The 67,437-nt window shown below is 63.6% G+C and overlaps 3 protein-coding genes across 5 annotated transcripts; all 3 read right to left on the bottom strand.

Moving 5' to 3' along the window:
• Positions 1-12,057: 12,057 nt before the first annotated feature.
• TBX1 (T-box transcription factor 1) lies at positions 12,058-20,284 on the bottom strand. 2 transcript variants are annotated; one of them, XM_072723482.1, is made up of 9 exons: positions 20,083-20,284; positions 19,403-19,522; positions 17,779-18,142; positions 15,816-15,917; positions 14,820-14,991; positions 14,060-14,215; positions 13,391-13,458; positions 13,202-13,302; positions 12,058-12,899 (listed from the first exon to the last, which is right to left on the bottom strand). In XM_072723482.1, exons 2-9 carry the CDS (start codon positions 19,434-19,436, stop codon positions 12,412-12,414), a joined length of 1,485 nt encoding a protein of 494 aa, XP_072579583.1. In that variant the 5' UTR covers positions 19,437-19,522; positions 20,083-20,284; the 3' UTR covers positions 12,058-12,411. The 2 variants fall into 2 exon arrangements, with proteins under 2 accessions (XP_072579583.1, XP_072579582.1); XM_072723481.1 differs by having other exon boundaries at positions 19,403-20,284.
• Positions 20,285-50,386: 30,102 nt separating this feature from the next.
• Positions 50,387-51,676, bottom strand: GP1BB (glycoprotein Ib platelet subunit beta). The gene is made up of 2 exons (XM_072723485.1): positions 51,484-51,676; positions 50,387-51,218 (listed from the first exon to the last, which is right to left on the bottom strand). Exons 1-2 carry the CDS (start codon positions 51,494-51,496, stop codon positions 50,611-50,613), a joined length of 621 nt encoding a protein of 206 aa, XP_072579586.1. The 5' UTR covers positions 51,497-51,676; the 3' UTR covers positions 50,387-50,610.
• Positions 51,677-51,751: 75 nt separating this feature from the next.
• Positions 51,752-60,476, bottom strand: SEPTIN5 (septin 5). 2 transcript variants are annotated; one of them, XM_072723484.1, is made up of 12 exons: positions 60,350-60,476; positions 60,209-60,219; positions 55,767-55,863; positions 55,573-55,659; positions 55,176-55,299; positions 54,955-55,089; positions 54,649-54,766; positions 54,406-54,507; positions 53,496-53,592; positions 53,276-53,411; positions 52,926-53,028; positions 51,752-52,804 (listed from the first exon to the last, which is right to left on the bottom strand). In XM_072723484.1, exons 1-12 carry the CDS (start codon positions 60,390-60,392, stop codon positions 52,748-52,750), a joined length of 1,110 nt encoding a protein of 369 aa, XP_072579585.1. In that variant the 5' UTR covers positions 60,393-60,476; the 3' UTR covers positions 51,752-52,747. The 2 variants fall into 2 exon arrangements, with proteins under 2 accessions (XP_072579585.1, XP_025838453.1); XM_025982668.2 differs by lacking the exons at positions 60,209-60,219; positions 60,350-60,476 and adding an exon at positions 56,483-56,902.
• Between the last annotated feature and the right edge of the window lie 6,961 nt (positions 60,477-67,437).

Here is a 67,437-nt window from a genome sequence, read left to right as displayed (position 1 = left end):
CGGGGTTGGGAATCCATCACCTTTCCCTGCGCTCCCCACTTCGGAGCTGGGGTAACATCTATGGTCCTACAGCCACGTGCTCTCGGGAAATACGCAGAGGGCCGGGGCGGGGGACGGCGGGGGGGCCCTGGGAGCTGGACAGCCGCTCAGACGCTGGGGACTGGTGGGGGGAGGGCTGCTGTGGCGCCGCATTCGGGGACACCTCGCTGTGCCCGCTCGGCAGGCTGGCTTTGTGCTGACGTGCCGTGCATGTCTTGACGCTCCTGAGTGAGTGATGTTCAATCAGGTGTTACCCACCTGCGCCTGTGCCAAGAAGCCACAGAACACCCTCTGCACAAAAGGACTGTTTGCACAAAGAAAAAACATTCCTTCAGGGGGTTCTTTAGAAAGGCTTGATACTCAACTAGCTAGAACTTCATGGGCAGGCCTGGTGTCAAAGACGGGCTGGCACAGACGGGAAACTTCAAGCCGAGCTTGCCTGTGCACCTGTGCTCGGGTGCAGGTGGCCCCCCCAGCCCCCTGCCAGTCCGCAGCCCACAGCCCCCCAGCCCACAGCCCCCTGACAGTCCGCAGCCCCCCACTTCTGCACAGCCGCCTGGCCAGCCCACTCTGCCGCTCCTGCAGGGCCGCTCCGGTTTCCACCTGCATCCTACCTGGACTCAGCTTCCCCGGCGAGGCTCTCCCCCCCCCCCCCCCCCCCCCCCGCCGTCTGGGAGCTCCCTTGGGAGCCGGGCGAGAAGGAAGCACCTGGGCCCAACAGAGCGGAGCCAGATGCCGAGAGCCAGCAGCGGCTGGCGAGTTGGGCACACGTACACCACCCCACAGGTGTAGGGCTGTCAGGTCCACGAAGGGAGCTCTAAAACCAGGCTTAGGGGGTCCCTGTGGAAAAACATCAGAGCCGGAGGTAGTCACAGCCCAGCGGAAGTAGGACATGCCTGTACTGTGTGCCACCCTGGAAAAAGGTGCCCCCATCCCTGCCAGGAGGGGCCCTGGAGCTGCCCCACCTGTACATCAGCACCCGATGTGGGCTCCCTGATCTCAGGGTCAGGAAAGTACATCCTGTGTGTCACTGACAGGCACCCTTGGGCAACAGCGTCTGGGACCTCGGGCCCACGGAGCCAAAAGGATGCACGTGTGTGGGCCCCTGCCTCCGTGGCACAGAGCAGACTCGGGGAATCTTGCTTCTGCCGCAAAGCCAGGAGACGCTCAGAGGTGCCGAGAGCAGCACCCAAGGCCAACGGGCCTCCCACACGGGCCCAGGATATGTCGGGCAGCAAGACGACAGTGACTGTCGTCTGTTCAAACAGGCAAGATTCTGATGGCCCAAGAAGTTTCATTAACACTCAAACAAGAAAAGTTAGCATGAAGTAGACCAGCGAAGTATTGCAGGGAATAAGCAGGCCAAGTGTGCCTCAAGCTTGCTGTGGTCTGTCTGTCCCCGCACGGATCCACAGGGTGAACCCCCCAGGTGGTGGTAGTGGGTGGGGCCTTCAGGAGGTGCGTGGGTCCTGGGGTGAATGGGATTCGGGCACTGTGGGTGTGAGCCCCTCTGCGGGGTGGCCTCTCAGCATGGGGGTCCCAGGGAAGTCAGGCTTCTTACAGGGGGCCTCCAGGGGCTCATCCAGCAAACCTGCTGCAGTCTTCTCTGCCCGGCCCTGCTATCAGCAAAGGGACACGGGCTCTGCCTCATGAGGGAGGAGAGTCAAAATGTTTTCATCCTTTACAAAATAAAGGATGTTTCTCCTTGTTTCTCTTCGTGTAGCAAGAAAGAGTGAGCATAGTCCCCCCAACCTCCAGGCCTCGGGGAAGGAGCCTGGGCAGGACCTGAGCCTCCTGCCATGGCCAGGTGTGAGCATCCAGCCACACGCTCCCTCCCCCTGTGCTCTGGTCACCCCTCACTCCACCCTGCGGGGTGTAACAAAACGCTGGTGAAGAAGCTTACTCATCCCCACACCCCAGGCCAAATCTCCAAATGGATGGACAGAGACCCGGACCTCCATGCATGTGAAACCCAAAGAATCGTTCATCTCAGGGAACATGAAAGATGGGGCATCATCGAGAGTTTCCTCAACCTGTGCAAACGTTTTGTTCTGGAGCAGGCCAGGACAGGCCAGCCTCACTCAGGGTGGCACTGGGCCCCCCTGTGGCGCCCAGCCCAGAGCCGAGCTGCCCGCTGCCCGCGTCAGTAGTCCGAGCCCTCGGGATGCTGAGAACACGCCTCGGGAAGAAGCGGCAGCCCAAGGAGAAGCTAGAGTTCAGCACCTTCAATGCCCGTCCTGGTGGATCTCGTACTGTGTGTGTACGCGTGTGTCTTTCCGAAGATGCTAAGATATTTTCAGATCTGTATGTTAGGCTTGCCATTTTCGTTAAATATTTATTTATTTTTTATTTATTTATTTATTTATTTATTTATTTATTTATAAAAAGATTTTATTTATTAGAGACACACAGAGAGAGAGAGAGAGAGGCAGAGACACAGGCAGAAGGAGAAGCAGGCTCCACGCAGGGAGCCCGACGTGGGACTCGATCCCGGGTCTCCAGGATCACGCCCTGGGCTGAAGGCTGCACGAAACCGCTGAGCCACCAGGGCTGCCCTTGTTAAGTATTTAAAAGTGTTTTTAACGCACTTGCAACCAATGTTTAAATGTCAGGGAAATTTTAGGTGGCTCAGGCACTTAAGTGTCTGCCTTCAGCTCAGGTCATGATCCTGGGGTCTTGGGATCGAGCCGTGTCGGGCTCCCTGCTCAATGAGGAGCCTGCTTCTCCGTCTCCCTCTGTTGCTCCCCCTGCTTATACTCTCTCTCTTTCTTTCTCTCTCTGTCAAATAAATAAATAAAATCTTTTTCAAAAATGTCGGGGAAATTTTGTTAAATCCATACATTTTGATACACCAAGTAAGGGGGTGACTATAGTGAGAATTCTTTATTACACAACATACAATTTATAAATCCCAAGAATTTATCAAACCACTGGCATTTTTTTTTCTATTTTGAAAATTTCAAACAGAGGCCACAATGAAGGGAAGCACAGCCTGGCTTCAACATCAAACCAAGGCGTCGCCAGTGGCCACTGGGCCCGTGGTGCTGAAGGGTGGGCACTTGGCGCCTTCCTCTCGAAAGCAGGGGCTCCCAGGATCTGAGGTGAGCCCCTGGACATCTGGAGCTCGTCACTACTCATCTCGAACGGGGGGGGGGACCACCCCATCAGATGGGCGTGAACAAAGTTCCTCATGGAGTGCATCTCCTTCTTGTAGACGAGATAGGTGTCAGGTGTCTGATGTGCAGTTGGACGTGGGCCGGGGCGGGGCGGGGGGGGACTGGACTCTGCTCAAGTCCGCAGCCATGGGGGCAAAGCCCACAGGAGCACATGCCTTTCCCATTCATAATCCACAAACCCGACGTCCCCCTTCCCTGGTTGGTGACGTAAAGAACGAGAACGTGCTGTTTGCTAATCAGGAATAATCAATCCTACAACCATTGCCTGCACACCGCTCAGCTCAGTTACAAGAGCAAAGAGGGAGGAGTGTGGGGAGCCGGGGGGTGGGGGGGACAGAAACCAGAGTGCGCTCAGAACAGAGGAGATGGGCAGGGAAGGGCTGGCGGGTTCGTTATATGTTGCAGGAGAACTTACATTCAGTGACATTCACCCTCCTTACCAGATGGCTGTGGGAACAGCAATAAAAGTCCCACCCCCAGTAACACCCTCCTGCCCCTTTGCTCTGGGGTCCAGCGGCTGCCCCACCGAGAAGCAGCTCCTTTCTCCCCAAGTGGCCCTCGGGCTCCCAAGCAGGGTGGGCAGCTGGACCCTCCGCTGATCTGCCTTCGTGGGGCCGGACTCGAGCCCTGAGCCCCACCCCACAGAGCCTGCAGGCCACCTCCATCCCCCCGCAGGCCCCAGCCAGCTTGGTGACCACTGTCATCTCCAGGAACATGCATCCTTTTACAGCAGAAGCTGTATCTCAACACACGCTGTGTGGCAGCCACTTTGGCCTGTGGAAGTGTGAAAGTGTCACTCCGTGCTCCCCACCTCCTGCCGCATCTTTGCCTGCTCTAAAAGACAGAGGGCTGCTGGCGGCTCCCCCAGAGCTAAGTGACCCTCCTGAAGAACCGGGGTCCCTAACTAAAGCTATGGAGCCTCATGAACAAGGAGAGGGACACTGTCCCTGTGAGAGGGACACACGAGCTAGCTGAGCTGGACTGGCCGGGGCAGAGGCACTTGGAGACACATCTCCCAGGGGTCTCAAGCGCCACACCCAGGGCTGTCACTGGCCCCCCACCCACCCCACTCAGGGTGCAGGACCTACCACTCAGGCTGGGGGCTGGACGGCCTGCCTGGTGGGTGAGTCTGGGTCCCTGGGCACCAAAGAGGCTTGTGGAGAGAGCCTGGGGGGACATGGCCTGGGGGAAGTAGCACCAAGAGAGCAGCTCCCACCAGGAGGGACGCTCGCCTGTCTGGCTGCTGCGACACGGGTCTCAAAATACTTGGGACTGCGGCTGGCAGCTGGTCCAGACCCTGTGACATCTGGCCCAACCATTCTGTGTGCACCGGGGGGTGCTGAATCACGCATCTGGCCTCCACTCACCCGGTACGGCCGTCAGAAGTGTCTCCAGACATTGCCCAATGGCTCAGCAGGATGAGATTTCTGTGTTAAAAACCACCAGTTTAGAGACTTGGTCAATCCACAATGAATAGTGGCCTTTGTAGATGATGGATAATTCAGGGTTTCTTTAATTGTAAAATACGTGCAAGTATACATAAAAAGTAGAAATTTGCCATTTTAACCATTTCAAGCATCCAGTTCAGCGGCATTAAGCACATTTACAGTGTTGAGCAACCATCCCCACCATCCCTCTCCAGAACTTTGTCAACTGCCCAAAATGCAGCTCTGTCCCCATTAAACACTAATGCCCCATCCGCCCTCCCCGGCCCCTGGCATCCCCTCCAATACTGTGTATCTCCTCTGGGACCTCGTATACGGGGAATCCTACAGTATTTGTCCTTTTGTGGTCTGGCTTGTTTCGCTGAGCATAAAGTCCTCAGGACCCATCCCTTGTCATAGCACATGTCAGAATTTCCTTCCTTTTTATGCCTCAACAGTGTCCCACTGTATGGCCATCCAACATTTTTCTCCATTTATCAGTCAATTATTTTTAGCCATTGGCTAGTTGATGACACCTGGTCCACTTGCATCTCCTGGCTATTGTGACTGACACTGCTATGGACATGGGTGTACAAATATCTGTGTAAGTCCCTGCTTTCACTTCTCCGGGGCATACCCCCAGAGAGGAACTGCTGGGTCCTACGTAGTTCTAGGTTTACTCTTTTGAGGGACCTCCATCCTGCTTTCCGCAATGGCTGCACCCTTTTACATCCCCACCAGCAGTGCACGAGGGTCCCAATTCCTCCACACCCTCACCCACGTGTTCTGTGTGTGTGTGTGTGTGTGTGTGTGTGTGTGTGTTCATAACAGCCATCCTAATGGCTACAAAGTCTCTCATTGTGGTTTAAACCAACTTTTTCATTCATCATAAATTATTTTCAGGTCAACGTGTGATAGGATCTCCGTCTTCTGGAAGCTTCCATTCTCCCTGGGATGAGACAGACGTCTGCATGGCAAATTGCTGGAGATGTGAACAGCAGTGCGCAGCTCTGAGGAGCTTTGAGGGGCGCAGGCTTTGAGGAGCTAAACGGCCTGGCCAGCACGCAGAAGGCCCCTCGGCCCAGCTGAGACCAGTCCTCTTCCTGGTGGTGACATCAAGGTGCCTGAAAACTGGGCGCTCCCGCCCACAGCCCCCACCTGTTAGAGGGGCAGGATTAGTGCCAGTGTCCTCAGACCCCGGAGAGCAGGTGGTGGCAGGGGAATGACAGTGGCATATGAAGAGGCTGGAGGCAGCTGTAGCTCTTGGGACAGCCCTGCAATGGCTTCTGGGAGTGCAGGTCTCTGGAAGGGGTGCCAGGTTGTGGCCTTGGACCCCTCCTCTAAATGGACCATCCTGGCTGGCCACCCAAAAGGAAAGAGGGCTTGATCGTCAGAGCCGAGGAGGGGAGACGTGCCCAGAACCATGCAGGCCTGCAAGAAGGGCCCGCTGTACAAGGCCCCATGGAGCACTGGGGAAAATGAGGCCCACTGCCCCTCACCGTCCAGTAGCACCGCCTGTGGAGATGGCAGCAGGCACGCTTGGGGCAGGGGAAGCCACCCCTGTGGGGAAGGGGACTTTGCCCCCAGGGCCCAGAGTGCCTGCTTACTCACGGCCCCGGGGAAGTGGGTGTGAGCGCCCAGCTCCTGGCTCAGCTCGCAGCCCCCTGCGCCCACTCCCCACTGGCGAGGTCGCAGCCCCTGCTCTCTGCTCTGCGGCCTGCGGGCACTCCCAGGAGAAGCGCCAAGCCGGGGCGTTCTCACGCTGGCCAGTGGCATCTTAATGAAGTCGCTTGCTTTTCTTAGTCCTTTTTTTAAGACTTTACGTACTGTTATCAGAAGCGTGATCCTTGGCGTGGCGGTCGCTGCTTCCAGATTTTGCGGCAGCCGGTCAGTGCACACACAGGCTCCTGTTCCCACCACGACGATGATGTTGGAAAACCGGACCCACAGAAGAACTAAGGGCAGAGAACACACTCCAGGGGGGGCTTCCTGCCACCCACAGACCTGGCAGGAGCTGGCCTTCGAGGACACAGGGAGGGGCCTGTGTCCCAGCTGGTGACCACAGGGGAGGGCTCAGGGAGGGTGGCCCTCCAATGAAGAGCCTGCCTTGTCCTCCAGGGCACGTCCTACCTGATGGGAAAAGATGCGAGCTGCAAGCCATGGGCAGCAGGCAGCCTCGGAGAGCCCGAGAGCTGCGGCCTCTTCCTTAACCTGGCCTCCATCGGCCCTGGCCCCCGCTCCCACCTTCACTGTGCAATGAGGTCACAGAAGAAGCCGTCCTGGGGAAGAATCTAGGAAACGTGTTCTGGGATGAAGGGGTAAGTTCAGAGATGGGGACATGGAGTGAGAGGAAGGCTGGGAAGACAGGTACCTGCGACAGGGAGTGCCAGTCGGAGGTGGGGGGGTGGGCATCCATCCTGGAAGGGCAGAGCCACTATGGGGAGGGCTTGGGGACTGGAGCCCCAGGAGCCCAGTCTCCCAGGGCGGAGGCTCTGCTGTCTTCCCAGGGACCTGAGATGCAGCACCCAGTGCTGCTCCAGTCCCTGGCCCCAGAAGGCAGAGACATGTAGCTGGGAAAGTGTCCCTCGAGTCCAGGGCCCCAGCAATGGTAAGGCCCCCCACTCCTGTTCTCGGCAAATAGTTCTTCCAGCATCTCTGAGGTCAGGACGTGTTTCCATCGAAGGGGGTCACGATCTGATCGGAAGGCCTTTTCCCGGGTGGTGCAAGCAGGAGTGGGGTGTCCGGAAGCCCGAGTGTTCCCAGGGCAGGTGGTCGCAGCCAGAGCAGGGCCGGGCTGCCCTGTGAGCCCAGTGGAAGGCACGGTGGCACCTGCTGGAAGCAGAGGGTTCGGCACGAACTTGACGCAACCGAGAGCTGATAGGTAAAGGATGTCGGCAATGCCATTCCTATTTATAATTAAGAAGATAACTTAATTACTGCTATTAAAACCTAAGCTTCTCCCCCATGGGGGCTGCTTTTCACAAAACACCTTTGGTTTTGCTGTTCCCCCACACAGACCTGGCAGCGGTTTACGTAGAGGCGCCGAGGCTCCAAAGTCTCATCTTGTGAACTCATCTGGTTTGAAGTAGTATAACAAGCAGGGAAGGGAAGCAAATCAAAGGCAAGATTTGTGTGTTTTTTTTTAATACAGAAAGCATGTGGGGTAGACCAGGAAGCAGCCCCAGCCTCCCCTCGCAGGGCCGGCTGGCCTGTGGGGCCCTGTCACACCCCTCACTGCTCCCCCGCTGGGGCCAGGTCACAATACGGAGGCGGCCTCGGGGTGAGGGGGGCATGTGGGGATCAGGTTTGTGCGGAGGCGTCAGACGTGCCCAGTGCAGATGCCTGGTCCTGCCCCCTGGCACCTGTGAAACCTCGTCGGAACCCACGCAGAGGAGGAGACGACGGTCCCCGCTGTTCACACAGGCCTCCGGGACTCACACCGCTCCGACGGGGCAGGGGTCAGCACCCAGCACTAAGGGGAAACTGAGGCACGGGGCCCGTGGGACCTGGGAGGTGTGCTCTCCTTCATACCCAGCTCCAGGTGAGGCCATACCCCTGCTGCCCCTGGAATCGTTCCTTTTGTCCCAGAAGCAGCTCCTCAGGCCCCCCACTCCCACCGGCTGCCTGCACAGGGCGCCTCTGCCTCCCTCCCCCGGCAGCTGTGGCCCTATGGAATTCTCCAGTGCACAGACGCTTTGATCTGCAGCACACCTGGAGCTCAGTGCCTCGCCTTCACCCACCCGCCGCCATGCGGGTCCCACACACTCTGTGGACTTCCCCAGCCAGAGGGAAGGGGTGGCGGAAGCCACACAGTCACCAGGCTTCCTCTTCCTCTGCAGTTCCAGGCTCGAGGTGCCACCGGACTCCCCTCATCCCATGGCAGAACCTCTGTGAACAGCCCTCTGTACCCCAAATGCTTCCCTGAGGGGGAGACTTGTAACCAGCCCCTCCAGCATATTGTCGTCAGAGACGTGCCCACAGCTGCCTGTGCCCTGTAGCTCACCCAACAGGCCTGTTTGGGGCACTTTCTCTTTGGCTCAATAAAGGCATGTGGTTGGGGCGCCTGGGTGGCTCAGCAGTTGAGTGTCTGCCTTCGGTTCAGATCATGATCCCGGTGGTCCGGGATTGAGTCCCGCATCGGGCTTCCCGCGTGGAGCCTGCTTCTGCCTCTGCCTGTGTCTCTGCCCCTCTCTCTGTGTCTCTCATGAATAAATTAAAATCTTTTAAAAAATAAATAAAAATAAAATAAAGGCACGTGGTGTTGCCAGCTTAGTGGCAGTACAGTGGAGGGGTGGGCGGGGGGGGGTCCCCATTCCAGAGCATCCCTGCACCATCCACGAGCCTGCAGACAAGACCCCGTGGGCTGTGGGTTTGTTAGCATCCTGATGTTCTGGGCTTTTGGAATACCTCGATGAGAGGAGGCAGCAATCACAGGGCTCGCCGGGGTGCCCGGCGCTCATAAGTCCTCTAAAAATGCCAGTTGTTGGTGCTGGAGTATCCTGCACACGGGGCAGTGTTTCCTAAGCTCCCTAGGAGCTGGAGTGTTTATGTCAAAGGCAGAGGCTCCAGCGCCGAGGAAGGCCGCACAGGACGCCCTGCCTGTGGCTCTGGTCTGGTCTTCCTCCTCTCAAAACAGCCAGCTTGGCTTCTGGGGTGGGGGTGGGGTCATGCCCCCACACCCCAGGGTCCTTGGGTTCCCTAGACCCCTTATGTGGGACCCAAAGGGGTAAAGTGGAGAGTAGATAGGCCCTACCCCTCCTCTGCTTAGTCAAGAGTTTACCTATTTCATTTGTGAGGCATCCACTGTTTCTTGAAGGGCTCCGAGGGTTGAGGAGTCTGGGGTCCCCAGCCCAGATCTCTGAGGTCCCTTCTAATCCAAGCTCTTGTCCTCCTGAGTTCTAGCAACCGGACACCTGGAGACAGGTAAAGGGGACAGAATGGGACCTCTGGGCCCACTGAGGAACCAAAAAAAAGGCATTGAGGAGTGAGCCCATGAAGAAGTGGGTCGGATGGGACCCGAGCCCCCACACAGCACAGCACAGCGGCTGGTGGAAGGGGCAGACCAGGTGTGGTCGCAAAGCAGCCCAAAGCGAGGGACAGGGAAGCTGCCAGGACAGTGGCTTCACGGGGAAGCTGGGGACTGTCTGGGGTAGCTGCCCACGGGAACGGCAGCCCCACCTGGAAGGCAGTGGCAACATTGCTGGTGGAGCTCACCAGGTACTGACTGCAGGGGTAAGTGGCTAAGAGTGGCCCTGGTGCCTTTCTGAAACGAGGAGCTCCCAGCAGAAGCCGGCTGACTTTGTCACCTCCCCAGGATGGGAGGTAGGTGACAGAGCCTACTGACGTGTTGCACGGCCGCCCGGAGGAACTAGTCCCACCTGCAGCGCCCATCGTAAAACAACTGAGTGCCCTTCACAGGAGACTGGACACCAGTCAGCAACCAGAACTGACGGGCGGGTGGCAGTGTGGCCAGCCCAGGCGCCCTGCTGTACGATCCCATTTATGAGAAGTTCTTAAGCCGGGCAAACTCATCTACAGGGGAGCAGAGGGTAGAAAACTATGCCTTTGGGGGGCTGCTCCCCAGGGCAGGGCGGCTGTCATCTGCAGCGTCCAGCGTCCGGCGAGCTGACCTGCCGCCCATGTGCCGTCCAGCACTCAGAATGCAGCCAGTGAGGAACCGAAGGTTTAATTTTATTCTATTTTTGCTCATTAACATGCAAGTGGCCCGCTATGGCCAGCAGCCACCGTGCTGGACAGCAGCACAGCTTTCCATCTTGAGTGGGTGATGATTACAGGAGCGGGGACACATGCAGGAGGTGGCAGGCTGCACACCGAAGGGCCGCGTGCTCGGCTGCCTCCTCCCGTCTGCAAATACCTGGCACCATGGCCGGTTCAGAGGGGAGCTTCTTCTCACTTCAGCTTTAAACAAAACCCAAACAGACATCTCTCCGACTGTGGTTCTCAACCCCTGACTGTCACCACAGCCTGAGTGTAAAGTGTGCAGAGAAGAGGGAGGCCTCAGAGTCACAGTGGGTCCCAGAGGGGGGCCCAGCACTTGCAGGAGAGACCAGCTCTGCACGCCACAGCCCATCATTCCCGTAGGCCTCCCAGGGCGGGATGCAGGGTGCATTCGTGGTACAAACGTGAAACAGGCCACGTGAATGGGGAGCCCAATGGTGCATGCAGCTCACCTAGAGGGGAATCTGCAGGGCGGTTAGTAGGACGTCCCTCAGGGGTGGGTGTCCAGAGTTGCCCTGAAGCTGCGCCCACAGAGCCCACTGGCCGCTCAAGCAGGTGCTGCAAGTCTTCACGCCCTGGCATCAGATGAACTTTGAAGCTTTGTCAGACCTTGGCTCAGAGCTCACTCCCCAGCAGCCTGGTCGCCCCCTCCCTTTGTAGACCTGCCTCATGGAAACCCTCCCTGCCGTCCAGCCGCTAAGCCTCCAGTCACCTCACACCACCAGGGTGAGCACATCCAGGAAGAAAGCATCCAGTCTGGGACAGTCGTTGGGAAACGGCTGGCTGCACTGGGGAGAGGTGGCACCAGGTGGCCACCGCCATGTGGCAGCGATAGCCACAAACGTACTGGGACAGACACAGAGGGGGATAGAAGCTCAGCCCCTTGCATTTCCCGTCCATCTTGTGTCCAAGTCAGCAGCCTTGACGTTGACCGGTTGTCAGCTTTTCCTGCCTGGACTCAGGAAGGGAGGGATCAAAGGGTTCCTCTGGCCCCATCCCTGGTGTTGAGTTAATGGGGAGAGGTCCCTCACCACCTGGCCTGGGAAAAATGCTTCAGAGACAGGTTTCAAGATGACTCATGACCACTGTCATTGTGCCCCCTGCCCAGGTCACTCCGTGGGGACATTCACAGGGAACAAAGTCAATAAACAGGGGAAAACGCAGGCCTGGGCTAGGGCCAGCCAGGGGAAATGCTAGAACAGCAGAACTGCCTGTTTTTGTCTTTCTGCGGATCAGTCAGAGCTTCTCCCCCTCCCCGCCCCCAGCTGACAGTGTGTCCTGTCCTGATGGTTGTTTCCAGCTTCCGTGAAAAGCACCCAGGACGGCGGCACTGGTCCTGAACACAGGCCCGGGGCCCTTCGGGGGGAGAGGGACAACCGCGGGAAGGCCCGTGCACACCTGGTCTGGGGCGGAGCCCCGGTCGCTTCGGCCTGGGGGAGGACGGGATGAAGCCACCCGGTGGAGGCGGGGGCGGGCGGCGGGGAGACCGGGGAGACCGGGGCGCGCACCCTGACGGCCGGGCCGGGGCCGGGGGCGGGGAGAGGGCGGGGCGGGCGGGCGGGGCGGGGAGGCGCTCGGGCGCACCGCGGGAGGCCCCGAGGCCGAGCCCACCGGACACCCGAGCCCCGGCGTCCCCCGTGCGCTCTCAGCGGACGCGAATAAATGGACACGTAGGCAGCTTCCAAAAGAGGCGAAACCTTTATCAAGTCGGCGCCGGCGCGGTATCTACAGTATCTACAAATATCTACACGTATCTACACCGCCTGCAGACGGGCTCCCGGGTCGTCTACACTGCAACTGCCGGCCGGGCCGGGGTGGGGGCGGGGGCGACGCGGTCTCGCGGAGAACAATAAATATCACTTCCTTCCGCCGCCGACCGGGCGCTTTGGCACTGGCGGCGCGGACCGGCCCCGCGGCGGCTCCGGGCGGGGGACCGGCGAGGCGGCCGACGGCTTCGCGGCCGGCCCCGGGGCGGCGGGAGCGCGTCCTGGGGCCCCTGGGGCTGCGTGGGCGGGCGGCGGGCGGCGGCCGCACTATCTGGGGCAGTAGTCGTAGGAGCCGGGCGGCGCGGCCCCGGCCGACGAGTACATGTTGGCGGCGGCGGCGGCGGCGGCGGCGGCTGCGGCGGCGGCGGCGGCGGGGCTCACGGCGGGGTGGTGGTGCGGGTGCGCGTGCGCGTGCGCGTGCGGGTGGTAGCCGTGGCCGCGCAGGCCGGGCAGCGGGTAGGGCGCCGGCCGGCTCTTGGCCCCGAGGTAATGGTCGTAGGCGGCGGCGGGGTACTTGTAGGGGTGGTGGTGCAGCGGCTCCGACGCGCCGGGCGCCTCCAGGCGCAGCTCGGGGTGCGGGGGGCTGGGCCGGCCCCCGGGCGCACCGGGCAGCGGGACGAGGCCGCCGGCGCCGCCGGCCCCGGGCAGCGCGGGGCTCAGCACCCGAGCCAGCAGCTGCGGCGGGTGCGCCGGGTCCCCGAGCACGGCCGGTCCGCCCGCGTCGCGCTCGAATTCGCGCCGAGCCTCGGCCGCGTCTGCGGGGAGGGCCGGGGGTGAGCGCGCCGGGCGGGCGCCTGGGGGCCCCGCGCGCTCCCGGGGCCCTCCCCGGGGCCCTCCCCAGGGGCCCGCGCCCCTCCGCGGGCGGCGGGCGGGGCGGGCGCGGCGCAGCCGTCGGGCCGGGCGGGCGAGTGCGCGCTTGCCCGCCGCCACGACCGTTGTGCAACCGGCGCGAAGGCCGCGAGCGCCCCTGGGGCGCGGGCGAGGCCCGGCTCGGCCGCCGGCCTGGGGCGGAGCGCGCTCGGGGCCGCGGCCCGGATCCCACGACCCCCGGCCCTACCTTTCTCGGCGCCGTTGGGCTGCGTGGGGGAGGCCACGGGGTTCCGCGAGCGCGCGAAGGCGCTCATAAGCGGCAGCGCGCCGGGCCGGTGGTTCCGGGGCCTGCGGGAGGGAGGAGGGCGGCGGGTCAGGGGGCGCCCCCGCCAGGCTCCGGAGCAGCGCAGTCGCCGTCTCCCCGGAGGACACTCACCAGTCCTCCGGGTCGCAGTCTCGGAAGCCTTTGGCGAAGGGGTTGCTGGCGATCTTGAGCTGCGTGATCTGCGGGTGGGGTGGGGGGCGAAGCGGGCACTGAGCGAGTGGGTAGGGCCCCTGCGCTGGGGGCTGGGGGCGCGAGCTCCAGTCCGGTAGTGTTTGCAGGAGCTCCCCAGGTAGGGGCCCTTTTACTCCTCGGGGACACAAACCTCCCCAGTTAACTCTCTCCTGCCAAACGGGGAAGCTCCTTTCTCGCTAAAGAACCCCTCTGTGGTCCCAAGTGACTAGGATGGAGACCCCGTGTCCCTGGCTGGGATGGGAATGTGGTCCCTTCCACCACCGACCCACAGTGTGTGTGTGTTGGGGGGGGGGATGCCCTAGGAATTTGGGTAAGCCGTGGATCAGGCCCCTGATGGGGAGTTTCCGGAATGGTTTGAAAACAAACTTTCAGGCCGCACTGACAGTTGCTGCTGGAGAGGTCAACCTGATAGGAGGCTGGGCCAGCCTGCAGCAGAGGGGAGGAGGCTGCTTGAGGCCCTTGGGGGGGGCGACCCCACCGTGTTGGATCCCACCAGAACCCAAAGCTTTGGTTACAAACCTTTGTCCCCAGGCAGCACTGGGAAATTGCAACCCAGTAGTATTGAATTTGCCCATCCCAGGGCCTCACCCGGTGGTTCTGGTAGGCAGTGACCGCGGTGAAGCGCGTCTCCTCAAATACGAAGGTTTTAAAGTTCTCCTCAGCGTATTTCTCACTATCTTTGCGTGGGTCCACATAGACAACATGGAAGCGGGGCTGGTATCTGTGCATGGAGTTGAGAATAATCTGGAAGACAAGGTGGCAAGTTTGGAACTAGGAAATGGGCAAAGCTCTAGATAGGCAGTGAACTTCCCGGAGAACTTGGACAAAAGCCTGAACTCTCAAAATGAGGTCCGGTTTTGGGGCTCAACTGGAGACTGCAATCAACTGGGGACCGCGAGGAAAGTCTCTAAATGGCAAAAGATCAGGGTTATGATCCTCTCTCTGTAGGTCCTTGAGAACTACTTGAGGCCCCCAGTGGGTGGGTGGGAGGTGGCTGGAGGCCAGAGCTCAGCCTGGCAGGAAAGCGGCATCACCCGCATGGATTGTGCAAAGCCTCCTGCAGCCAACCCCCCCCACACACACACACACTATCACCACACGCACACAAACCGCCCCATCCTTTCTAGTTAAAAAGTCTCCAGCAAAAGATCAGGAATGAGGTATGGGGAGCACAGTGACACCGTCTCCAGGCCCGAGGGCCACTGGGCCCACTCTGCTCAGCCTGTCCCTCATTCACACCCCGAGCTGCCCAAGCTCTGTGTCTGGTTCTGGTCAACAGGAACTCTGGAGGGCCCACACCAGGGATAGCAACAGCAAGGTCGCCTGGGGAGGTGCGGGGGTGGCTCACATGGCCGTTGTCATCCAGCAGGTTGTTGGTCAGCTTGAGCTTGTCAAAGGACACGATTTGCTTCATCCACTGTGCACCCTTGGCAGGCGAGTCAGGGTGGTAGTGTACACGGCCTGGCGTGGCGGGGTCCGCCTTCCCGGCCACCAGCCAGGAGGAGCTGTGGAAGGCGTACCTGGGGCAGCACGGGAACAGGGGGTCATGCCAAGCGGGGTGAACCGAGAGGGCCTTGCGGAGTGCACCGCAGAAGTGCCTCTGATGATTTCCCCATCACGGGTGAAATGGAGCTTTCAGCTGCCACACAGACTGGGAGCGTTTCCGAGGGGCACCGGGAAGAAAACAGAAAACTCCCTCCCGTCCCAACACACGAGACGACGGGAAGCCGGGCACCGGGGGAGGAGGCGGGACGCCACATTTCGCCGCACGCGGGTCTGCGGCTCGGGACTCCCCACCACCGGCTCGAGTCGGATTTGGCAGCGCCGGCGGCGGCCTCGGGCGCAGGGCGGACCACGGTCTCTTTATTAATTGCTGTTAATTGTCCGGGCGGCTGAGACCCGCCCTGCATAATCTCTCCCGGCCACCCCACCTTTCCTGCTCGGCTCCAGGGCCCAGCATTCCCCGGGAGTGGGGGCAGGGGACAAGGTGCCCACGCTCACCTCGTGGGAGAAGGAGACGCGAAGAAAGGCAGGGGCTGTGTGCGAGGGGCCTCGGGCCAAGCTGGCCCAGGGGCGTGGGAGCTGCCTCAGGCCTACGCCGGTGGAGGGGCCCAGCCTGTGTGACCTCCTGAGGGGAGTTCCCAAGAACCACTGGGGGTGGGGTGTGTGGGTCTGGGGTCTGACAGGGCTGGGGAGGGAGGAGGTCACGGGGGCCCGTGGGGCAGCCGGGGCAGGTGCTGGGACTCCTGGTCACTAATGTCCTCGTGGGCTGCCCTCAGAGGTGTCACCAGGCGGGGACCGGCCGCTCCCCAGGGCACCCTCCCTGGTCCCGCTGGGCGCTCACCGGTAGCGCTTGTCGTCCACGGGAACGAAGTCCATGAGGAGCATGTAGTCGGCCATGGGGTCCATGCCGAAGAGCTTCACTTGAAATGTGGGGAACATGCGCCTGGGGGCGGCGAGGCCTCCGGTCACCTCGGGTGGGGGAAGGCAGGGCTGCCCCACCTTGACCACCCCAGGACGGTTCAGCGCCGGGCCCCTCCATCCCCTCTCCTCTGCCTCAGCTACTCCGGCCCAATCAGGCCCTGGCCCAGCCAAGGGTAAATGGAGTGTCAGGGCAGCCCCCTGCCCCCTTTTTTGAAACCCCAGAACGGTTCCCTAAGCCCTGGAGCGGAGCCTCCCTGCCCCAACATCATCTGTGGCTTCTTCTGCCACATTTGCGTGCACAGAGCCAGCCTAGCATTTGCCGATTCTCGGCTGTCCGGCCCAGAGCGAGCCTCAGCCGGCAGCACCCTATCAGCAGACTCCCAAGACGCGGTCCCAGAGATCCTCGGCCCTCCAGAGCCTCCCCAGCTCCATCTAAGAGACGGATGTAAACTCCCGGCTCGAACAAAGTGAAACCAGGGCACTCTGTGTGGCTCCCAGGAGTCCCGGTTGCCCTTTCGGCTGGGTCTGCGGCTGCTCCCCAATCCCTCCAACGAGGCTGAGGGCTCGGAGCCCATAGGCTCAACTCTTAGGCCCAATGAAGGAGTCTCCCCACCTTCCTCGGGACACACACAAGTTCCCACCGGCCACAGTAACCCCCTGGACTCAGCTCCTCCGGGAAAACCTGGCTCGTGCTCTCATGGTCACCTAACTCTCCCCTCCCCTGGACTCTGACTCTGTGACCCATCCAGGCTCTTGAAAGGACATTCTGTGGCTCCTGGATGGGCCGCCGACCGTGCGCCGGCCCTGTCCCTGACAGCACAGCAGTGCCAGCCACCCGGCCCAGGAGGGCTGTGTGAGGCTTGGCTCCCATCTGCCCTTCCTACGGCTTCCCCTCATAGGCAACTCCCTGCAGGCGGTGGGCAGAAAGCAGATGCCATGGAGCCAGCCCTCCGGGTCAGACCTGCCACCGCCGCCTCTGCAGGCTGGTGGGTGCTACAGAACGGTGGCTTTTGGGGTAAAGCCTGGCCACAACCAAGGCCCTTGCTGGGCTGGACCGGGCCAGAGGCTGGGGCGCCGTCCTCAGGGAACAGTAAGGAGAGCCCGGAGAAGACCCGCAGAGCTGAAGCTGAGCGTAGGCCCCAGGATCCCCAGGGAGGACAGCCGCGGCAGCGAAACAGAAACCGCGAGAAGGCTCTGCAAACAGGCCCTGAGCTCCCCTTGGCTGTGTGGACGCAGAGCTGGTGTCTCCGTGTGTACATTAGACACAGCCCGGCACCCGCCTTTGTCTGCTGGTCAAATCGGTTGCATCGCAAAACTTGTTCCCCTTCTCTCTGGGCCCTTAAAACAAACACAGGCCAATTGGAAGGCTGCAGCCCCGGCCCCAGAGCCAGGCCCCACAATCACGCGGAATTTAGGCCTGAGGAAGGTGGGTCGCAACCTCCAGCAAAGGGGGGGATACTGTTTTTTAAGGGTCTCCGCTCTCTGCTGCCGTGTGGCAGACAACTGCCCAGCTGCCCCTCTCCAGCTAACCCGTGTCCACTGAATTGGGGAACTAAAGACGTGACTTTCCTTTGAGGTGGGAGCCACTGGGAGCCGGTAGGCGAGGCCGCGCGCCGTAGCCCCGTGAGCTCCGGGCCGGCCTGGGCTTCCGGCGGCGGCGGGCGCCTCGGGGCTGCGGGGGGCGGGGGGGGGGGGGCGAGCCGGCCGCCGCGCTCCTCCACCCGCCGGCCTTCCTGGCTGCCCGCGCCCTCGTCGCCGGAGCCGGGACCGCGGAGAACCAGAGCCAGCTCGCGCCTGCAGGGGCCGCAGGTGGCGGGCCGCGCCCCCACCCGCCGGCGGGGCCCACGCGCGGGGAGGGTCGGGCGGCGAGGGGGCACCCTGACCTGCCGGCCTTGGTGACGATCATCTCGGTGCCCAGCTGGTTGAACTCGTCCCACAGCGCCTTCATCTCCAGCTGCACGCTCACGCTGGCCACCTTGGCGTTCTTCTTCACCGGCGCCTTAGCGGCGGCCGCGCAGCTGGCCCCGGGGCCCTCGGGCTCGGCGGCGGCGCTGCTGGCGGCCCCGGCGGCCGGCACGAACGGGTAGGCGTGCGGCGGCGGGCCCGGGGCGCCGGGGGCGGCGGCGGCGCACGGGTCGTAGCGCGGCGGCGGGGGCTCGCGCGGGCCGTAGGGGTCGGCGCCCGGCGACGCGGCGCCCGGGAAGCCCCCCGCGGCCCCCAGGCTGCTCAGGCTGCTGGCCGTGAAGGCTGCAACGTCGCAGAAGTGCGAGAGCTGCGTGAGCCACGGGCTGGACACGGCGGAGATCATGACCCGCGGGCCGCCGCCGCCGCCGCCGCCGCCCCGCCGAGGTGAGCGCTGCCCCGCGCCCCGGGCCGAGTGGCGGGCGTGCGCTGCGCCCCGGGCCGCGCCGCCCTCACCGCGGGCCGGCCCCGAGGAGGCGCCCCGCCCCGCCCCGCCCCGCGCCCCCCCGCCCCCGGCGCCGAGACAATGGGCTCGCTCCCCTCCCCCGCGCTCGCCCCTCCCCCGCCCTGCCCCCCTCCCCAGCCCCCAGCCCGCCCGCCGCGGCTCGCTCGGCCCGGGCCCCCCGACCGCCCGGACCGGCTCCCCAGAGCGCCGGGCCGCCCGCCGCCCCTCGCTCTGCCGCCCTCCCGCGTTGCATTTCTCCTTTCTCTCTCCGGGCTCTTTTCCCAATTTGTTATTTCTTTACCTTTGTCTTCCTCGATGAAAATTTCCCTCCTAATCCTCTTTCCTTCTTCCACTATCTCTTTCGTTTCTCTTTATTCCTGTTTTATTTTTTGCCTCCTCCTTTCCCCAGTTCTGTTCCTCTCCTTTCTTTCCACTTCGTTTTTCATCACTTCGTCTTTCTTTTCCAGTCTGCCTTTTGCCTCTTATTTCTGTAGGTCTTTTCCTGTTATTCAGGGATTTTTCCTTTTTTTTTTTTTAACAAAATAAAAACTGGAGATTTTCTCTAGCTTTTCGCTTTCTTTTATGACTTTATTTTCTGTCTTCCATTTCCCTTCACTTCCTTCTTTTTCGTTCTCACTCTCTTTATTTCTTTAACATCTCTCTTTTTTCCTACCTTTCTTTTGAGCTTTTTGTGTTTTCTCTCTTCTCAATTTCTTTTCTTCCTGCTGCCCTCACCACTTTCTCTCTCTCAGTTTTCCAGGGTTCCCAGACTCTGTGACACCCTCCTTTCCTGCCACCTTCCCTCCACCTCTCTCAGCTTGCGGCCACCTCTGCCATCTGCCTCTGGTCCTCCCCTCCTGTCCTGCCTGGCTTCCACCAGTCCCATTCTGGGCCTGAGTCTAGCCGCTTGCAGGTCTCTGCAGCTGGTTCCCCAGGCTGGAGGGTGCACAGGCTTTGGGCGGGATGCCTGCCCGTCTTCCCTGCTCCTGGAAGCCTGGAGGCCACCCCGCCAGAGCTCCCTCCACCCACTCTGGGCCCCAGGGCAGCAGTGGCAGGGGGTCTGGCGTGCGGGTCCCCGTAGACACAGCCGGGCGGCTCACCTTCCATGTCCCTGGTGACGGTGCTGAAGTGCATCCCGGCCGGGGATCCCAGCAGCCAGCGGAACTTCGCCGGGTCAGAGGACCGGGGGCCCAGGCGAGTGGTGCGCTCTGCGGCCTCTGCTGCAACCAGAGAGGCGATGCTGAACGCGCTGGCCCGGGGAGACAGCGGGCTCCGCGCGTCCATAGGCGCCCCGGCGGCCTGGCCGGCGCCGCCTCCGACTGCGTGCACCCAGCCGCACCAAGGCCGGCCCAGCCCACGGGACCGGGGGCGGGGGCCTGCGGTGCCACTCACAGCCTCCAGCCCCGGCCCCGGGGGATTATGGCGTCACGGCCCCCCACTCTGGGCTGGTGGCCGCCGAGGGGCCCAGATGGGTGGAGCGCCCTAGGGGGTGTGCGGGCCCTTCTGCTTTTCAAGCTCCCTGCTCGGGCCTCTGCTCCCAGGGACCTCCGTGACCAGCGCCCTTCGAACATCCCGCCGTTCCCACCGAGGCCGGGGTTCCCTCTGTCCGGCGAAGCCACCGTTGCGTCCTACAGCCCCCGAGCGGAGGCAGCTACACCCGGAGCGCCCAGCCTCAGCCCGTGTCAGTGAGGCACCGATGGATCGCCGTGGGGCCGCCTGGGCTCAGCTGTGCCCCTGCCCTCGGCCCCTCCCGCTGCCTCCTCCCTGGCTGCCCCTGCACCTGGGTGAGGAGAGGGCAGTTCGGACTCGGCACCGGCCACAGGCGGGCAACCCCCAGCGGTGGCGTCGTCCGGTCCTCAGCGCGGCGGAACAGGACCCAGCGGGCAAACGCCCCCCAGCCCCCTTCGGCCGTCCCGCTGTCGTGGCTGGGGACCCCGAACAGAGGGACGACGCCCAGGCCGCGCAGCCCGGGAGCCCGAGTGTCACGCGCACCGGCGCGCACCACCCGCCTCTGGCCAGGACGCTTATACATCCGGAGGGTGGGCAGTGCCCGCTGCTCCGACCTCCCCGCGCACCGGCCGGGCGCAGGGAGGGCCGGGGGCGGGGCCTGCACTGGCCCAGGGAGCCGAGGACACGTCGGAGGAGTTCAGCCCGCCGGGTCGGATTGTATGCGGGCCCCCTGCCACCCACCTTACATCCAGGCTGCCCACCTGGGAAGGCCCTGCTGCCTTGGTGCCCAGCCAGGCCCAGCACCGGGAGGCAAGGCCCACCCTGAGGCCTCAAGGCCTCTAGGCCCAGGCATCCGCCACACTTAGGCCTAACTTGGCCTGTGCCTTCCCCCACCTACTGCCGCTGGGGTCTTCTCTGACCCGTTCAGGGCATCCGTGGTTTTGCTGCCCAGTCTCCCCAGCAGAGCACCAAGTCTCCCAGCCTCCCAGGAGCCTCTCTGGCCATTCACCGAGGCTGAGGCTCTCGCAGTCAGAGCCCCTGTTTCCAAGGCTTCTCCGCCCGCAACCATGCTGTAGGCCTTCGCCTGCGCTTGCCTGGGATGAGGGTGGGAGGCAGGCGGCCTCTCCCAGAGCTTCTACAATCCCCGGAGCCTCAGACCCCAGGCTGGAGAGGGTGCTGGCTAGGAAGTGGGCAAAGCTCAGGAACTGAGGACTGGGGAGTAAGCTCCAGTGGGAAGGGACTGGCTCCTGGGCCTGAGGTCCAGGAAAGAGCATGAGGCGGTGAGTGCAGCAGGGCAGCATGTGGGCATGTGGCTGGGGCGTGGTGTCTGTGACTTCCTGGACAGGGAGCCCCCCCTACCTGCCCCCCTGGCTGTGGGTATAGTTGTGGAGAGTGGAGGGAGAGGGAAGCTGTCACCAGAGCCTGCCCCCAGCCCTCAGTGGCCATTTGGGGCTGTGACAGTGACACTGACCTGTGGGATCTATGGACAGGTCCAGGGGCGAGTGAGATGTGGAACCAGCTGGGCTTAAGGGCCCTCTTTCCCCTCCGGGAGCAGGGCAGCCCACTGCCTCCAGGACTTCAGGAAGAGCTGCTTCTGATGGAGGGGAGAACCCAGCTGGGAGGGGACATTGGTGGGGCCAGGTCGTGGCAGTGTTGCAGGAGGTGTGCCCACTGCTGGCGGTCCACACCCAGAAAGGCGTGCAGGGCAGTGTCATCCGGGGTATCTCCTGCTGGCAGTCGCACCCAGAGAGGTCCTGGGCCCTGAAGACTGTGGGGGGGCCGATGTAGGGGCTCTGGGAGGGGCTCCTGTGTGTGGTTGTGCCTTATCTGGGATGCATGCTGCCCCGGGGAGGGGGGGGCGGGATGCTGGAGGTTGTGTCCTGTGTACCTGGGGAGCCTTCCGCATGTATCTGGGCACACACCTGAGGGCAGTGGCCAGATGTGGAGACTGAGGGTCACACCAGTATTGAGAAGGGAGAAGTGAAAGTGAAAAGCCCTGGGGCTTCCTGGATGGGTCTCTGGGGCACAGTCCTGAGGCCCTGGGCCCTCGGAATCTGAGGTGGTGGAGGGGAGCGCAGGATCCTCCCAGCCCCCGTTAACCCCTTCCTGCCCAAACTGGGACCTGCTGGGCGGGGCTGGGAGGGAGCAGAGGACCCTGTGGGGTGGGCAAAAACCCTGGTGGAGGAAAAGTGCACTGGGGAGAAGTGGGGGGGGGCCTCACCCGGGCGCTCCGCCATCGCGGGGTCCATCCCTTTCCACCCGCGGCGGCTCCTCACCCTCGTGTCTGCAGAACCCGCGACCCCTGCTCTGTGCCCGGGACCCGCGGCCGGAGGGGCCCGAGGCGCTCGAAGCGCGAGGCCGCCCGAGCCTCCAGCCCCGCAGAGTCTCTGCCTCCACCGCCCCCCGGGCCGCGCCTCCTGGGAGCAGCCTCGGTCCCTCCAGGGGCGCGCTCAGCCCTCCGCGCCCCGCGCCCGGCTCCGCGCTCTGCGCCCCGCCCGCAGCCCGAAGGAGCGCGCCGCCCGCCGCCCGCCGCCCGCCGCCCGCCCCCCGCCGGCGCCCCGCACCCCGCGGCCCCCGAGGGAGCGCGCCCGGCCGCGGGAGGCCTTCCCCTCACCTGGCCGGCCGCCGCTCCCTTCCGCCTCGCTCCCCCTGCCGGCCGCGCCGCCAGCACCGCGAGGTAGGAGGCCCGGCGGGGCGCCGGCCTGGGCGGCCGGGAGGGCCCAGCGGCCCGGAGCGGGAGCCGCCCGGGGTCCGCCTCCCGCGGCCGCCGCCGCCCCCCTGCCTGGGGCGCGCAGGGGACGCGGGAGCCGCGTCCTGCAGCGCGGCTGACCGCGAGGTCAGGGCCGCCGTGAGACCACTCCACAGGCCCTAAGACCGAGGCTGGCCGTCGCGGGGCACCGGCAGGTACGGGGTGGGGACCAGAAGTCCGGAGGGGGGCGGGGGCGGGAGGGGCCCGGCGGGGCGGCCTGAGCGCCCGCCCGGTGGCAGCCGGTGCTTCCCTCTGGGCCCTGCGCGGGGTCCCACGTGCGCGCTGACTGCGCCCCGCACCACCCCGGGGGGTACAGCCCCCCACCCCCCGGCGCCCCAGCATCTCTGGAGTTTGGCCCGCAGCAAGCCCGGTGTGGAGGTTCCCCCCCAGCGCGCGGGAGGCGGCCCCTGAGCCTGGGCTGCCAGGCTCCCGGCCCAGCTCCGCCTCCCCAGAGTGCACGTGTCTCCCCCAGGGGAGCCATCACCACAGGCACCCTACCCTTTTGGCAGGACCCCACTGCTCATCTTCCATCCGTTGTAAAGGCACATCCCTGGCGCTGCCAGCGGTGGCTGCTAATTCACTCCGACCCTCTCCGTTCCCAGGCCCCGAAGGACCCGTGCACCCTCGTGTAACTCTGGCCCGCACAAAGCCCTGGGTCCTCGCGCCTGAGTGCTCCTGAAGACTAGGGCACGCCACCTGCGCCCCAGGTGGATCCGTGCTGGTGCCTCCAGGAGGATGTGGGTATGTGGTGCACTGGAGACCCCCCTCCTCCAGGAACCAGATTTTGGGTCGGGCCGGAATCCTGTTGCACCTCCCACGGCACAGACAGAGAAGAGCCCGGCTTTAGGCATTACCTGATCCCATTAAATCGTTTTAAGAAAGATCAGCCAGGAACTGCCGCAAGTGTCTGCTCAGACGTGGCCTCAGGGGTTTCAAAGGACAGTCCTGCACCAGAGAGCACCCTGGACCCTGCCTCTCAGCCTCAGTCAGCGCCAGATCGAAACTTCTTGGGCTCCACAGGGCAGCAGTGGGGGTGGGTGGGAGGGACGCAATCTTTGTTGGAGCCCAGAGGGGCAGCGGGCACAGTGGGTGGCTCTGTCCTCCCTTCTCAGCTCCCTCCCCACCTTGCTGCCTGGCCCTCCCGAAGAAGCCCGACAAAGAAGAATCTTGGCCCCTGGGGCGTGTCCCATCATTCCTTCATTCAGTGAAGGTCCTTTGGCCTTGACGCTGCAAACACAGCTTTCAGGGTGGTGCTGGTGTGGACAGGTGGGGACCCCAAGCTCTGGAGGTGGACAGGTCGGGCTGCTACTCCCACGCTTTCTGCACAGTGGTTGGGCTATAGCCTCTCACCTTCTTTCTGGCCACTGGCCACCGATGGGGGAGAAGAACCTCCAGCTCCTCGCTGAGGAGGGTTGGGCTCCGTCGTTGTTCCCCCCACCCCCACCCCAGGGTCCGCATCAAAGCCTCAGAGCCCAAGTTGCACTGTCAGTGGGCACCCTGCATGGGGTGCTGCTTGCCCGAGCACCGGCTGACTACATGCCATGGCTTAGAAACCCTCTGGGTGCTGGGCTGGCACTCCGGGCGGTGGGGGGTTCTTCAGGGGCCGTGGTGTGGCCTGGGCCCCTAGTTGGGGGCAAGAGCAGTTTCCTGCCCCGGTCCTACGCTGTGCTGCACCCCTCACATCTGTGACACCGTCCTGCAAAGTTGCAGGAAGCGAATCCCTGTCTCAGCTTGAGGACTCAGTGTGTCTGGAAGAGCAGTGGCCCGGTTCACCTCTAACTGCTCCCCAGCCCTTCCCTCCCCATGCCCCTCCCCCTGCGAAGCAGAAGTCCTGGTGAGCGCCTCCTCCCCAGGCTCCCTGCTTGGTGCTGGGCTCTGTGGGTGAGGATGGGTGGCTGCCCAGTCCCTGATTCTGGGGGGGTGGCAGGCAGCCGGCAGAAGCCCTGGCTGGGGGCCTGGGCCCACAGTGGGGTTCACACGGAGGGGACAGAGGACTCTGCGGGGATGCCCGAGTGAGCCGGCCGAGCGGATCCTACCAAGTACTTGGTAGAGGTCCAGGAGTTAGACACAGCCTGGTGTGTGCTCTGGTGGCTTGGAGAGGACAGGGCTGGGAGGGAGTTGAAGCCTGACTAGGGAAGGGGCTGGCCCTCTCCCTGCCCCGGTGACATCCCAGGGACTCTTTTTGGACCCCAGTGCAACCTGCCCATGGTCCTAGAGCAGGGCTTGCTGAGGCTCTGGAGTGCTGGCGCCTGGGCCCTGGAGACTCGCGCAAACACTAGCCCCTGCCAGGTGAGCAAACGGGAACTGAGGGTTGATGGGTGGATACCAGAGGGGATAGCAGTAGTGGGGAGAAGAGAAAGCAGGACAGTGGGACCCTCCCCCTGTGACACCAGGCCCCTCAGAGCCGGGAGGGGGTACAGAGCTGGCTTGCAGCCTCCCTCTATCCGGGGCCTAGCTGCGCCCCCTCACTGTGGGTGCTGCCCTTCAGGGGGACCTGGCAGGGAGATGGTGAGAGGGATGGTGGCCGGATGTGGCTGTCAGCTAGGCCTGGGCGATAGCCCCCCCCCCCCCCTCCAGCCACCAGGGCCTCCTGCAGTCTAGAAGTTCCCACAACTCCAGAACAAACAAACAAACAGACTGATGCATAGCCAGGCCCTGGGCCCCTCTCCGATTTCTGGGCCTGTTGATTTAGCTGCCCACTTGGCGGGAGGACCCAGCCACATGGGGAGCCGGCTGTCCATCTGTCTGTCCATCTCCTGGTCACACCAGCCCTTCCACCCCAGGTGCCTTCAGGCAGAGGCAGGGCTCAGAATCCCAGGTGACATAGATTTAGGCGGCCTACCAATGACGGGACTGAGGCAACCAGCCTCGCCAGCGCCCCTTGCGTGCCCTCTCTGGCCAGGCAGGACAGGAGGACTTACACTTTCCGGGGAAAGGGACAGGCCCCAGAAGTTCCTGGGGTGTGTTCGCTGAAGGTGAGTGGCCAGAAGATGGAGAGCTCCTCAGGTTCCTCTGGTGAGTGGGGAGCCAGCGCCCCCTTCTCAGGCACTGACATGGCCTCGACACCACCACATGGCCTTGACACACTCACGAGCACGGACATGAATGTACATGCACGCACACACCACACACATACACAAGCACACCTGCAGATGTGTGCACACACCCACACATACATCTAAGTGTGGGACGCACATGTACTTGTGCACACACTGGACACAAGCACGCATACCTGTGAGCAGGGGCACAGCCCCACATACCGTATATACACGTGTGCACAAGGACCCGCACATGTTCATGTACAGACTCCCGTACAAACTGGAGTGCGCATGTCGGCATGTGCAGAACACTTACGCGGGCACACATGTGTGTGCAAGTGTACCCCCCAGTGGTCGCTGTGCCGAGTCTTCAGTGTCTGCGACACTCATGTCACTAACTCAAGTGGAGCTTAGATTTACTTGACTTGGATGAGGTCCGTGGGGAGCTGCAGGTACCACGTGATGAAGGAAGAATAAAACGTGGCAGTCCACCCCTGCTGGGCAATTTCCTGAAAGGGTGACACACTAAGATGATACCCCAGGGCAGGAAGGTCTACCCGCCGGGATGATGCCCTTGGTGGTGGGTACAGTAAGACTCTCCCAACAGGGATCCTTCTGGGTGGAATCACCTGGGAGGTTGGTCTCCACGCTCAGGCCCCAGCCCTGCATCGGGCTTGGTGGCCAACATGAGCCCTGGGAGGCTCCAAAAAGTAAGAAACTGGGGACAGGGCCAGAGACAATGAAGAATGGCCATGAAGCCAGTTACACCAGCACCACTATTAACAGGGGCTAGTGAGGGCATGCTCTCCTATAGTTTTTGATCTATTAGATCTCCTCTTACGGATACTTAGAGCATTTGAAATAATTAAATATATCTAACTTGGAATTTTTGTTAAATGTTTTAGAAATTAAACTCAAGTTGTCCACATATTCACTGTGACAACAAAGCGTGACTACTTGGAGCAGCTCTGTGTCAAAATCTGGTCCAAGTGCAGTGGAGAATTGGCTCTGCACCTGTGCCCCACTTCGTCCACTCTGCTCCCTGGCTGAGCCCCCACGGCTGCTGGATGGTCCCCATTAGCCCAGGACCATTCATTCAGCTTGCCGTAAGCCTGGCAGCCAGAGCCTTTGCACCCACTGCCCTCAGCAGGCCCACCCTGGTTCTCTCCGCCTGCTGACCTGGCGCTGAAGGCAGGAGGCAGGTGGACTGTCCAGTCTGGGGTCAGTGGCAGGAACGCTGCTATCATAGCAGAGTTAGCGTGAGGGCACGGTGGCCCAATGGGCAAGGCTCTAGCATGCAGGCTTCCCCACCAAGGGCCAGCACCCAACAGATAGATGGGAGACTGAGGCCCCCTGGAGATCTGGGGAGGCAGCCAGACCTTGGTGGTGGATGCCACTCCCAGCAGATTTCTAGCCCTGCCTGGTCTCCTGCCTTTCTGGAAGAAGGCTGTGTGTGTTGGGGAGAAGCTGCTGGGGAAAAAGCCAGTGCTACCATTTTGGAGAATTGACTCTGTTAGGCAGGACTAGGTCTTCTTGGCCCTTCGGAGCAGGGTGGAACCAGGGGCGGTTCAGTCATCACGAGCTGGGGCCAGGCGTGATCCTCGCTCTGCGGTGTTCTGGGTCTGAGATGCACCTTGGCCTCTCCAAGCATCAGTGTTTCTGTCTGAGAAATGGGGAGAATTCTCAAGGCCCCACAGTGCGGACGCAGGGAGCTGTGTCAGCTCTTAAACATGGTTTCTCAACTGATACCGCCATTGCAACGGCCCTGGCCTCCTTGGGCAGCCCCCCAAATCTCAACTGGCCCCCCCCAGACTGGGTAGGGCAGCTATTGCCTCTGTGATTCTGTGGGGCCGCCAGGCCCGGCTTGGGATTCAGTGGCCCAGTGGGGAGCAGTGGTGGCTGTGTCCCCGAGAAGCCCAGTTAAACACTCTGCCCAGCTTTCATACCTGGCCCAGGTGTCTAGACTCAGCCTCAGTTTCCCTATGTTCACGAGCACAGCTCCACCCCACCTCAGCCAGACAAATCCCTTCCCTCCTCCAAGACTCTGCTGAATCAGGTTGGAATTTCTCAAAAGCAAACAAACAGGGGAGCTCAGAGTTGCGGTTTTCAGAGCTCAGATTCCTCCCGTCTGTCTGAGCCAGCATCCAGCCCGGCCGGCCGCCCCCAGGCAGGCTGGACAGGGGCCCCCAGCTGAGCCCCCCGGGTCCCCGGCTGTTGGAGCGGAGTGGGGGTACCAGGCTCAGAGCTGACCCGAAGCACCGGGCCGCCCCACTTCCCTCTCGAGACCCAGCAAGCGAGGCAGGAGGCCACGGACAGCGCCAAACACAAGGGACACCTGGCCTGGTGCGGGCCCAGCTGGACGTGGGGATGGTGACCGGTGATGTGCCCGGATGAGGCAGGGCTGTGGGGGCCGGAGGGTCGGGGGCTCAGGGGATGGGGCACTGGGGGGCTGACCCCAGGCAGCCGGCACAGTAGTGCCGGGGGGGGGGGGGGGGGGGGTGATGTTGAGGCGCAGGGGCAGGGCCCGGGTGGCCTGTGGGAACGCGGGAGTGGGAGGCGGGTGAGGGGGCGGGAAGGCACCTCAAGGGGCAGAAGGGGCTAGGAGGGAGGGCTGGGGGAGGGGAGGGGTGGAGGGGGCTCTCGCCAGGTGGTCTTAATCTCCTCAGTGAAATAGGAGTCCTGGGGGCGGGCGGGGGAGGTGGGAGCTGAGACAGCTGCGGGGAGGGGACAGCCTGACAGCCCTGAGGCCCCCCAGACTGGGAGCCCCTGCCTGCCCGCCCGCTCCCTGAGTCGGTCCTGGGATGGGTCCCCGGCCGGAGCCGGTTCTTCTGGCCACCCCTCCCCCTCGGCCCCTGCCTTCGAGGCCCAGAGGGTCTGGCCTGCGTCTGTGTGGATGTGGAGGGCGCCCGGCCTTGCCTGCTGTCTAAACAGCCAGTCGGTGGCAGGGCGGGGCAGGGGCTGGGTCACCGTTGCGGCTCCGAACCCCTGGCCTGGATCCCCACGGACCCACTGCGCAGTCCGTGTGGCCCTGCGGTCACCCCATGGGGGGCAGGGAGGAGGAGGGAGGGGCCCCTGGCCTAGCCGGCCCCCTCAGCTTCTCCTGGCCAGCCCTCCACAGGGACCCGGACAGAAGGGAGGCACTGGCAGGGCCTGCTCTTTTACCCACCAAGGGGGCTTCCACCGACAGAGAAACTGAGGCTGAAAGGGGTGTGAAATTGGCCTTGGCCACCAGGCAGTGGGGACAGTAGGGGACGTGGGCAGCATGGAGGCGCCGGCTGCCCCATCCTGCTAAGTGGGTGCTTGGCGCCAGCTGTGCTGGGCGGACAGACAGACAGATGCGAGCTTTCACTGGTGTCCCAAGCCAACCTAGCCCCTCCTTCCAGGGTGTTTGCCAGGACCTAATGCACCCAGGCCGCCCCATGCTGGGCAGGCGTACGGGTGGCGCCAGGCTGTCTCAGGCCTCCCTGGGAATGGCCAGGCCCCAGGGTGGATGCGAGGGTCTGAGGTGCCCACCAGAGAAACCAAGGTGGCCCTCCAACAAAGGCGAAGTGAAGTGGGAGCACATGGGGCTCCCCAGGCCCGGCTTTCCTTCTGTTCCGTGGCAGGCCCCTCTCTGAATTGCCCACCTGCCTGGGTCCTGGGTCCTGGCTCCCGTCCGGGCCCCTGGCCATGTGGCCCCTCCTTCTTGGCTCTGTGCCATGGTTCTGTCCCCGGTGACAAACCCATCATGGGACTGTAGCCCTTTGCACCTGCTGGGCCCTGCACTCTGTAGGGTAGGGCGGGGAGGTGGTACTCACTGCAGAGCATTTGCTAGTGGTGTCACTGTTCCCTTCCAGGCCGGGAACCAGGAGGCCGAGAAGGGAATCAGGGGGCCAGTCTGGCCCACACGTGGACAGCAGCGGTGAGCAGCAAGGCCGGTCCAAGCTGTTTCGGTAGGTGGCCTCAAATGTTTCCGCAAGAAGGTGGCACATGGATGGGGCTCAGCTCGCTCTGGTCAGCTGGATCAGGGCTGAGAGCTGGGGAGTCAGCTTGCACTGGCGGGGGAAGGTGGAACTGGCCCCTTCAGCAGAGCGCCCAGAGAGGTCCCCGAGGCCTCAGGTGTCACTGCTCCCCTAAGCACCTCTGACAAGACCAAGACGACTGCTCATCATTTTAGAGGAAATGTTTGCGGATTCTTTCCTACCATCTGCTAAACCCAGCCACAGGCTGCTTTCAGGGGAGACTGCCCCTTCAGTCTGGGGAGCTGGAACGTGGAGCTACCCTATAGATGTCTGCAGGGCTATCCCTGGACAAAGGAAGCAGCCCGGGTCTAGGGGAGAAAGTTCTGGAAGGAGGTTTGTTGCTCCCAGATGGAGAAGAGAAGTGAGGTTGTGCACAGTGTCTGGGAGTCAAGCAAAGGAGGGGAGCATTGGGAAGGGAGGAGGGGGCGGGGGACATGGGGCCGCTGCACTGGATCTGAAGGGCATTTTCCTGATTCCAGCTTTGGGCTCCTGGCCTTCCTCCGGGGACCCTTGGTGGGAGTCTGTTCTCTGCCCGTCAGCTGCCTAGGGGCTGCCGACCTGGGGCCTGGATGCTGGATCCAGGCCCCTTGGAGCCCACTTGTCCATCGGCCCAGAGGGAGCCTGAGACCTCCTCCCTCCCAGCCCAGGACTGGGGAAGTGAGGACTAACCAGGTTCTGGATCAGGACATAAGGACAGAGGTCTGAGGCTGGAGGATGTGTCCCAGGTCAGCCCAGGGGGGCCTCAGAGGCTACTGTTGTGAGTAGCGATCATTGACTGGTCGGTGCCCAGCATTAGGTCAATAAATTGTACCTGTTATATACACACTTCACGAAGTGATGATGGTCATGGTGGAGATGCCGAGGACACTGCCCCAGCACTTGGACACTGCCCTCTTGGTATCACCTGTCACCTCCTCCATTCTACATGAGCTGCCTCTCTTAATATGGCCCCAAGTATCCCTGGCTCTGATCTTGAGGCTGGATGTCTTCAAAGAGGTGCCCAGGCCCTTCCTGAGCTCCTGGCAGCACCCCGACCCCACTCCACCCCACCAGTTGGTCTGTGGCCCGGACCTCGTCCCAGAATAGCTCATCGCAGCCATACGTGACAGCCAGCATCAAGAATCTTGGATTTCTGACAAAGGGACCCCCCACCTGGTGGCAGCTGACACCTGAGCCCACCCCACCCAGTGGCAAGGGGCAGGGGTGAGTGACCTGGCCGGAGTCAGCTGCTGTGGGAATAGTCAGAAAATCCCAATGTCACTTGCCCTGGTTCTAGAGGGGAGACTGAGGTACAGAGCAAGGCAAGGCCTCTGGCGTCTGTGAGGGGCCTTGCCCAGCCAGGGGTCCTGCCACGATCCATCCTGGCCCTGCCCTTGGTGCCCTGTACACCTCTGCTGTCCACCCGCCCGCCCAGGCAGAAAATGGCCATTTCCTCCGGCCCCTGCCCCAGGGAGCGACACGGAGCTGGCAAAACAAACAGGCCGTTCCTCCTGTGGCCGGCGGCTGGTGATGGATGGCCAGAGGGGCTGGCCTCGCTGATGGACGACCGCCCATCATGTGTGGGCCAGAGGCGGGGGCCGGTGAAGCCTTGGACACAGGCACAGACGCACTCTTGAGAGCCGTGGTGCTGGCCTCGCTCTACCTGGAGACATTCCCGGACCGGAGCCCCGGGGGGACCCCAGCCTCAGTCTCCGCATTGGTGTGCGTAGGGGTGGGCTGACACACCTGAGAGCGGGGGCCTCTGTAGGCTCCCACCTGCCTCGCCAAGGGCCAGGCCCCCTGCTTCGGCCCGTACTCTAGACCTGGCCAGCCTGGGATCCTTTGAAGCCTTTATTGGCACCTCCGTGTGTGCTCTGCCTCACAGGGCCTCCCCTCTGCAAAGCCGGAGTGGGCCGTGCAGGGCATGGCGCCGAGCTCGGGGCAGGGTCAGGCACACGGGGAGTGTCTCAGGTGGGAAGGAAGGCTGGGCAGTGGGATCTCAGGTCTCGGGGGTCTGAGAGGGCCTGGGTCTGCTGCACTGACCCAGAAGGCCCTGGGGTCCCTGCCCCAGCTATCCCTGCCCCGGCTTTTGTTGGCGGCCCTGCCATCAGTGGGGCGGGGATGATCCCCTCCTGCGGATGGGTCAACAAGACTCAGGGGAATTCTGGCCCGGGGGGAACACAGGCCTGGCTGAGGTGGGCCCCACCGGGCGCTCCCGGGTTCTGCGGCACCCAGCTGCTGGCAACTCCCACTGGGCAGGGCCGGATGTGCCTATGGTGCTGACGGCCCCACAGAGGCCACAGCTGACCACCCTACAGCACTGGCAGGCTCAGAGACCTCCCGGCCCCGCCTGGCGGCCACCTGCAAGACCCAAGGGATACCCAGCTACCCAGCCCGAGGCCTGCAGCAGCACAGGCCACCCAGCTGGTGACCGGCTGGAGAGGAAGGGGCAGCTGTAGCCAGGCCTCTGACCCGCCCCCACCCCCCGGCTGCCCAGCCCCACCGGGAGCACGTCTGGCCAAGAGGAAGCTTCTGAGACCCCCACTTCCTGAACCTCAGAGCAGGCTGGGCCGGGGCCGCCCACTTCCCTCCAGAGCCCCCAGCCCTGCCCTCAGCTCCTCCAACTCAGTCCCACGGCTCCACGATCCCCAGCTATGTGTTTTCCGGGGCGGAGGGCAGAGGGGATGCCTGGGTAACTTGCCCCGATTTAGGGTCAGAGGCAGCAGGAAGCTGACCTGGCGGGTGAGGGGTCTGGGCAGAGGGGGAGGCCTGGGCCAAGGAGGGACCTCTCCTGGAGACAGGGCTGCCCCCAGCGCAGGGTGATTGATACTCTCTGCCAGAGAACCCTCTGGATGCAGGCTAGCCCGCTGGTTCAACCCTCTGGGTGCCAGATGGGCCCCCTGTGCCATGGCCAAGGTGATGCCCTGAGTCAGCCATCAGCTTCTAGAGCTAGGCTGGAGATGGCTACGGCCGTGGTCCCCCACTGAAATGGACTGTGGGAGCAGCAGGTGATGCGGGAGCTGGAGTGTGGGAGGAGGGTCTGTGGGCGGGGATCTGGGGTCTCAGGTGGAGGCTCTCAGGCCCTCAGCTCTGGTGAGCTTGGATGGTGCCTGCGGGGTGGGCCCGCCTGAGCCGTCCTGGCCCCTCCACGCTGCTGGGGGCAGGAAGTCTGGGTCTGGCCTGGGCTGGCAGACCTGGGGGCAGGACCAAGGCCCATGCAGGGCAGGAAGTGGCCCTGGACTCCAGCAGGGATGGGGTGGCCTCTCAGAGGCCATTTCCTCCCAGGGAACATCCTGCCCGGGCAGCGGCAGGGAGAGGGCTCCAGCCCCGGAGAGCAGGAAGGGCCTGGGGCTCAATGTCCCCCTCAGGCAGGGCCCTGGGAGGTCCCAGGAGGGGATGACCTCACGGATGTCTGAGCTTCAGGAGCTGAAAGGCCAGTCAGCCTCCCCCCAGCCCCTACTTGGAGCTCCTGGGCTCCCACCTGGGGCTCAGTTCCTGCAGTTTCCAGCAGCCAGCCTTGTTCGGTGGCCCTGGCCAGGTGCTCAGACCTCCGCCCTGCCTCAGTTTCCCATATGAGCCACGGCCAGAACCCGGGCCTCTCAGCCTGCATGCAACTACGAACTGAGGGCGAGGAGCTGAGGGAAAGGCCCCACAGGCAGCAACCTGCACCTCACAGCTCAACCCAAGCCATCAGGCTGGGCCTGGGCAGACTGCCCAGCCCCAGCTGCCCCTGCTCCGGGGCCCTGGAGGGGGTCAGTGGCCCCCCCACCCCCAACCATGTCCTAAATATAACCGGAGCAGGCGCCTGGCCGGGAATAGAGACCTCTGTCAGTCCCCAGCAGGTGCCAGTGGGAGGAAGGTCAGTGTGATTGGCAGGGGTGCCGGCCGGGCAGGCAGCCAGATGTGGGTCATGTGAATGTCCGGTGGCAAGGCCCAAGGGTGGGGTGGCGTGTCCTCACAGGACAGCTGGGTGCCTGGCCCGCCCTGTTCAGAGTAAACCCTGGACCCTGCCCTCACCCTCACCCCACTTCTGAGGCTGCTGCCAGGCCCCCAGAAAGGGCAGGCCCGCCCTGCGCTGGCCATGTGGCTGAGCCCTTAGCACCGTCCCAGCCTGCCACTCTGGCCCCACAGCCCGAAGCCTGCCCTGCAGCCCCACATGGTGACCGATCGTCTATCTGGCCGCGTGGGGTCACTGAGCGGATGCTCGGAATGCTGTCTGGGTTGCCCAATATCCCTCTGTCCCTCACCCCTGCAGGGTCCTTCTGTGCCCACCCCCCACCCTTTGGCCTCTCCCTGCCTGGTATTCTCATCCTTGCACAACCCCCAGACCTTCTACTGAGCTGACCACCAGCCTGGCTGATGGGGCCAGACTCCAGGTCCTCAGAATCCCCCTCTGGACCTCATCTCGGGTCCCCGCATCAAGCTGCTCCTGGCCTGACAGTCAGCCGAGGCCCCCTTGAGCCCCCCATCACTGAGGCCAGGGCTCTGAGGAAGGCAGGTGGGTCTCGGCTGCCCTCCCAGCTCCCTCAGGCAGCATCCTGGGCTCCAGGCCAGGTCCCACCCTGGCCGGTCTCGGAGCCCAGCGCTGCATCCCCCTCTACTGGGCAAGTCCTGGATGCCCGCCGGCCGCGCTTGGACAAGGCTCTCACCAGCCAACTTGCTCTACTGTTCCCTTCAAGCAAAGCCTTCTCTCCTACTCCTTCCTGTTGAGAGGAGACCATCCAGCTAAGAATCTGTAAATACGCTGAAAACTGCCAAGCAGCCTGAGACATGGATCCTTGCTCGTTTTCCACCGTGATCGTCCCAGTTCCTTGAATACAAATCAATAGTTTCTTCCCTACTGGACCAAAGTTATGGGCAAGGGAGGTGGAGCAGGAGTGGCAGGTGCTGGGGTGGGGAGGCCTGTCCAAGGCGCCACAGGGGTCTGGTGGTCTGGCCTGGCCCTCAGAGGTGGCATGGAAGGGCAGGGCAGGGTGAGGGCAGAGTGGAGGCTGATGGGTTCAAGACATCCGGCCGCCCCTGGCCCCCACTGGGATGTTTGTTGATTGAAAAAATGAGTGTCTGTCCAGCACCTACAACGTACCCCGGGCTGTGCTCGCCACATGACATGCTGCCATCCCTGAGGTCAGAATTCTGGAAGCTGGGGCTCTAGGAGGGAATCCTGGATCCAGAGACTCTTGTCCAAAAAGGCCCCTGGGAAACTGGCCATCCCCTCCATCCTGCACCTCCCCTCTACAGCCCCCCTGGCTGCAGTCTTCCCGCCCTGCGCACGCGCCCTAGCCATGAGACGCTCACGCCCCACAGGTAGCTCGCTGCATCCAGGACAGTGAGCTTTGCGGTTCTTGCATTGCAGGTTGTTGACTAGAAAGCCTATCCCGGGGAAAGCGCAGGGCCGCCTCGGAGGGTGGTGACTGGTATGGGAGTAGCCGGGTGGGGACGCAGGACAGGGTGGCCTGGGGGCACTGGATGCCAGCTGGAGAGTAAGACCGTGATCTGCACCCCCAGCCCCGTCCCACTACCCATCCCCACCTGACTCTCAGGGCCCCCAGAAAGGCAAGTCACAGCTCCGCGGCCCTGCTCGTGCTGGACATGGTAACGGCTGCAGTGTGGGCTTGTTTGTTCTTCGTCTAGTTTTTCTGGTTTGGAGCTTGGATGCCCAGGCAGGGCTAGGGGCCTGGGAATGGGTGGGGGTGGGGAGCGAGGAGAGGAGCAGGGGGCCCTGGCAGAGGCGTGTGGCTGAGGAAAGGGATCAGGCCTGGGTTCTAGGCCACCCCTGGCCCCACCTTGCTGTCACTGTCCTGTCCTTACCTGCCCTCACCCGCGGACAGGTGGGTGAGCTCCACCCTGAGCCGGGGGGTTGCCCACATGGGCTTCTAGGAGGGGGATCTGTTCTGAATCCATCTGCCTTCACCCTCGGGCCTGGCTGCAGGCTAGGGAGGGCATCCATGGTGTGGCCTCAATGAGGCTTTTGCAGTCAGAGGCTCAGGGGAAGGAGAAGGTTCCCAGTGACCACCCAGCCTGGTTCTTGGCGCCCTCAGCCTTCCTTGGAGAGGCCTGAGTAAGGCTCGCTGTGTGTGGGGACGGTGGGGATGGGGGCCAGGGGGCAGTGGCTCGGGGCCCCAAAGCGTGGAGCTTTTGGGGGGACACCTCCCACCCACATGGCACCCATCTGCCTTTGGCATACATCCAGGCTTCTCTGCTTCCTGTGTGTGGGGCCCTAGGCCTCTCTGTACCCCTGGAGGGGACTGGTCGGCGTCTTCCTCCTGCCTCCTGCCTGCTGGATCCGCATGCCCCATGGCCCACCATTCCCAGATGCTTCTAGCAGCTGCCCTTCCTCTGGGCAGCCCACCTGCATCTCCCTCTGAGCCTTTGGTCAGGATACCCAGGGCTCATCACCCACTAGACTCTCACCACCTCCATTTCAGAGTTGGAGAAACTGAGACACTATGGCTTAGTGTGTCTGTCCTTGCGGCATGAGTCCAGGCCTAGCAATGCGGGTGGCCTACCCAGTGAGGTGAGGGGGCAGGGCCAAGACGGGGACAGCCAAAGATGGGGACCTGGAGGCTCCCAGTGGGGCACGAGGCACAGAATTTCCACTGGGAGGGGGAATCAGAGGGTGAAGACGGGGCTGGGAGTGTGTATGCCACCGGGGCTAATGGTTCAAACCCCCGTGGGCTTTGAGGGCGCATCGGAGTTCACCAGGGCAGAAGGCAAGTGAGAAGCACAGCCCGGTGGTGCCCACCAAGGCCCTGTGGGGACCTGGGGCTCAGGGAAAGCAAGCACCCCCTGGGCACTGAGGCAGGACGCTGGGACTTACTCAGGTCTGGCCTCAGTCCCCCAGCCCGCCGAACTGTGTCCCTCCTACGGGCAGAGGTTAAAGGGCTTCGGGGGCTGGGGCAGACTTGGAGGAAGGAGTCTGTACAGCAGGCCTGGTTGTAGTCTTTCCCACTGACCCTGGACAGGCTCTCCTCTCTCTGGGACTCAGTTTCACTATCTGTAAAATGGTGACTATGGCCCCTGGCGAGGCTCGTGGCTCTGAATAGGCTTGCTGGCTCAGCGGTGGGGGTGTGTGGCCAAGCACCCCCCCCCCGCCCCCGCCAACTGAGACCAGGTCAGGGACTCAGCCCCAGCTGGGGGCCCAGCTGGCTGGGGTCGTTAGGATAGCCGACCCTGGGAGAATCACCAGAACAACTGCCCCTGTGCTCCCCCACATTCCCAGCTAGGCCTGGGCTGGCGCAGCCCCCAAACATTTCTCAGAGATTAGGCCCTAATCCTCGTCTGCTCCGGGGGGACCCCAGCCTCGTTCACTGTCACTCACCCACCCGGCCCCTCTACCCATGGCACTCTAGCCCTCAAAGCCCAGGGAAGCTTCCAGAAGGAAGGTGGCTCCACTGAGGCCCCAGGTGGGCCCAAGGCTTGCTCTGGCCCTAGGAGTCCCTTCTGTTAAGATGAAGAAACTCTGTCCTGTTGCTTTCTCCAGCCAGTTCCAGGGCATCGACCCCGCTCTTCAGCCTGCACCCCGGGCAGGCATTGCCAACCCAGACCCGATGTCCTGTGCCACCCAGGGGATCTAAAGCAGCATGTCAACTCGCCTGCCCCGTGGGCCTGCCCCGGTGGCGGTGGCGGTGGGGAAGGGCGGCCTAGTAGCATTCCTGGGCTCCGGGATGGGGGAAGGCCCACCTCAGAGGAGTTTGGGGCTTCTTGCGGGCTTCACCGGGTGCTCTGGCCCAGACAGAGGGACTCGCAGAGTGGGGAGCTGACACCAGGCCCCCCTCCTTGGCACTGAGGTTGCCCCTGGCTCTGACCCCTCATGGGCCTTCCCACTTCATCACCAGAATCTTGGGTCCAGGGAGGGGCAGGTTGGTTCATGGGTAGGGGTAGGGGGCCGGCCCTGCCCCCACGAGTCCTGGGCGGGCGCCTTGACACAGCTCGGGCTCCAGAAACATTTGCTTTAAGTCTTAAAATATCAGGTTCCTGCATCACAGGGCTTCCCTGGGGGCCACCGGGCGGGCGGGAGGGATTTCAGGAGTAAGAAGATTCCCCCACTGGCCCCCACCCAATCAGCCACTCTGCCCGCCCCTTGGCCTCAGCCGAAGCCAGCTGAGTGTTTGGTGGTGGCCTGCTGGGCCCCCCTCTCCTGCTCTGGGGGGACCTGCAGTCGGCCACATGGAACCCCACCTCTTCAGAACCCCCAGCCTCTGCAGGACCCTGGGCTGGGGCAGAGGCACAAGACCCAGCAGCCTTTCTCCCCCGACAGCTCAGACTTGCTCCAATGGACCCATGGATGTCTTCAGCCAAGGACAGTTCAGATGGGGAAACTGAGGCCCCAGAGGAAGCGAGGCTTCTTAAAGCCACAAACAAGCCCCTTGTTCGTGGCAGTGGAACTGTGAAAACCACCCTCATGTCCAGCCCTGTGGCAGACCGCAGGGCTGCTAGGCAGAGGTCTCGTGTTTTTTGTTTGTTTGTTTTTGTTTTTGTTTTTGTTTTTTAAGTCCTCTCTACACCCAACGTAGGGCTCTAACTCCTGCCGCTCAGATCAGGAGTCACATGTTCCACTAGCCCCCAGGGGACGTCTTGAAAAGGTGATGACACCACTTTGGTGCTGGGCCCAGCATTCAAGGTGGCTTCCCAGGGGCAGAAGCAGACCCTTCGCATGGGGCCTTGAAGGGCGAGTAGGAGTTTTACAACGGTCCTGGTGGCAGGCTCCCTGGACTGAAGGGCCAGGGAGCAGAAGGAGCAGAAGGACCAGCCTGCAGGGTACAGGTCTGTGGTGTCCACTGAGCGGATGGCTCTGGGAGGACCTTGAACACAGGGCCAGGCACTGGGTTAGCCCCGCAGCCAGGTAAGGGTGGTGTGGGGGCCTGGGCGAGTCTGGTGCTCAGAGGCTTTGGAACCTGCTTCTGGGGGGGCGCAGAAGAGCTCTCCTGGACAGCCAGCTCTGCCACTCGGTGTGAAGGTGACACCCTCCTACCTCTGCTACCCCTGGGGACCACTGCCCAGAGGAAGGCACAGCCCCCATAGCCTGCCCACTCCCTCCCAGGCAGACCACCAGCCTCGGCCCGGGGGACCAGCCTAGTGCAGAGCGGGAATTAGAGCCAGGCAGCAACAGCTGGCCCCACTCGAGCATCCCCCGGGGGCCACCGCCTTGTTCCCAGGCCCCCATCCCAGCCCGTTCCCAGGCTGCACCCCACCCCCCAAAACACACTGCTAGGGACGTGGTTACGCGAGGCTGTGAAGGGACCACCGGCTGGGAAATCTCCTACTCCCTGGCTACCAGGATGCAGGACCTCACCATCAGGCTGGGGAGGCCCCGCATGGCCCCCACCCCTGGGGGCCCCTGCCTCGTTCTGCTGCTTGTGTTCCTGGGCTCAGTCTCCCTGCAGGAATACACATACTTCAGATGATTGGAAGCCTCCAGGGGGACCGCACCAGCCAGAGAGGACTGTGGGAGGGGGCCACGAGACCCCCCACCAGCTTTTGAAGGAGATGCACACGGATCTGTGGGTGCAAAGATATACCGTTTTGGTGGCTGTCATCCTTTCTGGTGTCAGCACAAGTGGGATGAGCATCTACTGGCTTCCCTGGGAGCTCCAGGGGGTCATGGACAGCTCTAGGTGGTCCCCACAGACCTTGAGTTTCTGTCCTTCGCCTCCCCACCACCCCGTGCACACCCCAGGGTGCCAATTTTTGCCTGTGGCTGAGGCATCGAATGTCTGTGTGCCAACAGTGCCCATCAGAGGACTCCAGACACAGCCACACACGGGGGTTCCTCTCAGAAGGGTCATCGTTACGCTGTGACTTGACTGCTGCTGCGTGTCTGACAACCTGGCTGCCCCCTATCTGTTCTCAGGGCCTCCCACACCTCGGTTGGGGCAAGTCTTCCATTTTGGTGGAACTGAGGCCCAGAAAGACTGTGAGGTCGAGCCCATGGAGGTGGAGGTGTCCTGTAGATGGTCAACCATGGCTGCCAAGTGACATAGTGAGGTGGGGGAGGGACTGGAGGCAGAGTGTTGGGGGTGGGGTGGGGTGGGACCAGGGACAGACCCCTGAGGTCCACACTGTCCGCACTGTCCTGCTTCATGGCTGGGGCCAGAGCAGCTCCACCACAACCCTGTGGAGCCGGGTGTCATGTCCCCTAAAGGGTGGAGGGTTACAGCCAGGAGGATTAGTGGGTCGTTGGCACCCCTGAAACCCAAGCTGGCTGCCGGCTCTGGGAATGGGCGTCTGACCCCTCTGCGGCCTCCGGGATCCCGGAGAAAATCCTCGAGGCCGAGTTAATACCAAGACCAATTTTTATTTCAACAAAGTTAATTCTCAACAATGTGACAGAGGGAGAGGGATTTTCCTGCCACAGGGGAAGGGGGGCTGGGGTCCCCACCCGGCGCCGCCCCGCCCCCGCCCCCAGCTGTCCACACCTCCGAGGGTGAGGCTGCTCCTCTGCGGGGCATCTGGCCACCGGCCACCATCAAGACTTCTTCCTCAGGCCTGCAGGTCTCTGGGCCGGGGATGTCCTCCCCCGCCCCCCTCTACCCTGCCAGGCACCTGAGGGCAGCGAGGGGACCTCCAGGCCCCCCAGTCCCTTACCTGCTCCATGAGGGTGGGGTCTAACCGCTGCCTGTGACGGGGCGGCCGGGGCCGGGAGGGTTCCCCAAGCGATGCCTGGGCCCTGACCACACCCGGGGGACCCCCCCCCCCACTCCTGAGGGTGAGAGTAGGGCAGGCCTGGGCTCAGAGCTGAGCCAGGGTGCTCGCTGGGAGGGCTGCGGGGGAGGAGCGCGGGCTCCCGCCTCCCCCTGCGCCCCCAGGAACCCCGAGGGGAGAGGGCGGAGGGGCCGAGGGGGCTCGGACTCGACCTCAGTGCCCCCAAGCCCGGCCGGGGCCGGACCCGGAAGCCGCTCTCCGACCGGATAATCAATGATCTGGGGCTGCAGGAGGGCTGGGAGCCCTGTCAGAAATTGCTCCTGACGATGACCACATGCGCTGCCCGCGGGGACAGGCTCAGCCAGGCCCCCCTTCCCTCCCAGTGGCTGCTCTGTCTCTCTGTGTCTGTCTCTAAGTCTCTGTCTCTCTCTGTCTCTCTGTCTCTGTCTGTCTCTGTCTCTCTGGCTCCCGCAGCCTTCCGGGCGAGGCGGCCTCTACTCCCCATTCTCCAGAGGGGAGGCGGGCCTGCTTGGGCCCCGGTGTCTACACAGACCCCAGCAGGCCCCCAGTGCTCGCAGGCCTTGGGTGTGGAGGGTGGCCCCAAGCGGGCACAGCCATGGGAGGCCCGTGACAGTGGGGGGACGCTCACCGGAGGGCAGAGGGACCGGTGCGGGCGAAGGTCAGAGGTACGTCGAGGCTCCCTGGGCTGTCCACGCCGGCCCCCAGGCCTTACTCTGAGGGGACCGCCCGAGGGCAGGACTAGGGGCCCAAGGGCACCCCACCACAGGCCAAAGTCAAACCAGATGGGCTGGGGGCCCTGTGGGGCAGGCGGGCCATTCGTCACCGTTATCTGCTCCACCGCCGAAATCACAAACACATTTTTAAGTGAAGGACTAGCTGCCACTGGCCTGCGGGCCCTGATGCCGCCCAGCTGTGGCCACACTGGGTTGGCGGGGGGGGGTGGGGGGTGTGTGTGTGGGGATAGGGGGTGTGGGGCACCGGCAATGGGCGGCCTGAGGGAGGAGTGCCTGCTGCCCCCCACACTCCCCCCAAGGGTGCGCTGGCGGCTAGGCCGATGTCAAGCCCCCACCGTCCGGGTCTGCGGCCTCCCCTGGAGGGGCTGCCTCTGGAGCTGGGGTGGCTGGGAGCACCCTCATCTTTGCTCTGGGCCTTCCTGCCTGCCCCCACAGCCCTGGCGTCACAGATCCCCTCTCCAGCTCCTGCACTGACCTGGGCGGCGCATCAGGGCTGCTGAGGACAGCGGGGCCCTGGGCCCGGGCGCGCCTTCTGTGTGGGGCTGCTGGCTCACGGGCCATTCCACGGGAGAGGCCGGAGAGACAAAGACGGGAACGGAGGCAAGAGATAAAAAGAGACAGAGATGGGAGAGTGAGGCTGGCGCCTGTCCTCAGAGACCCCCTGGGTGTCACCACAAAGCGGCCAGTCCCACGGTGCGGCGGCCTCGCAGCGCGGCAGGCCCGTCCTCGAGGGTGTGCGGGCGACGTGGGGCTGGGACCCCTTGGCTCTCACTCTGGGAGCTGCATGCAGGTCCTGCCCAGCACCCTGGACCCCCGGGCAGGCCCACGGGGGTGGGGGGGTGCCGGGAGAAATGGCCTGTGACGGGGTGGGCGTCCCGGGCGGGAAAGCAAACAGCGTCAGCGGCTAATGAGCGGGAACCGGGCCTGGGGCCGAGGGCCAGGGAGGGGCATGGCCATCGCTCATCCTGACAGGCGGGCGGCTAGGGGGGGCTGGGGGCTGGGGGTGGGGGGAGCATGAGGGAGGGGACCCTGGGGACCCGACCCCACACACAGACGGACAGACGGACAGAGTGGAGGCAGCCAGGCCTCTCACCCCTGGCTGCCGTCCCCCTCCCCCACACGGCGTCTTTGCAGGACAAAGGAAACGGGTGCTGGACCTGGGACCCCCGCATTGCACACTGGGGAGGAAGGACTGGAGTCTTGAGGGCCTGACCCCCAGCCCCCGGCCTCAATTTCCCAATCTTTACAAGGTTGAGGAGGGAAGGTGTGCCCTGAGAGGTGCTGCCTGCCCTGACTTTCCATGGCCACCGCTCCTCCCTCCCTTGTGCAGCTGTCCTCAAGGACCCCACTCTTTCACACAGTCCTCCCCCAAACCCCGATGCCGCTGACAGGCCCCATAGCTGTGGGTGGGCTGACTTCACACCCGAGGGAAGCGGCCCTTCCAGTCCTGCACATAAAAGCCGCAGTCCCATTTCATAGGTGGGAAGACTGAGGTGCTGAGTGGGAGGGCACAGCTCTTGGCTCCCCTGCCTCTGGCAGGTTAGGAGGCCCTGCTCCCCAGCTCTCGGCCAGGCAGAGCTGACCCAGCCTCTTAGCCTCTTGTCTGCCTCAAGGGCCCTAAACTTGCAGGGTCTCAGAGCAGGCAAGGCCTTGAGAGTGCTCCTGAGTTCCTCCTGGCCCTGGTGGCCCCATGACAGCTTGGCTGGCGGAGTGGCCTGTAGGTGCTTGCCGACCGGGGTGTCCAGGCCCCTGTCCTGCCTCAGCCGGGAGGGAGGGGCAGCCATAAATTCACACCGCCAGCCGCCCGAGGGATAAATGTGTCATCGACTGCACGATTTACGAGCACACCCCTGGCCCGCAAGGCAGAGAAAACAAGCCTCTGTGTACACATGGCGCGGTGGGCAGGGATGGGCGGCTGCCGGGGGGCATGTGGGGGCATAGCAGGCCAGCAGGACACGTGCATGTGAGAGGTGTGGGGACAGGGATGGGGGTATGGGGACACAGACACGTAAACAGGTATGTGGGGACGTGGACACACTCAGGGAGGTGGGACTGTGCCTCTCAGATACACCCACAAACACACATGGGCACACACTCAGGGGTATGATCACACGTATGCTCACACATCAGAAGGTGGCACAGCACGCTCAGGCACTCTCAATGGGCATGTCACCCAGAAGCATGCCTGGTTAGCCTGTGTCGAACCCCCCCACCCACCAGAGGTGTACTCTCTCCCACACCCTCGGAGGAGTCAGGCCAAGGAAGGGAAGGCAAGGAAGCCTCTCTGGATGTTCATGTGCACATGTGTGTTTGTGCATGGGTGTGCATGCATGTGTGTGCATGCGTGTGCGCAGGGTCTCTCCCCGCCACCCCAGACAGCTCAGGAAGGGCCGTGGTGGAGGGGCCACCATGAGGAGGCAAAGGCAGAGCAGGAGACCAGCTGGCCCAAGGAGGTCACAGGGCAAGCACGTGGGGAGACAAGGATGCTTGGGAACAAGGGCTGGGTGCTGGTGCCTCAGTCCTTCTTGAGTCCCACCTGTTTTAAGGCTTGATTGTCTCAGAGGCCCTGGGGCACCAGGCAGCCACCCCCCCCCCCAGGGCAGCCCCTGAACACACCCCACCATCAGCGCTGAAGAGTGAGGCCATAACTCAGCCTTGGCTCTTCACGGGCCTGCTGCCTGGCCTGCTGACCACATGCCCAAGTTGTCCACAAGGACCTGGTGGGCGGTTCCAGGCTCGAGGCTCTGTTGGCACCAATCCTGGTGTAGCAGCCGGGGCCTGAGGAAGGGGGTAGGGGTGAGGTGAGGACTGCGGGCATGCTTCGGGGAGCTTCAGGGAACTTAGTAGACTCCTAACAGCATCACTGAAGTCTGGCAAGGACTTGGGAGCTTTGTGGAATTGAGGCTGTGGATCAGCCTTAGCTGTCAGCATCCTTCCATGGATGACCTGGGGACACACTCGTGTCCTGGCCACTCATCCTGCTGGCCTTCCCACCAGAGTCAGTAGTGTGGCCCCCTGGATTCCTGGGATGGTGGATTCCCACTCAGGGAGAAGGAGCTTACCTGGTGTCCTGGAGCCCACTGTGGCACAACCGCGGTACCCCCGATGAAGAGAAACAGCATCACTGACCTCCACAGTGGGGACCCCCAGATGCAGAGACCAGACACCCACCGAACAAGGACCTCAGATGAGGGAGCCCCAGAACAGAGACCCCTCACACCAGAAATTCCCATACTGGGGATCCACAGAGAAGAAATCTATAGAGCAGGGGGTGGGTCCAGATAAAGGATCTGCTGTAGAAAGACCCATAAAATAGGGACCCTCCACTCAGGACCCTCCAGAGCAAGAGGTACGCAGGTGAGGCATTTTGTGCCAGGGCTCCCACAAACAAGCTGTCCTGGGTGCGGCCCCCCAAGCTGCACTCCTGCAGGAGATGAGGCAGCCAGGACACCGTGAGCGCCTCCAGTGGGCACACAGGGGTGCAGGCGGGCGTGTTGGGACAGGCGGCCCCAGGGCGCCCGCTCCTTCCTGCCCCTGCCCAGACAGAAGCCCTTTCCTCCGAATCTGCAAGACTGGCTGGAATCCCTCAAGAGCATCTTTAAATAAACAAAGCACAGAGCAAAGCGAGCTCCTAAGTACAAGTCACATCAACATAGATTGCCACGTGGATGCACGGCGGAGCGTGGCCTGTCCACCCCCTGTGGCACCTCCTCGAAGCCCCGGCCAAGCCTGGGAGCGCTTCAGGGGCCAGGGGCACAACACCTGGGCGATGCCCACACGGCCCCCGGAGCCACCCTCACTTCCCCAGCCCCTGCCGCAGGCTTCTGCCTCCCTCTTGGGGATGGGCACACCAGGCCTAGCCACGCCCCTGGGCAAGAGAAGCAGCTTCCACGGGACCCTCTACTTCTCCTGGGGCCTGTACCCCACAACCCCTCCAGCCCTCTCACCTATGAAGGTTCTTTTACCTCACTGGGAGCACAGTGACCTTGTGGGGATGATCCCGGGGTCCCCTGTGACTGGGATAGAAGCAGAAAGAACAGTACTGGGCAGGTGAGGAGAGCCAGGCAGGCTGGCACCCTTCCCCCACCCCTGGCCACATGCCGGTCTGTCCTGTCTGGAGCCCCTCAATTTGTCTGATGCCTAAATAGGGTGAGGTAAGTCCCACAAGGACACATGTAGCAGAAGGGGTGGAGAGAAGGGTGAGGGTCTCCACTGGGTGAAGGTCGGGGGCCAAGGGACCTGCCCCCATACCTCCCCCCATGCGGTCAGCAGCCTGCCTGCAGGGCTGTACACTGCTGAGGACATTGCTTGAGAACCAATGAATGATTGGATGGCAACTCCCCTGGCACACTTAGGGCCCTTCTGCTCTTGCTGACCTAACACTGAGCTCCCTACAGGCTGCACCCTCTTTTTTTTTGTTTTTGGTTTTTTTTTTAAGATTTTATTTACTTACTCATGAGAGAGAGAGAGAGAGAGAGAGAGAGAGAGAGAGAGAAAGAGAGAGAGGCAGAGACACAGGCAGAGGGAGAAGCAGGCTCCATGCAGGGAGCCCGATGTGGGACTCGATCCCGGGTCTCCAGGATCACGCCCTGGGCCGAAGGCAGGTGCTAAACCGCTGAGCCACCCAGGGATCCCCAGGCTGCACCCTCTTACAGGCTGAGCCCCCCTACAGGCTGAGTCCCCTACAGGCTGGCCCCCCTACAGGCTGAACCCTCTTACAGGCTGAGTCCCCTACAGACTGAACCCCCTACAGGTTGAGTGCCCTATAGGCTGAGCACCCTGCAGGCTAAGCCGCCTACAGCTGAGCCCCCCTATAGGCTGAGTGCCCTAAAGGGTGAGCCCACCTGCAGGTTGAGCCTTTCTATAGGTTGAGTGCCCTGCAGGTTGAGCCCCCTACAGGCTGAGCCCCCCTACAGGCTGAGCCCAGCACACCTTGGGGCCCTGCACTCTATCCTCCCCTGACAGGCATCTCTAGGCAGCACAGTGCTGCTCCCTCAGCCTGAACATCCCCAGGAGCCCCCCAACACACACACACACACACACACACACACACACACACACACACAAACACACCCGGGAGAGTGGTTTGATGTCACAAGGCTGGGGCACTCAGGCTTGTTCTGAGGGTCGAGAGGATTGTCCACATAACGAGGCCCAGGGCTTCTCAGGCTCGGAAATCTAAGAGCTCTGAAGGAAGCCCCCGTCCCTGCTCCCACTGCTCCCTGGGAGACTTCATGGTGGACATTTGTTTCCTGTGTACCCTTGGCGTTATTTCTGCCACGTGAGCCCTGAAAGGTGGTCTGCAAGGATGGACTCCGGGGGCAGGGATTGCTGAGACCAGCGGCTGGAACTGGGGGTCTGGGCAGTGGGGGTGCTGAGCACACCCCACAGGTCTTGGCAGCACTCCCCTGGGAGGGAGTGTTCACACCCGTGGAGGGGTCCCCACCTGGTGTCTCAGCACACTTTGTCCAGCTGGCCTTCAGCACCCTGCAGGGGGGTGGTGACAGGGAAGCAGGACAGAAGGAAGGACAGACAGTATTTCCTCTGGGGTAGAGCAGATCCCCTGGGAGGGCTTCTCTGGGGAGGACTGCTGACCCCCAAATCGAACAGGGCCAGCCCAGGGCTTCTCCAGATAGGACAGGACATCATTCCCTGCAGACGTTTCCTGTCTGTGCACAGAGAAGATGAGCACGGCGAGAGAGTGCATCCAGTGGAGACAGCACTGGGTGTAGGTGGTTCTGGGCATGTGACTGTGCTGGGGAAAAACAGAGGTGGGACTGGGGGACTCCCAGGGGCTGTTTAAGAGGGAGGGACATAACAGCTAAGGCTAGGCCCAGTCACCAGGCCCAGTGACCCCAAACCCAAAGACCCCCCTTCAGCCTAGGAGGCAGTGCTTCCCGAGAGCCCCCCGCTGATTTATGGCTCTCCAGGGTGGACAGAGTTATGGCTGCTAAGGCCTTGCTCCCTCCTCCTCCCTGTTGGGGGTCGGCTGGGGTGGGGTGGCTCTCAGCTGGTTTCCAGATGGCACTGGTGGAGGGGCCCCTGGGGTGGGAGGCCAGACACCTTGAGCAAAGGGACCCGGCCAGTGTCACCTGGCCAGCCCCAGCTGCCTTTGTCTCCCTCCGTGGTTGTCTCTGTCTCTGTGTGGGGCTCTGTCTCTGTCACATGCAGCCCCCCTTGCCCAAGGCAGCCTGGGTGGGTGGGAGTGGGGGCCGGTGATTTATCGCCTGCTGCCTGTCTTCCATCGGAAACGCCGGGGGTGGGCGCAGACTGTGCGGTGAGCTATGGGCCCCCAGGGCCCCGCCACCCACCCCAATGTTGTTGCTCTGTCTGGGCAGCGGGTGCGCCCCCCCCCCCAACGTGGCTAAGGCCTAGGCCCCTCCAGACCTTCCCAGGGCCTCGTCCACGCGGGCCCCACTCACGTCTCCGCCCAGTGAGGGGCCGCCCCCTCCCCAGGCTCCCCCTCATCCCCCCAGGCCGGTCAGGAGGCGGCGCAGCCTCTGTCCACTCCCGGGGGCGTCCGCGCCACGGTCCCCACCCAGCACCCGCAGCAGAAGCGGCTGCGGAGAGAGCCCCGCTCCTCCCCGTCGCCCCGTCGCTCCTTCCAGCCCCGCTGGCGCACACAGCAGGAGCTCAATAAGTGTTTGCGGAGCAAGCAGGCGGCGGAGGGCGGACGGTGCACCTGGGCTGACACCGCCTGAGCCCGCGGAAGAGGCCCCTTATCTTCCCTGTTGACGGGCTGTCAGCGATCAGGGAGGGGTGGGGAGGAGAGGGGAGAAGAGAGTAAGGGGGGAGGGGGGAAGGGAGGGGAAGGGAGAAGAGGGAGGAGACGTGAGAAGAGAGTAAGGGGGTGAGAGGGGGGAGGGCGAGGGGGGAGAGGGTAAGAGAGGGTAAAGGGTAGAGAGGGAGGGGAGGGAGGGAAGGGAAGGGGGGAGAGGGAGGAGAGGGAAGGGAGGGAGAGGAAGGGAGAAGAGGGAGGGGAGGGACGGGAGGGTCGGGAGGGGAGAAGAGGGTAAAGGGAGGAGAGGGAGGGGAAGGAGGGGAAGGGGGAAGAGGGAGGGGAGGGGAGGAAGGGGAGGAGAGGGAGGGGAGGAGAAGGGGGAGGAGGAGGAGGAAGGAGAGGGTGCGGACGGGGCGCGCACCCTTCCCCGGCCGGCGGCGGCCGCTCGGCGCACCCCTCCCTGCTCCCGTGCGGGGGCTGGGGTGCGACCTGTCCGCGGTCTCGGCGACCCGCGCCCGCCAGCCGGGCCGACCCTCGCTCCCCGGGCCGCCCGCTTCCCGCGCACCCAGCGCCCACCTCGGCCGCGCGCACCCAGGGCGGGCGGGTTTCGCGGACCGCGAGCGCCCCCTGGTGGCCCCCGGGGTCGTGGCGAGCGAGGAGAAAGCTGGACGAGGGTTTTGGGGCGGAGGCTCTCGGGCCAGGCAGCGCCCACCCGTTTCACGGACAAGGACACCAAGGCGGCCGGAGGGGGGTCAGGGCTGTGTACTCCCCGGGAACACCGTGTGCCCTGCTCACGGGTGGGTAGCGGTGCGGGGGCTGCAGGGCGCGGGGCCCTGGACCGGGCAGCCTGGGGACTGGACGTGGGGGGTCGGTAGCGCCTCGAGCGGCCACCGCCTTGTTTCAGTCGGCCCGGAAGGAGCCTGAAGCCACAGGGAGGACCAGGCTGTCAGTGGGGGGGCGGCCCCTGGGCAGGTGTATTGTCCATTAGACGGAGGACGACGCCGGGGGGAGGGGCATGGTGGGCTGTAGAGCTGGGGGTAGGGGTGCACCTTCCCCCTCCCAGCACCGGGCCATTCAGGGGCGCTGAGCTGGGACCATCCTCTTCCCCACACTCCCTGGAGGCCTCGGGGTCAGCTCGGGGTCAGAAGTTGGGGTGGGGGGCTCCCAGGCAGCCTGGAATAGGTCAGCCGGTGAGGCCAGGCCACACTGCCTGAGGTCGCTGGGTCCCTGGGCAGAAGCCGATCTAAGTCACGGAGAGCTGGCCAAGGAGGGAGACTCGCGGAGAAGCCACGGCCCTCAGCTGCCCTAAGTCCAAGGGAATAAGGAAGCTCTTCCTTAGGGGTGACCACCTGTGATGCCAGCCTTCTCCATCAGAGAAGCTCCAGCAGCTTCTGCAGCTCTGGCTGTCAGGCCGTGTGCTGCCCTCGCAGTTGGACATCTCCCGGTACCATGCTGGGACTGAGTTAGGAGGTCGCCTGTGCACCTTACTGTGACAGTGACTATTCCCTCTGACCCCTACCGGGGCTCTGAGTGTGCTGGGCCACCCCTGGGGGTGGGGAGGGTGGCAGTTCATTTGTACAAAAGGGGCCACCATCCCCGATCTGGTGATAAGGCCGGATGGACGATTGGACAGTTGGCCACAGCCCACAATGGGCCGGATGCCCCACACCTGCCCACAAAGGAGGGGGCGGCTCCTGCCTCACGTCTGACCGGCAGCCCCGAGATAGCATCAGCCCAACCGGAGGGCCATCCATCTTGTCCCACAAAGACTAGGACAAAGGCCATGTCAACGGCAGCCTCCCCGACCCGGTCAGTGGGGACCAGAGCCTTCCTGTGCTGGGCACCCCAGGCCCAAGCCCAGGGCTTCTTGTCAGGGTCCCATTTGGGGTCCACAGAGAGCAGCCTTCACTGTTTACAGGGCCAGCCGGGTGGGGGGGGCACACTAGGGTGGAGGCAGGGCTCCCATGGTGAGGAAAGCATGGATCCCTCATCTGGGCACCCCAGAGCCCTTGTGAGTGCTTGTGCTGCACTGGGGCTCAGCCTGGGCTCGGGGGAGGGGGGAGTGGGAGACCAGGGGCCGGGGCTGGTCTGGGCAGTTAGGGACACCTCCCTGTGGGAAGTGACAGCCAAGTACACGGCATGATTCCAGATCCCATGCAAACCCCTGGCACCCACTCACCCCTGCAGGGCCTGCCTCAGAGAGGGAGCTTCTACCTCAGACGCCCAGCTCTCCAGGGCCAGCGGACCGTCCTCCCCATGCAGCCCATCCCTGACCGTACTGAGGGTGGCCTGGTCCCTGCCACTCACACGCTGAACAGTCCTCAGAGCCTTCTGGAGGCCCCTCACGACCCCCAGAGACTGCTGCTCCAGACATCCTCTCCCCTTCTCTCAATACACTGCCCTGCAGTGCTCTCAGCATCCCCACTGTCCAGTGTCCCTGTGTCATTTTCCGCAGTGTCCCTACTCCCCAAGTATCCTCACTATGCACTGTCTTCACTGTCCTCTCACTGTCCTCACGGTGTCCTCACTGTCCCCACGCTGTCCCCACCCCCGACGGGGTCCTCCCCACCCCACAGTGTGGCCAGTGTCCAAGTTCCGCGCTTCCCACTTGAACGCCTGTGAGAGTGAGTGGTGGGGAGAGTGCCCTCGCCCACCGGCCCGTGTTCGCCAGCAGTTACTCTGGGTGTGCAACGGTGTGGCGTGGCCCCTTGGGCGGAGGGCAGTTTCCGGGTGGCGGGGCGCAGAGACCAGTCAGATGGGGAGAAGGGTTTATTGTGCACCGGAGTTTGGCGCGGGGGACCTCGCAGGGGCCGGGCTGCGGTCACCCCTGGCCACGCCCGTGCGGCCCGGGCACCCGCTCGCCCCGCTAGTGGGGGGCCCGCGGGGGCGGCGTGGTCCGGGACGTCGAGCCCGGGCCCGACTAGCGCGGGGGCCCCTCGGCCCAGGGTCCCGTCGGGGGCCGGCGCCCGCGGGGCTCAGCGCTCCTCGGGACTCCTCCCGGGCCCCACGAGCGGCGCGGTCAGCGGCGAGGGGTGCGCGGCGCGGGCGCGGAGTCTGCGCAGCCGGCACAGCAGCAGCAGCAGCAGCAGCGCGTGCAGCAGCCCGAGGGCGAGCAGCAGCAGCTGCGCCCCCAGCGCCCCCCAGCAGAGCGCGCCGGGCGGACAGGCGGCGCGCAGCTCCTCCTCCGCCAGGTAGGGCAGCAGGCGGCCGCGCAGCGCGGGGGGCGCGGCGCAGCGCAGGTCGCGGTAGGGCGCGCGCTCCGGCCGGCCGGCCAGCCAGGCGCGCAGCGGCACCAGGTGGCAGTCGCAGCGCCAGGGGTTGGCGCCCAGGTGCGCGGCGCGCAGTGCGGGCAGCGTGTCCAGCAGTCCGCGCGGCAGCGCCGTCAGATTGTTGCCCGTCAGCACCAGCTCGGTCGTGTCCGGCGGGAAGGCGGCGGGCAGCGTGGCCCGCGTCAGCCCCCGGCGCCCGCAATCCACGCGCGTCCCCGCGCAGTCACATGGCGCGGGGCAGCCCGCGGCCCGGCGGCCGGGCGGCGCCAGGAGCAGGAGCGGCAGGAGCAGCAGGCTCAGCGCCCCGCGCGGCCCTGGAAGGGAAGCGCCCTAGTGAGCCTGGGCTGGTGGGGCCCTGGGGGGGGGGGGGTCCCTGTGTGCCCGGAGCGCGGGCCCGGCTCCAGCCCCCGAGGCCCGAGCCCCTTCCTGCCTGCAAGCTTCTCCACCTCCGTCACCCCGCGCAGGCTAGAGGTCCCCTCGAAGTCCAACCCAGATCTCCCACCCCACCGCAGCGCCTTCCAATCCCACTCAGCTCAAGAGCCCGCCGGCCGCGGGGGCCCTGCCTGACCCCAGACTCACCGCCGGAGCCCATGGCGAGAGAGGATGGTGACCCGGCTGGCTCTGGAGCGCGAAGCTTCGGCTGGAGAGACAGGCGATAAGGCCGCCCCGCCCCTGCCAGGCCCCAGCGGCCCGCCAAGCCACCACAGCGCAGCCACCCGCCAGAAATAACCCTGAGGCCCAGGCAATGGGCACTGTGGCCCCAGATAGAGCGCTATCACCAGGGCCCGCAGGCCCACGGCTTCCGCCCCCCAAGCTCCCAGGGGCGCACGGATCACTCTGACACCAGTGCGACTTCACCAACATTGTTCTCCTGTCACCAGGACAGGACGCAGCATTCACAACTGAACAAAACTGGAGAATGGGGTTTGGGGAAGGGTATCATGCTGGGGGAGGGGAAATGGGCTAGGGAACCCCCGGGGCAACAGTGCTGCTGGGGAGAAGGGACCTCCAGCCACAGGCAGGGAATGGCAGTCTAGGGATTAGGGGGCTGCCAGGTTGCCCACCACCCACTGCTCCTGGAGCCCTCAGGCCAGGCCGCAGCCACAGGTGAGGAGTACCAGCTATCACAGGTGTCCCAGCCCCACCAGCCCCATCAGCCCCATCAGCCCCATAAAATCCTTGCCTGCAGCCGGCTGCCCTCCTTTGGTCTGGAGGGATCATAAGTGCTTCTGTTGCCCAACCTGCCCACTGAGCTACCCCGTGAAGGGGTGAGGAGGTAAGGAAGGACCTGGCCCACCTCGGCACAAAGTCAGGTCTCAGTAGCTGGGTGGCCCAAGGGAGTGGGCACATGAGGGCTCCCATGTGTATTCTGCAGCACTGGGGTGGGGAAATAGGCCGGGGATGCTGGGGATCTGCTCCCCTATTCCACCTTGTTTTACCCACCCACCTGAGTAGGGCCTGGGGTTGGAGTTCATGACCTTCTAGGGCAACGGTTGATCTCGAAAGTCATGGCCCAACCTAGCTGTTGTTCCCCCAAGGCCAAAGGGGGCCAGCCTGGGGGCTGCTGTCCTGGCCCCGTGGAAGCAGATACAAATGAGGGGAGGGACTGATGCTGAGAATAAGTTAGGGTGGGCTGGGGGCTGTGACCCCGTGTCTCTGGGTCAGGTCGGGAACAGTTGGGAACAGTCCTGGTCTGGGTCACTCTGAGACTGGGGTTGTGCCCAGGCCTGTTGGAGATCCAGATGATTCCAGGGTCAAGTCCAGGCCAGTTGGGGTCCAGGGATGGGAAGGGCCAGCCTGGAAACTGGCAGTCTATCCATGGCAATGTGGGGCTGGGTCGGGGTCACTGGTCTTGCATTTGCTGCTTCATCTTCTGCAGCATCTCCTGCATGCGCCTTAGCTGGAGGTGAGGCCAGAACAGTGGAAGATGGTGTGAGAACCGTGACAGGAGAGGCCTGATCAGCACCCCCCAAACCCCCGACCTCCACCAGCCCCTGCTCCTTCCCTGCAGCCCTACTAACCTCCTCATCCTTCATCCTGATGAGCTTTTCTGTCTCAGCATCGGGGGTAGGCAGTGGCAGGATGGGGATGGGGCTCTCCATGCGGCTGTCCTGGGTCAGTTTGCTGTGGGGTAGACAAGAGGGACAGAGTTTGTCTGACACCCTCCACACTACTAAGGCCCTCCCTCCCTTTCTGAGCTCCCACACTGCTGAGCTGGCTCTGGGAAGACAAGATGCACAGTGGGGGCCTATCTGGGATGAGGTTGGGGCAAAGCTCAGGTCTGGGTGGGCAGCAGGGGCCAGCCCTCTGTTAGGGAGACGTGGCTGGGGCCATGAGGCCCATGATCCAGGTGTGGGTCAGGGCCACGCACCTGGTCATCTGCTGGATGCAGTGTGCACGGTAGTTCTCATAGTGCACGTCACACGTCACGTCCTTGAGATCATGCATGTGTGTGCGGATGAGCATGTTGCGCAGCTTCACGAAGTCGCAGTGTGCCTGGTTCTCCACTGTGGGGCAGGAGTGGGTGGTGGGTGGGTGCAGGCCCAAGGGAGCCTTCCCACCCCCTTTGCCATGCCCATGCCTGAACTCACCCTCCACGATCCCCCAGGGGTACAGTCGCCCCCGGACTCGCTGCCCCTTGGCCTCCACCACTGTGTTGCTGCCGATAACTGCGAAGGGCGCGCTCTCCTGGGGAGGGCAGGCAGGTACAAGGGTTCACGCCCAGTTAGCATGAGTGTGGGGTCCGTGGCTGAAGAGGGGCGTGGGCATTCAGCACCTGGTTGGCCCTTCCAGCAACATTATCAACAACCTCTCCCAGAGGGGACCCTGGAGTTGCTCAATTCTTTTGGCTTCTCTGAAGCCAGAGCTAGCACAGCTCATACCCCAGAGGCCTCTGCCAGGCTGTGCCCAACCAGGCATATCCCCCCCCTTCCGATGCTACCCCTTTGCAGGAACTGCTCCATCCGGCTACCTTCCCTACACCCCTCCCCAGAGCTGACCCCACGCCTCCTGATAGTGACGCTGACTTTAGCTGGAGCCAAGGTCTCCCCCACCCCCGCCTCCTGTCATGGAGCCACCTGTCCCACGTCTTGGGTTTGGTATTGCCACTCTAGATCCTGGGGCACCCAGAGCCACAACCACCCTCTGGAGCTCAGAATTCTGGGAGCCAGGGCGTGGGCGGGCTTCTGGCCACCAGGCCCCAGGCCAGACCTTTCTGCTGGTGACTCCTTGGAAGAAGACTGAGAAGGAGGGTCTGGGTGGAGGCCGGGTCAGCACCATGCCTTTGGGTCCCGGTGAGTGCTCCGTGATACACGAACCACGTGGGCCCAGACTGCACAAGCTAGTGGGGACATGGGTGACTGTGCCCCCTACCCCAAGCTCTGGGTGAAGAGGCCCTAGTGCCCAGACAAAAAACTCCTGTCCCCACTGGGCTGGACGGGGATGCCTGGCCCCGTGTAAACTGACCTCCAGTTCCCTCCTCTGCCACACCAGGCTGCTCACCTTCAGTTCCCGATCTTGCTGCTTAAAGTCCTCATCCTCGTCAGAGTCACATTCGGGGAACTGGTACACATGGATCCCAAACTTGTCAATCTCCTCCCGGATCTGGGGCAGGGCAAGGCGGTCAGATTTGAGGCTAGCCAGGAACCCAGGGCCAGGGGCACTGGCACCCAGGATCGGCACACCCAGTGTGCCACACTCCATCCCAGAGACCTAGCCCAGGCCCCGCTGCCATGGCAGGCTCACCCGCTCCTTCAGCTTCCGGATCTCGCCAGGGACAAGACAGTCAGCTTTGGCGATGAGGGGTACAATGTTCACCTTCTCGTGCAGAGCCTTCATGAAACCCACATCCACGGGCCGCAGCCTACAGAGAGCACCCAGGGGTAGAGAGGGGCATGGTGGGGGTGGCAGGGTCCTGGGGAGAGGCTGGGATGGGCTGGGCGGGGTTTGTGGTTTGAGTGCACCGACAGCGGACAGGCGGTGGCTGGGACAGCCGTGGGGATCTGTGGAGCCGGGCGGCCCCCCGAGCCCGTTCCCAGGACATTTACGCACCCATGCCCAAAAGGGGAGATGAAATACAGGCAGCAGTGCACACGGTTGTCTTGGATATTCTTGCGGTTGAGGCCGCTCTCGTCTCGGAAATACTGCTCAAACTGCTGGTCCACATAGTCGGTGATGGGCTTCCAGCTGTAGGGAGGCAGGAGGGCCCATGAGGCCAGAAGGGAGGTGGGTCAGCCTAGGCAGACACTGTCCCCCAGCTGAGCTTTCCTCACCACTCGGAGTTGTTGACAGCGTCCCCGAAGCCTGGAGTGTCCACAATCGTGAGCTTCAGCTTGACTCCCTTCTCTTCAATGTCCACCGTGTGCTTCAGGATCTCTACGGTCTGGCTGATGCGCTCTGTGGGAGTTGGGGCATTGTTTGCTGGGGTAACTCCAACTCTCGGCCCCAACCCCACTGGGCAGCCAGGACCCACGTTCTCATTCGTTCTAGTGTCTTGGCCCTGGCCACGTGGCCTGATGGTGGCATTTGGGTCACTCCTCCTGGACCCTGAACAGGAGACCCATGCTGTGGGAAGACAGGGGCAGGGCGTGGACCTGGAAGGGAACCCTGTGAGGGGTCACACAGCAGGGGATGGGGAACCAATCCCAGGGCTCCATGGGGCCCACTCACCCTCAGCACTGAGCAGCTTCCGGTCCTTGTACAAGTCGGTCAGGAAGAGGCTATGGACCAGTGTGGACTTCCCCAGGCCCGACTCACCTGCCGGCAGGTATAGGGAAAGAGTCAGGTTAAGTCTGAGGTCCCTATGACAGAGCCTAGCTGGCTAACGTTCCGAGCCACCCCACCTGGGAGTCCAGCCCACTCACCAGCCACCATGAGTGTGAAATCGAAGCCCTTCTTCACAGATTTCCGGTGCACCTGATTGGGCAGTGTGGCGAAGCCCACGTACTGCTTGTCGATATCCTGGGGGCCAGGGCGGGGCAAGTCAGGGGCATGCTGGGGTTCCTGGGGCAGTCTGATGCCCTGTTCTCTCCCTACCTGGCTCAGACATGGAGGCGGCAGAGGGTAGAGTCCCCTGGGGGGTGGGGGGAGTTTCAATGGCAGAAAGGGGATGAGGGCCTGTGGGCAAAGGCCTGGTGCTGGAAAGGCTGGCGAGGGGGGCGGCAGGCCTCCTTGCCCCAGCCTCAGTGAGGGGCTTTGCAGGGACCTGACAAGGTGTGTAGAGTTTAGGATGTCTGGCTGCCGCAGGCACAGCGGGGGGAAGAGGGCGCCAGGACCACGACCCCCCGAGACATACCCAAGGCCCCCCAGCCGGGAGAAGCCCCTGACCTCAATACTCACCCCTCCTGAGTGTACCAGGGGGTGGGAGGCCCCATCTGGCCGGGATCCAGCCGCGGAGGTGGCTGGCTGCTGCCACCGAGGCGGAGCAGGGGCTATTTATAGACAGCGGCGCGGAGCCTCCCCCGCCCGCGGGTCGCACTGCCCACCCGCGGCCGCGGCCCCGCCGGCCCCCGACCGGCCCAGAGCCCTGGACACCGGCCCGGCGGGCGCACGCACCCTGACCCACTTCGCGCGCACACACCTTGAGTCGCCTCTGGGCCTGGGTCCGCGGCGACAGCAGCTGCTCCACCAGGCGGTCCTGGGGCGCTGCCAGCGAGTCCATCGCGGCGCTGCACCCGCACCCGCACCCAGACGCGGTCGGGCCCGCGGGGCGGGGCTTCAGGGGCCCCCGCGCGGTGCTGCCTCGAGGCCCCGCTCTCGGGCCGGCTACGCGCGCGGGAGCCGAGGCCCAGGGAAGGGACGTCGCCCGCCCGGGGTGCCGCCGACCCCCGAGGCCGTGCGTGCCATGCCTCGGCCCTCGGGCCCGCCGCCCCGGCCGCCCGCCGCGCCGCAGCCACCGCAGGCCCCGCGCCCGCTCCCGCTCCCGCTCCCGCACCCGAACCGGAGGCGGGGCCTCGCGGGCGCCGGCGCGGGGGGGGGGGACAGGACCGCGCGGTCGCCGGGAAACTGTTGCCTGGAAATTGGGCCGCGGGCGGGCGGAGCCACGGGAAAGCTGCCGCGGAGGGCAGGGCCGCGCAGGGCGGCGCAGGGCGCGGGGGCGGAGCCTCGCCGCGGGACCCGCCGCCTCGGGCCGGGCCTCGCGACCACCCGCGTGGGTCGGGGGGGCGGGGGGCCGGGCCCGGGCCCGGGGGACGCGGTTGGGGCCGCCGCGCGGCTTCCGCCCGCCAGAGGGCGCCGGGGGAACGCTCCCGGGACCCAGGCGCACGCCCCGGGAAGCGGCCCGCTCACCCCTCCTGTCCTCGCGGGTGGGCCCGGGAACCTTACGGCGGCGCCCCGGCGCCCCAGCTACCCACGGCCACGCCCCCGTGCTGCTCCCCCCCCGTGCGTGTGCAGGGGGTGCCCGGGGGGGGCAGGGGTGTTCTTCACTGGCTCGGCCTCCTCGCCTGATGTGTGGGAACTGGGCAGGGGCAAAGCCCGCCTCCCCAGCCTGGACCCACAGCCCCTGCCCCCGGGGTGGGGGACGCTGAAAGCGGGGGAGGGAGGGTGGGTTAGAGCACTAGGCGCCTACCCGCCCTACCTGCCCTACCTCTGGAGACTTGGAAGCTGCAGCCAGCGCTGGCCACAGCTGCGCCCAGACCACTCCGCGCCAGCGCAGAGCAGAGGTAGCTGGGGAGGCCTGTGGAGTGAACTTACCCCCTCCCGGGATTCGGCTCCCCCAGCTTCCCCGCCGCTCTGACCCTCAGGACTGGCTGGAGCGCTCCAGCCCGGGTAGCCCTGGCCTTCTGTGACCCCCCGGGGACCCACAGGCACCTCCTGAGCCACCACACCCTTCCTCACCCTTCTCTCCAGGCCTCCACCAAAATCTGAACCAGCCAGTACCAGCTGGGCAGAGGGAGGCTTGGAAAGGAGATGCCACACGAAGAGACATACTCCTTGGACTGTGTGTCAGTGGGGAGAGGCGGCCTCCCAGCTCTTCCCACCCTGGTCCTCCCTTCTTGGCTCCCCTGGTTGAGTGGCCTCTGTCCATCTGTCCAGACTCATGCTGCTGCTGTGGGCCTGGAGCCACTGCACCTGGGGAGGAGGAGTGGGCACACAGCTGGGAACAGGAGAGTCTTTCATCCAGAGGAGTGCAGAGGGCACCCCCCTCAGCTCTCCCGGCTGGGCCCTCAGTCCTCGCCCTGAGAAAGCGCCCACACTGGCCCCAGACCTCTGCCACGCTGACCCGTGGGAGGTGCTGGGCCAAGTCCCACACAACCTCCACCTGTAGGCCTGCTGTGGACACAGTCCCTCAGCCTAGTCCCCACCCCAACAGGCTGGCATCTCAGGCTCCAGGCATCTCCGAGATGGACACCCCTGGGCCTCAGGTTGAGAAGGAGCCTCAGCACTGCATAGCCCAGTGACTAATGGAGCTTGTCACTCCTAGACTGCCTCAATTTTCCCCTTTGGTACTGCATGGCCTCTGAGGAGGCCCAGATCAGAAGGGCAAGAGTCTCACTCCCAGCTCCCAACTCACCTGCCCCATCTCCCCATTCCCTGAGGGAGCTCCAAGGAAGGGACCCTGCCACCCCCTCTCTCTGGCCCCGCGGAGTACAAATATTCCTCGGGGCTTCCTGAGCCATAGACACAGCTGCGCCCACCTCCTCCCAGTGCCTGAGACTCTCGAGGCATTTCCATTCTTAGAATCACTGGAGTCAGCTCTGGAAGCAGCCACCAAAGCTAACAGGGCCGAGTCCACTGCTTGAGACAGGGTGGGGAGTCAGAGGATGGGGGCACAGGGAGCCACCAGAGCTCCCCCAGACCCTCTTTCACAGGATGGATGCACTAAAGCTCAAGTAACACCACAATGCTAACAATGAAACTGCCACATGCTTCCAGCTCCCCGCCCCCCAGATCCCTGGGGAGCCCACCCCAAACACCCGGCTCCCTGGCTTTGTTCCCAGGGCTCCCTGCTCCACCTGCACGGTGCCCCCTTTCTCTGCTCCTAGGGGCAGAGGATGGGTGGGGCGAAGGATCGGCAGACACAGGCCTGAAGGGGTTCACACCTCGGCAGGAGGGGGTCCCTGTGTGGCACTGGGCAGCGGCTGCCCAGTCCGGAGACTCCAAGTGCCTGTAGGCCCAGCAGAAGCTATGGGGGCTGGTCTCCTGGGCCTTCTCTCTCTCCCTCAAACAATAGCCTGGCAGCATGTGTCCGTGCATCTCAGGCATTGTCTGACCTGCCTTGATATTAAGGCAGCTCCTGGCTCGGGCTCCCAAAGCAGCCCTTGCCAGCAGGGTGAGGTTGAGAGGCCCCTCCCCAAGAGCCTCACCTGTCCCAGGGCTGGGCAGGTCCCTGCCAGGAGACTGGCACCTGGCAGCCAGTGACTCCTGGCCCCCACCCGCCTGCTGGGTGGCTCCTGGGGCTGCCACCGCACCCTGGGCCAGGACTTCAGGGTTCCACCCAGCATCCCTCCACTGTGTAAATCCCTATCCCTGACAAGGGCTGCCGAGGCTACCTTGGTGCCAGAGTCAGGTCCAGAAAATCCTCCAAACACAGCTGAGCTCAACCCAGAGAAGCCCCCCAGTAGGGCTGCCCTGGAGCCCCCTGCCCACCTGGTTATCCCCGCCCACCCCACTCTCAAGGTCTCCCAGCTCTGTTTCATCCCAGCCTCAGCTGGGTTTCACAGTGGGTGCCCAGAGCAGCCTCCTGTCGGGTCCTGCAAACCAGGAGGGTGGGGACCAGGCCAACCCCTTTGGGAGGCCATAAACCTATTTGTACCCACTGGGTTGGAAGACCCAGGGCTGGGCACAGGGATGACTCAGGCCAGGCCCCAGAGGCTCCCAGCCTGGGGAAGAGGTCTGGCCGCAGAGGGGCCCACTCAGCTGGGTGTGTGGGGAGAAGCAGCAGAAGATGCACAGGGGTGGGGTGGGGCTGCTCGGGTCTAGGTGCTGGCTCGTGGACCCACACACAGCCCTCCCCTGGCCCTGGCCTGCCGGTCTGTGGCCTCCCCCAGGACCCCCAGCGCGAGGCCTAAGGCCAGGTCAGGGAGGATGCGCTGGTGCTGGGTCAGTGGGGGAGGGACACCCGCCCATCCCCCCGGCCCGGGAGGGGCGCCCGCGCTGCAAGGGTCAGGGGACAGGCCCGGCGGCCCGGCGCCCCCTCCTCCCCGCCCTCGGAGCTCCCGCGCGGCGGCGGCGCTGCCCCAGCTGACAATCGGTGGTCGCGACAGGGCGGGACGACGGCCGGCGGGGGCGGGGTCGCGCTCGGGCGCCGGCGGCGCTGGTGCCACAATGGGTGACAGCAGCCCGGGGAGCGGCGGCGCGCACGTACCTGCTTGTCCTCTGCCGGGTCGGGTCGGGTCGGGTCGGGGCCGGGGCCGGGCGGCGGGCGGGGGAGAGAGGAAGACACGGTGAGAGGCGGGCGGCGCGGGGACAAAGGCGCGCGCGGGCGCGCGGCGGGCGCCGGGCTCACCTGGGGTCGCCAGCTTGCTCTTGTACCGCAGGCCCGTGCTCATGGTGGCCGCGGGCGGGGGGACGGGCGGGGCGCGGCGACGAGCGGCGGAGGCCGAGGCCGGCTGCGGGGTGACCGGCCCCTCCGCGCCGCCGCCGCCCGCCCCGCCCGCGCGCCCGCCAGCCAATCGGCGCCCGCCGCGCCCACGCGCGACCCGGCGCGGCCGGCGGGGGCGGGGACCCGGGCGCCCCCCAACCGCCCCGCGCCTGCCGCCCCCGGGCCGCGCCCTCGCCTCTGGCCGCCCGCCAGCGCCCCGCCCCGGCCCCGGCCCCGGCCCCGGCCCCGCCCGCCCCTCCGGGCTGCCCGCCCCGCGCCCCCCGCCCCGCGCCCCCCGCGCCCGGTCCCGGCGGCCTCGGCCTCTGACACTGCCTCCGCGAGGCCCTCCGGGGACGCCAGCCCCCTCCCCGCCCAGCCCTCCGCGCCGCACCAGGGACCGGGGAGCCACCAGCCACCGGAGTGGCCGGACAGGGGGTGGTCACCGCAGGAGCCCGATGCCTGGGGCAGGGCGGTGCCAGCCGCCCTCCTGCTCGGCCTGTTCAGGGCCGCGCCCGCCGGGGAGGGAGACACACCTGGACGAGCTGCAAAGGCCAAGCCCCTGGACAGCTGTCTCTCCTGTCTTTTCCTGGCCTATTTTCTGAGATTATTTCTGAAGAGTAACTGAGCTGACATCTGGGACCGAACTTGGCCTGACCTCAAGCCTGCCCGCTGTCCCACCCCCTCCCCAGCTCTGCAGCCTCTGCTCTGCAGACCCACAGCCAGACCCACTACCACCCTGAGAAGGGGGACAGGGAAATCCTAGCTCTCTGTGCTAGAGGGCAGTCGGGGGCACTGAAAGCAGGGCCAGGGCCTGCACCCCATCTGCAGATGGGGAAGCTGAGGGCCCAGACCTTCAGTTACTTGGCAGGATTCACAAGCACCAGTGCCTCCTGTCTCGTGTCACTATCACACTCCCAGGTACCTTTGGCTTCCCTAGAGCCCTCCCCCCAGCCCCCCCCCCCTCAGGTGGCACATCTGGAGTCTTCAGTCCCACAGAAAAGGGACAGTCAGGCCTGTGGTCACCAGCTCCCTAGGTAAGGGCCCCCTTAGGAGGAGATGGCCTGCTGCACCTGCCACTCACAAGAAACCCTCCTCTCCCCCAGCCCCTGTGTGCCCCTTCTCCGGTCTGTGGGCCGGTCCATCTCTGAATCACCAGCATCTAGCATAGCGTTGTTTGCTCAATAAATGAAAAAGCCATCATTGCCAAATTCTGTGGCAAAAGCCCATTTCCCCTCTACTGAGACCTCCAGAACTGTGACCAGTGCAGAGATACTCCACAGCCCCGACACCTCATCTGAAGCCTCAGGGTCAGATGTGTTTGGAATTCAGAATCTGTCCTATATCTCGTACATTATATGATATCTCATTAGAACTGCAGCTGCACCTCATAATCAAACAGGTCAAGACGTTTGTCCTGAAATGCAGCTATTCCCACAAACTGGAATAGACAAAGGCCATAATTCAGGGCTGCACCGCAGCTCAGGTCTGCTTTGGTTACAGAGCTTTGAACACTTTTAAGTTTCAGAGCTTTGGGGGGAATTTGGAATTGCCGATAAAAGAATGGGGAGGGAGGGGGCAGTGGAAGTAATAGACAGGACTTCTGAGGCTTCATCAGCTCCACAGGCTCGCGGGAACCCCATCTCCGGGGGCCTGGAGCATTGCAGAAATGGCTCAGTTGGTCAGTGAACACTGACACTTGGACATGGAGCATGAACTGACCCATGCAAGGCTGTGCTTGTGGGGACAAAAGAGGAAGCAGGAACCTGTCCTCCATAAGGCAGATATGTCCCTGCAAAGGGCCCCTTTGGGGCTCCAGGCAGCCCTGGAGCAGGTCTTGGGGGGAGTGGGCTGCGGGGTCCAGGGCATAGCTCGGGCAGAGGGTGGGAGGTGCACGTGTATGAGAATCACGGGCTTTACAACAATTCTGACAACAAGACAACAAAGTGTACCACATAAACATGTCTTCGTTTTTTTTTATTGTTGTTGTTTTTTGTTTGTGTTTGTTAAGGGAAGTGCACTCCAAAAGATTACATACAGAAATGCTGTTGGATTAGGGACCAGTGTTCGAGGTCTGGAGTGGAGCCGTGGAGCAGCGTGGAAAGCAGCTGATGGAGCGAAGACCAGAGCCGCTCCCTGGAAAGAGAAAGTGTCCAGGGCAGGCTGGGTCAATGCCTTCTATGAAATGCCTCCGGGTGACCAAAGGCTGCTGGCCCGGAGTGGGGAAGGGGGGCTCACTCCTTGTCCTGGTGCTCTCATCACCCAGGACAGAGTCCAGGGGAGAGCCCCAAACCCCACCACAGACACACTGGAGCTGCCCCCTGTCTAGCTCAGACCCTTGTAGTGGTGGCACCCATCGACTGACAGGCAACATATCTGCCTGGGACATTTCAGAAGTCAGCACTGCGAGCTGCTGGTCCTGGCCAGAAGATTCATGGGGCGTGCCCCCCGATCTCCTAGACGGGACAGCATAAGGCCTCTTTCCCTTTCTCCAGCCTGGATACTGCCAGTGGGACGGCTGAGCAAAATCCTCACCCAGCTCCTGTTTATGGAACAGTGCAACCCCGGGGGTGAGGGGTGACATCGGGACGGGGTGCAAGTGGCAGGGCCCGGCCTGGACACACCGCATTAACCCAGCTAAGGGGCCATGGTCTCCCCGAGTGGGCTCTGAGTCTGCTTCCGCAGCAGGCGGAAGATGTGCTGGCTGTGGTACAAAGAGAAGTAAATAAGACATTCCTGCGTGGAAAAAAAATGCTACTTTTTAATTCACAAGGAAAAGAAGTTAATGAGTGAAAAAATAAGTTACACCCAGAAAAATCTGTTCAACCAACTTGGGCTACAAATAGCTCAATGCTTTCCAGAAAGAAAAAAAAAATTCTTTTAGTTAAGAGATTCTCAAGAGACTGCATTCAGCCCATGCAGTGTCTCCCTCCCCCTTTGCACAGACTTGTGGGCGTTGGTGTGGTCACACAGGATGGAAGGTGGCTCACAGCAAACCACTGTGATGGTGATGAGAGGACAAAGGGAGGCGAGTGAGGCAGGTGTGGGGTTCAGAGGTTTGCTTCAGGTGACACACAGATGTCAGGGGCAACAGGGGCCACCAGTGACAAAGCCCCAGGACATTCTGTTCATCTTAGGACAAGGACAGAGGGCAGGCTGGGTACCATGCATTGGACCCCTGAGACCCCCTCACAGAGGTATTGGGGGAAAGGACCTGCAAGGTCACGCCTGCCCACAGAAGTCAGACCACGGCCCTGAGAAAAGGGTCACCATAAGAAAGGAGAGACACATGTCCCTTTGTCTGGACAGAGGCACCGCAAGGAAGGACCTTATAGCAGCTCACACTGAAGCCACTTGAGAGAAATCTTCCCAAGGAAAATGGAAATCTCATCTGGCTTCCTGCACTAGGATAGCACACGGGGCCACAGACTCCAAGTGCCGGGGACAGTGACATAACCCTGGGCCGAGCCCTCTGGAAGCTGGGGACTTGAGGGACAGCATGGAAAGAATAAGACAGACCAGATCTTCCCTTTGGGACTTTAGGTATCCCAGAAACTGGGGGCCCTGGGGTGCCCCTTCCTGCCCTGACCGTCCCTGGAGGAGCCCTGGCAGTGGGGGTGACTCTCTCCCCTTGCCTGGCAGCTGGTGGGGCCCTCCTTGAGGGGAGTGACAGCGGAGGCCCAAAGTAAGGCTTGAGGCTGTGGTTCATGGAGTCTACCTCAGTGACCCCCAAGGCAGGGCTTGTGTCTTTCAAATCACTCCCAGGAATTTGTCGCTGGGTATGGGACCAGTGTGCAGAGCAGGCCAAGACGGAGGAAGAACAGAGAAGAGGGCTTGTGCTCCCCCCTCAGTGCTGCCCCTGCCCACCTGCCCCGCCAGCTTCCACATCCAGCCCTGCCTGCTGCCTTTCCTCCAGCCACGCTGTCCTGGACACTTATGTGCAGTGTCCTCCAGCTTTGGGGGGACTGTACCCCAACGTCCCATGTCCCCTTGCTGAAGCGCACACTCCTCTGTGCAGTGCCGGGCTGTGGACAGGGCTCTGGGCCGGGGTCGAGTGGTTCCTGTCTCCTGCTGGCATTCTCAGCTTCCCTGGTCTCAGAGGGTGGTTCCTCGGTCTTCTGGAAGGTGAACTCATTCTCCCTACCCCCATTCTGTCAACCGTCCCCCTACCTACCTGGCCCTCTCTGGGGCAGCCCCAATACCTGCTGGGAATGGGGGTCATGGCTGAGCAAAGATCAGGAGCGGAGGTTCACGGCGTGGTGAGACCAAACAGCTGAACCCAGGACCTCCTGGCCCAAGCCTCACCCCAGCAAAGAGGTATCACTTGTCCCCAGGCCTGCCCCCGGACTAGGCCCCAGTCGGGCAGCCCTGACTGACCCTGAACTCCATCAACTCGGTGACCGGATGCCCTCCTGCCCCCTGCCCCTGTCTGCTCGTGGGCGTCGCTCCCATGCCCTGGTCCCTGCTGGTGCTGGTGCTCTGGCTCAGCCATACCCGTGAGGAGACCCGACACTGTTCCTAGTCCCTGGGGCTCCCAGTCAGAAGGGCCACCTGCTCCCGCCAGCGCATCCTGCAGCTCGGTGCCTCCCTGCGTCCGCTGCTCGGACAGCTCGTCCCTGCCCCGCTGGGTGGCGGGGGCCACTTGGGGGCCCAGGCCTCGGAGCCTCCCCGTGGTCCGCAGCCCCTCCCGCCTGCCCGAGTGGGGTGCTCTGGGGGTGGCTGTCGCCAGGGGAGTGTGTGTGCGGCGAGGAGCTGTTGGAGGCCTTTCTTGATCTCCTTGTTAGAGAAACGGGAGGGGGTCATGGCTCCCTCACCCGCCGGAGCAGAGCGTGCAGCTGCCCCGCCAGGAGGGTGCTGCCCAGCCCCGTTAAAGCGGCCTGTGTGTCGCAGGGGACAGAGCAGGGTTCCAAGTGGGGCAGGGCCACGGTGCACGCAGAGTCCCCCATTCACTGGGCAGCTGGCGGAAGGCTACAAAGGGTGCCTGTGCTCCCGGGCAGTGAGCCACAGGGGGACCTGGGGACCCGGAGCAGCGGGCCCTGGGCTCTCTCCCTGGCAAGGGTCAGTGGGGGGCGGCGTGGACCTCCAGCTACGTCGGGGACAAGGTCCCTTCAGGCGTTCTGAGAGAGAAGGCAGCGCAGGGCAGGAACAGGAGTGACAGGGACCCAGGGTGCGGGGGCACCCAGCGCAGAAGAGCTGCCTGACCCAGGGGCCCTCCCAAGGCGTCCACACGAGGCCATCGGGGGGCGGACAAGACCTCCTCCGGGGTGTCAGCGCCCCTGTAGGGCCCGGCCTTGGCCGCAGCTCCGCGGTCTCAAGCGAAGCCTCAGGTGGAGGCACGAGATGCGCCAGCGTGCCTCTCCTGGAGGCTTTCATGCTCCGTAAGCCCCTCGTCGCAGGCAGAGCGTGGGCCCCGAGCACGGCTGGGCTGGAGTGAAGCTTCGCAATCCTTCCCTGAACCTGCCTCCCCACCAGACAAGGCCAAGTGTCAGGATTCCAAAGGCTGCCTCAGCTTCCCCCTGTACCCCGGCTCCTGGGTCCGCTGTTGAGCATCAGGCTGCGACAGGACAGGAAATACCCCCCACACACACACCAATAAACAGGATGCAGGGAGGACGCTGGCCTCTGCCACCCAGCCACGCAGGCCATGCCCCTTGCTGGCCTTGGCACCTGCCCCGTCCACAGCCCCCTGCCCCAGGCCGGCTGGCCATGGGGCCCTGGCACCACCCAGGGAGGATGCACTGCCTGTCACGCCCAGGCATACACCAGGGCCCTCAGAGCAGGTGTCAGTCACCTGGTTTCCATGGTCCCTGGTGACTCAGGCTCTCCTGCCATGTGCTGCTGCAGGCTGTGGGGGACCCCTGTGCCCTACCCTGGCCACACCGCCGAGGTGGCTGAGGCGAGAGGCAGAGAGGCCTGGGTGGGACATCTGTTCCCTCCTCCAGGGTGAGGACAGGGGCTCTCCCTTCTTGCTTTCTGCTCCCCGGTGGCCAGTCCCCACTGGGTATTCCTTGCACACTCACGGCAGGCCAGAGCCACGCCGGGCCGCCTGTCAGTGGGAGACAGACCAGCCACCACACACCCGAGGCCTCCAAACTCCTTCCACTGGATCAGGCCAAATGTCTCAGGTGTGTGGCCGGCCAGAGCCAGGCTCGACAGCATGTGCATGAAGGTCTGTGTTCCGTAGCAGGATGCTCTGTGCTGAAGTTGGTGCCTGCCCCTTCCCTGTTCCAGAGGCTCTTTAAAGTGAAGCCCTGGGTGTGTACGTGGGTGCTCCTCTGAGGCGGCTGGGAACCACCGGCAAGGTCTTCTCTAGATGGGACAGCAGTGGGAGATGGAGCCCCGAGCCTGGGCAGCTTTTGCAGGGAAGGAGAGCCCTTCAACATCGCCAGTGGCTCGGGACGGCCTGGGCTTGGCCGCCAAGCATCGGTGCTTCTGGCCAGCGTTCAGACCAAAGACGCATCACCAGGGTGCACTTGGGTGCTGGATCTGGGAAGTGGGACCTCTAGGGAAAAGGAATCACTCGGACTCACTCCCCTCCCTTGAGCTCTTGCCATAAGGCTCATTTTTGCGGTCACGATACTTCCTAACCACCCACAGGTGCCGGCGTGTCCTAGGGTGAGTCCTGCCTCATGCTCTTGCCTGGTGAGAAAGCCGCATGTGGCCTTGCTGGCAGGGCACATTGCTGATCTGTTAAACTGGCCCTCCTTCCAGAACTTCCCAGGCAGCTGCGGGCCACAGGCCGAGCGTGCCTTTTGCCTGCACAGTGGCCGCCAGCGCTGCCCGGTTGAATCACGGGGCAGCACAGGTAAGACAAAGTGGTGAGTGCCAACCTTCTCTCCCGGTTCTCACACTGCATGGGTGGGGATGGGAGTCAACATGCCACAGGTCCCCATAGAATGCTGCCCACAGAGGCCTGAGGAGCCACCTGAAGCAGGGCAGAGGGGTCCTAGGGGTTGTAGCAAATCAGGGCCGGGAAAGCAGGGAAATCTGTAGAGCTGGGGATGACAACATGCACT

This window comes from Vulpes vulpes, chromosome 10, assembly GCF_048418805.1.
Source record: "Vulpes vulpes isolate BD-2025 chromosome 10, VulVul3, whole genome shotgun sequence".
Lineage (NCBI taxonomy): Eukaryota > Metazoa > Chordata > Mammalia > Carnivora > Canidae > Vulpes > Vulpes vulpes.
The sequence above is the reverse complement of the archived record's forward strand: the minus strand, read 5'-3'. Positions and strand labels throughout refer to the sequence as shown.

Bases quoted from the DNA above. Each gene is read 5' to 3' on its own strand.
- SEPTIN5 (XM_025982668.2), bottom strand. From the start codon at position 56,563: ATGGACTCGCTGGCAGCGCCCCAGGACCGCCTGGTGGAGCAGCTGCTG. The intron at 55,864-56,482 runs GTGTGTGCGCGC...CCTGGCCCCCAG, and splicing joins AGGCCCAGAGGCGACTCAAG to GATATCGACAAGCAGTACGT. The intron at 54,767-54,954 runs GTGCGTAAATGT...TGCTCTCTGTAG, and splicing joins ATCTCCCCTTTTGGGCATGG to GCTGCGGCCCGTGGATGTGG.
- TBX1 (XM_072723481.1), bottom strand. From the start codon at position 19,586: ATGGACGCGCGGAGCCCGCTGTCTCCCCGGGCCAGCGCGTTCAGCATC. The intron at 15,918-17,778 runs GTCAGGGTGCCC...CGCCGCCCCCAG, and splicing joins ATCGTCACCAAGGCCGGCAG to GCGCATGTTCCCCACATTTC. The intron at 12,900-13,201 runs GTAGGGCCGGGG...CCCTCCCCGCAG, and splicing joins GCCCAACGGCGCCGAGAAAG to ACGCGGCCGAGGCTCGGCGC.